Source organism: Gadus chalcogrammus, chromosome 4, assembly GCF_026213295.1.
Source record: "Gadus chalcogrammus isolate NIFS_2021 chromosome 4, NIFS_Gcha_1.0, whole genome shotgun sequence".
Lineage (NCBI taxonomy): Eukaryota > Metazoa > Chordata > Actinopteri > Gadiformes > Gadidae > Gadus > Gadus chalcogrammus.
Genome location: NC_079415.1, coordinates 2292343 through 2362948, shown reverse-complemented (window position 1 = coordinate 2362948; position 70606 = coordinate 2292343). Strand labels below are relative to the sequence as shown.

The window sequence follows — 70606 nt, the reverse complement described above, 5'->3', positions numbered from 1 at the left end:
TACAGTCTGGGGAGATATAACTACACACAGTTAGGGGAAGGTATGTCAGGAATGTAGTGCAGGTTGAATGTAATTGAGACGGATTTTGAGGGTAAGAGTATTTTATTCAGAGATAAGTCGTTTTAATGACTCGCTATAAGAAACATGCTAACGTTAATGGACGGGCCATCCATTCGCAAGGCTAGCCGAGGAAAAAGGTGGGGAATTAACCTTCTTGGGAGGGTTATACTTCAAATGCACTTGGCACTTATTTAATTCAAACTGCCACTTTGTAATATATATCTACACCGAAGAATTTGCGATGTTTTATTAATGAGGAGAGGGGTTGGAGTGGTTCATTATCTGCTCGTTTGTGTTCAGCTGTCCACGAGACGTTCCCTTTGTGAGACCGGCACTTCCCAGAAAACACCTCTTTTGTTTTGTTTCTTGGTTGCTAGCTGAGTTTGTTTCTAGCCTCTTCGTGCTAGCTACCTGACACCGTCCATCCCACCGTCCCCCTCTCCTAAGAGCCCGGCTCAATGTTGTCAAGATCTGAGGAGCAGATCTGAGCGGGCCAGACGTGACGCTCTCCAGTGATACGTGGGAGTTTTGGGTTGGGTCGGCTCCATTTGTACGGATCTGGAACTGAATGACACGCGATTAAAACCGTGTATGGGGAGAGTACAGTACATGTTGGGAAATAATGTGTCCAACATTGGGGCCCATTACATTTGACAGTCAGGCCAAGCTTTTGAACATTGTAAACATTCTAGATGCACCTGCTCTGTTTGAGCATAGTGTAAAGCTAGCCTAAGGCTTGATTCGTCCACAAAGGCGTGAGGGTCCAGTCTGCATGGCCTCAAAGGTGTCATGGAAAGACATAACCGGGAAAGGTGGTACCGCATGGCAACAAGCTGGCTAGCCGCAGCTCCGCGTCCACATAGTAAGACAAGTAGCCACGCTGGTCTTTACATTTGATGCAATTTCGGCCGTTGACACGTCAAGTATAAAACCAGCCGGACTGTGGACTTTTCCTGGATTGTAGTCCACCTCTCCCCGACCAAAATTGTTTTTTTTTGTCTTTGCATATTGATTTTGTTTGTTGTGTTTGCTTATCTACCGTTGGCGTATAAAAACTCAATACATGAATCGAGTCCAGACAACTCAGAACCCATTGTGGTCAGAAGAATGTGTGGCAGGACCCAGTGGGATCTGAAGTGCCACATTCCAAGGGCCAACCTTGCCAACGATAGGGGCTGAGGCCAAAAACACGAATATAAGTGGTTTACAGTGGTGGGAAACTCCGGTCTTTTCATGTTGGCTGACTTCCTGGAAGCTTTGGGATGGTTTCCCCGCCCTGACAGGTTAGCTACGCACGCACTTGTTAGTGAACACCCCCTGGTCCCTTTACTTTTACAGTAACACAGCCGTTAAAGCGTGTAAATGTTGAACATAATCACCTGAAGCAGCTCACCAGCTGTCAGTTGGTACGACAAACAAGTAATTATATCGTAACTGTAGGAGAACATTTTATAAAATGCCGTGACTTAGGGCTCTTTTCTTTTGTCCGTATTCGATTTCTTCAGTGCTGAAAAAACTTGTTCTGGAACAAGCGAATTTCTCCAACAACAATGAAAAGGTTGGATGGTATTTTTTAAAGATAGAAATTGACCAGCCTTATTTCCTCGCATCTTTGTGTTAAAGAATCGTTTTTTAAGAATACAATAACATGAGATGTATGCTCTATTCTATTTCCTTACCATTTTTTTCCACCAAGGACAATAAATAAGCCTTACCTTAATATTTTCAAATAAACAGCGCTGTTTACAAAAGAAAACAAAAGGTTTGTGTCTCACCTCAAGTCCATTGACTTGTTAATGATTGGCCTAACTTAACACCTGAATAACGTTCTGCCTCAGCGACTTGGAAGGCTACACTGTGAACACTACTGGAACTGGTTTGGCGTCCCCGAACTAAGAAGATTGCTGGATACATTAAAAGCATGTAATACACTGGTTTTCCTCTCAGATAGCCCCGGGTTTCGGTGCAGGATGAATGAGTTACATTTGAGTACCAGGAAGTCTTTGTAAAGTTGCTGGTCTGATTGGGATGAGGCATCCAACCTCAAATGTCACACCACTCACTCACCTGTCACCACAACTCCACCCTTTGTTGTTCTAGCACTCCACCTCCCCTGCTCATCACTCTCACCTGTCCCTCGTTAGGCACTAATCACCGTAGACTCAGCTACTCTCAGGCAGAGTGGTTTTTCACCCCGACCAACGGCATCATGTTGTTTCTGCTTCGTGTTTGCATCGACCGCCCGGCTTTGTAAATAGACACGGTATGTAAATATTAAATGGACCGTATTTACATAGCGCGAGAGAGAGAGAGAGAGAGAGAGAGAGAGAGAGAGAGAGAGAGAGAGAGAGAGAGGGAGAGAGACAGAGGGAAAGAGAGGGAGAGAGAGAGTGAGACCCTTTTTATGTATCAATGTATTATGAATGTATCACAATTCAAAACTGTGTGTGTCAAAACACAATTCAAAACGCGCTTTGGGTGGCCACATTTTGTTACCAGTGGCCACCCAAAGCGCGTCACAATATTGCCTCACATTCACCCACTCATTCACCCATTAACACACCGACGGAGGCGTCAGCCATGCAAGGCGACAGTCAGCTCGTCGTGAGCGGTTCGGGTGAGATGTCTCGCTCAGGGACACCTCGACACTCACCTAGGAGGAGCCGGGGATCGAACTAGCAACCTTGCGGATACCAGCCAACTACCGCTCTACCTCCTGAGCTACTTGCCGCCCGATGTCGTATCATACTGTATGGGGCACCCTGGTCTGGTGTTGGTGCGTGTCGCTCTTGGTCAGGGCAGAACGCCAGCCCCTTAAAGTCTACAGCTTTGTCTACTGTCTGTAGGTTTTATTAGCTTCCTGCTAAAGCCAGATAGGCCATGCCTGCTACTGCTAACGGGAAACACCCATAGAGCAAGCGGTGAAATACACAGGTGGTTAATTTGACACGGGCGGATGGTTGTTGCTGGAACGAGCGAAGAGAAGAGTGAGGAAGTGTTGAAGTGTTGTTGGGGAATCACACTAGCGAGATATATCACGGCGCAACATGAAGTCACACTGTTAACCGATGATGACATCCGATCTGTTAATGAGGTGAGGATAGCACAGAATCCTATTTTTAGCAATAAGTTAACTTAACCCCAAACGTGGATGCCATTCTTAAATGTAATCCGTTATTCATCAATGATGCAATGCATTGAACATTCCATAACTCCAGTCCAGTCAACAACTATGGTTTTTAATACAAACAGCCTGAAAATGTAAATTCTACTTTTAAACCAGGATTGCCATCATAGTGAACGCTAATGGAAGCGCAGCGGACGTCAAAGTGGTGGATGAATTGGGACCGCAGGTGCAGCAGTTTCTCATTCCCTTAATCACCGTCCCTCGCATGGAGCCGAAACGGGCCCCAAATGAGAGTTCGGAGAACCCTGTCTCTTCATCCACGTCCCCGTTCCTCCAAAACACATTCTTCCCAGTAACTTCCATCTCCGATAGACCTGGACCTTTGAAGTCAGCGCACAGTCCCAGGCTAAATACACACCGACGATTGCAATCCAATAATTGGGTGTAATCACCGTAAAGAAAAAAAACGTGAGGGCTCCGATAGATCAGGCCCAAACGCTTTTTTCCGACGTGCGGTCCCGTTTGAACCCCGACCGCTCCGATCAAGGCTTCTCCGGACGACGTTCCCAGATGAAAGCAGACGGACAAGACAAAGTCCTCGCTGTGTGCGGACGTCCAATCGTCCCCCCGGTTGCTGGACTGTAAACGCCCCAAATTGTCCGTAATTACAGGAAGGAAAAATCAATGCCGACTTGGTTTTATTTTTTCTTCCAAGTTTTTCGGCCCGCAGACTTACCTCGTATCCTGGACGGGGGGACGGGGGACGGGGGGCATTAGCCTGTCAGAACCCATTGTGTGTGTTATAAGAACCCCAGGACTCACAATGCGGTCACTGTTCTCAGGTTCCTCATGCTCCCTGCTGTGAGACCACTTGAGCTGATCGTCACCTGTAGAGGGGGATGGAGGGTAAAGGTGTACAGGTACATGTTTGTGTACAGGCCTAGACTCTATGAGGAGTTCTGGAAAGAGACTTACCGTCTGTTGATATAGACAGTGTAGTGAGAATTTATGCAAAATGCAAGTTATTGTAAAAATTAGGTCTGTATGTACATGGGTTCACTGCTTAATCACACACACACACACACACACACACACACACACACACACACACACACACACACACACACACACACACACACACACACACACACACACACACACACACATACACACACACACACACACACTTCCTTAAATACACAGACACACACACAAACACACACACACACACACACACACACACACACACACACACACACACACACACACACACACACACACACACACACACACACACACACACACACACACTTCCTTAAATACACGCACAGACACACACACACACACACACACACACACACACACACACACACACACACACAAGCACACCAGAAAACTCATTGAAGATCAGAGCGCAGCCAACCCCCCGCTCTCATAACACGTTGTGCAGGCCTCACTCGCTGCCTTCTCCCCCTTTAAAAAAAGAATACCGACCCAGCGCCCGGGCCGTAAGCCAGCGCATGAACACAACATCTGCGCGGGGGACACCTGGATTCACTGAAGGGTATATGGACCCACATGCTCGTTCACTTTCCCACTTTTAATATTCCCCACCATTAAAACACGGGCGCGCGGGCTCCCGTAGTGGCGACGACCACCACCATGCGGTCACGCGCCCACTGGAGCGAAGCAGCGATAAGACGGTTGATCCGCGCGGGTTCACACAGAAAGCTGTCAAACGGCGACCAAGGCGTCCTCGCCGCGTGATGTGACACGTTTCTGCATCACCTGCTGGGAGGTGATTCTGATCGGGCGTAATCGAGGGTAGCGTACACGCTGTCGAGTGCTGCAGGTGTTGTTGCACGAGGACGTGAATGGTGATAGAAGCCTGCTTTGATGTAAAATGTACAAAAAACGGATTATGTAGGCTAGTAGGACGACATGATGGGGTTTGGGTGACAAGGTCACGAGGGTGATCCTCACGGCTGAGTTGGGGTGATGATGTGTACACATATGTAGGGTGGAGTTGGAAGGCAAAACGTTTTCATTATTTTGGGAACATGCATTGAGCATTAAATGTGTGGTTAGAAATCTCATCGTATATACATTGTAGCCCCCCCCCCCCCCCCCCCCCCCCCCCACAGACAGACAGGCAGACAGACAGACAGACAGACAGACAGACAGACAGACAGACAGACAGACAGACAGACAGACAGACAGACAGACAGACAGACAGACAGACAGACAGACAGACAGACACGCAGTGTGAGACAGATATTCGTGTATCTCATATAATGGTACTTTATTGCCACCTTGAGGTGTAAAAGCTACATTGCATTTTAATTTAGTTAATTATTAAAGGTATATTGATACAGGCATCGAACACCTGAGAGATTCAGGAGTTCAGAAACTAAGGCATAGATATTCATCAATCTGTTATTCAATCAACATTGCAAAACAGGTGTATTGTAGGCTAGTTATGGTTATTAAGTTATTGTGACGGTGCGTCCCCGTCATATTATTTTATTCACTCAACTCTATATTTAGCAGATTAATTAGGCTATTATTTATTCAATATAAAGGTGTGTATCAATATTGATCTGTTAGCCAACTAACATTATCCATAGCCAGCTGAGATGTTTATTCTCCTCAATGTATTCTTGATATAAAGCAAAGATCTTCCATAAAGGATTTCTCACTCACATTTGTTTGTCTTTATCTTTATTGTCTACATACAGCCAAGATCCTAGAGCCAGTCCAATAAAACAGGAACAAAAAATGTAAAGTAATCTCATCTACATAAAATCACGTCCTCAGGTTACTACCTACAGGTTAATGAGCTTTCAGGAAGTCCAACCGCACTCATACACACACTGCCGTACCAGGAAGTTGACTCACAAACGGCCGCTTGTCTGTTCAGATCTGCCCTGTACTGTACGACGCGGCTTCAAAAACAACCTCACGGCGTCGATTTGTTGACCTTTTGAAGCGGGGATCGGACGTAAAATGGATCGAAAGGGCGCACAATGGGATTAACGAGGCGCTCCCCGTCCAACAGTAACTATGCGGCGGTATCTCGTCCTGATTTTCCTCCACGCTTCTCTCGGTTTGCGGATCGTCCCCGGGTCGTCCTCTGACTGTTCTCAACAGGTAGGGCCTGAATGTAAAATTAATAATATACCAGCCCTCTTAGCCTATACGTCTACATACATATGTGTAGGTGTGTAGTAGCCTAGTAGTGACTGTGGCCCTATTCATTGATGAATAAACAATTTATTATCATCAAAACATGATAATAAAAAAATATCATGTAGAAATTGTCCTGTAACAATATGGCCTTTGTGTTTGTTTTTTTCGCAGGGTTTGGGATGTAAAGTCCACATAAGTGAGTTTTAACGTGTTCACACTTGTCATTTCCACTCGCACCGCGTTGTTTGATTGACAGGCTCCATTATTGTATGTACTGTGGGTATGCCTGTTGTCGGATCTGAATATTAAACAGCCTTTACCGTTGTCGTGTTGTGTTTTCGTTTAGATAACTGCATTGGCAGACGTCTGTCCGATAGGACCGAGTACATCCCCGCGGCCCCAGAGGGACTCGACGCCCGCTGGGAGACGCGAGAGGACGAGAAGGGGAACGTGTTCCCGGTCGTCCACGCGAGGTGGAACATGGTGGACGACGGTAAGCCTGGCTCACCATGTGTCCCTGGGACCACGTCGATGGGGGGGGGGGGGCTCACATTAAGGAGAAGAATGATCAGACTCTGAGAAGTTGAACTCGCACCTCTCTTCTGCCGCCACGCAGGGAGCATAAGTTTCCTGAACGGAACGGAGCTCCACGTCCTGGTGAGGGACACCAACCAGGACCTCTGCGTTCGATACTCCTTCTCCCAGCGGTTAACCTCCAGGAACCCAGACGGAGAGAAGGTAAGGGGGGGGAGGGGGGGAGAGGGAGAGAGAGAGAGAGAGAGAGAGAGAGAGAGAGAGAGAGAGAGAGAGAGAGAGAGAGAGAGAGAGAGAGAGAGAGCGAGAGAGAATTACACACTCACATTGTTTTATCTCTTCTTCTAGTGGTCTTTCTCAGTCTCTACGGTCATGGTGGACCCCGGCCAGACGTATCTGGTCTCGGTCTTCAACATCCCCAAACCGGAGCCCCTTCACAGCAGTTACAAAGTCCACAAGGAGATCACTGTCCCAGGTAGGACATGCCTATATATGGTCACAGCACTTCCTGTTCGTTGTATTTGTTATTACACTCACGATTCGTTGGTTTCTTAGGTTGCCAAGATCCCGTATTAAAGAAGAGCAAGTTCTGTGTTGAGCGCGGTGAGTGAAACCCGATGACCGCACACTTCATTAATAATCCTTTTGTCGCCGAGTGAGCTGTGACGTGATTGGTCAATGTGATTGGTCGATGTATGGGTCCATACAGGAAGCCTTTGGAGCCCCAACGTGACCGAGGTGTTTGACGCGCACACGCTGTCTGTGGGCTTCAGCACTGACAGACTGGCCGAAAAATACAGTGTGATCGCCGAGTGTGAAGGGAGGTATCAACGACAGATCGCCTACATGGTAGAGTACCCTGATTATTTATTTTCTTATTTATTTCAAGGTTTTATCCTTTTTTATTGTAAAGTGAGTAAGACAGGACGGTATGGGAGAGAGAGAGGGGAAGACATGCAGCAAAGGTCCACGGGCAGAAACCGAACCCGGGTCGCTGCTAAGGACTGGGCCTTAAAGGTGAACTTATTATTCCACCATACACCCAGGTGGACACGCCCACTTGTGATGTCAGAAGAGGCCGATTTTCAAAACGCCTTGTAGCGGCTAACCACACTCCCACCTGGTGGTGTAATAGGTCACCTTTAAGGGTACCCACTCTAGCCAGTTAACCACCGGGGCGCCCAAAGTCCCCTTCGCTTGTCTGTGGAATCTGTGTGTCAGCGACTTGAGTGTAATGCCCCCTTTTGATGCCCTTCTGCTGATTCTGTGTGGTACAATGTGGTTACATCAAAGCCTGATGTGTTTCCTCCCTGCGTAACATGAGAGAAAACGACGCCGTACACCCGAAAAACGATGTTTCTGAGTTTTGTACCGTTTAGCCGCGCCTGGTGTGCCCCAGTTTTCTGTAGAACACAGGATGCCTCGCAGGAAATTACCTTGGTGTTTTATGGTCATCTTTATCTTCTCTGCTCTCTCTACGTCTCTCTCACACACGCTCACTCAGTCTCTCAGTCACTCACACACACACACACCAGATCTTTATTGATATCCCAAACAATAGAAGAGAAAGTATTCTCTCTTATAGCCTCTCTGGCAATGTAAACATAAATGTGACTCGGATTAGCGTCATGTAACAATCATAATATTAGACTTGTGATGGTGTTTATGGTTTGCACTTCGGGTTGGATGGTTGGTTTTGTCGAACCAGTTCTACTAGCCCGTCCACGGTTTGGCCAACAATGCGCTGCGTAAATCATTGAGAATCCGTACCCAAAAGATTAGTGTTAGGATTGTGTTTGTACACAAGCCGGTTCATTGTGTTCTCAGTAAGATAGCAATCTTGGGTCTCCAGCTTTTTTATCCAAAGCGGGCTCATGTCAATTGTGTGTGTACAGGGTTGAGATCTCAAAGGGCCACACATTATCCCCTAACCTGAAGATCTCCGAAGGGTCAACGAAAAACCAAACCAGTTGGGAAGAAACCACCAGAGAGCAAGTCAACAGCCCTCTCTCCTGGCAACTGATGCCAAATTAGATGGATCCATCGCAGCCTTTTACTACGCTTCAATGTCATCGTGAAAAAGCCTTTCTGTCGAATGAAAACAGGGTTGAGCTGTGTGGGGATTTGAACACATGGGATCACAGAGAGTTGGATGGTGAGCAGGTCCATATGTGCTCCGCTCTCCTTTTCCGCTGGGCCACGTTGTAGCTAGGTTCAACTAAGGTCCCAAAAGATGTGTGGCATAAGATAAAACGTACAGGAGCTGGTTTCACAGTCGGATGAACCAAACGGTCAGCGAATAGCTACAGTTGGAACTGGGTTATGTGGTGTTGTAGTGAACCCAACCGCCACGTCAGACGAGTTTAACTGAAAATGTTCAGGGTCACCCAGCGAATATATTTCAGCAGTAAGTTCCTTTAAGGTCTGCACGTTCGGATTGTGTGGGCGGTACATAACCCAGTACTGTATTTGTGTTTCTTTACAGAACAAAATGGCGTCGTTGAATGTGACGTTTAATATGAAGGACTGGCCTCTGAGCTGCTGTCAGATGACCGTAGAGGTAACATCTGAAACCAACTGAAGAACCTGATCGACGAATCAAACATTCATCTCTGTAATAATAATAATAAGACAATAACGGATTGCGTGAAAGCAGTTTCTGCGTTTTGGTATCCCTTTTGCCCTTTCTTAATGGCAGAAAGCGCCAAATTATTTTTATTGATTAAACTGACTAAAATCTTAAAAATCTGTATTGTTCATTTTGTGAATATGTTTTACAGATACAGCCCTACTTCCCAGAATGTTGGAACGACTGCGGCAGGCGAAGAAAGAACTTCTCTATCTGTGGAGGTATCAGTGACCTAACTACTACAGCCATAGACACACTGGTCAAATCTGTGTTGGTAACCGTGTCGTCACTACCACTCTGTTCATATTTTACAGTGACACCCACCTCTTCCCCTGTGCCGTTTGCTCCCTACTCATGGATTGGATTCGGGTTGATCTTCCTGTGTGTGGTGATAGCATGCATATGTATATATGTCATCCGAAAGCCTAAAAAATGTGGGTCAAATGTTATGCTTGTTATTTATACATGTATTCTTTTTACTCTTGATTCAAAAGCATTTCCACTTTGGTTATTTATTTGGTCCGGTTAGAACACACTTTTAAAAGTCACATATTATACCACCAGGTGTGAGTGTGATTAGCCTTAATAAGCCATTTTGAGTGGGTGTGTCCACCAAAGATGTGTGCTGGATAGATCATTCTACTAGCCTACCCAGCGGACTGTAGCAAACCTTGCTCATCTATCCGTCATACATCTAGGTAGACACGCCCACTTGTGGAAGAGGACGAATTTCAAAACGACTTGTAACGTCCAATCACACTCACACCGGCTGGTGGCATAACATGTTACCCTTTAAGACACTCATAACTGCACAGAATACTGTACTCAACCTGCACTTCGGTATTTAATGCTTCTTTTGCACTAGTTGGATGTCAAGTGCATTTCATTGGCTCTGTACCTGTCCTCTGCTTAATGACAATCAAGTTGATCTCGTCTCATACCACCATGTCATTCGTCCCGTCCCCCTTTCGGCAGTCGATCCCAGCGACGACCATCTCACCTCCCGACCGATCAAAGAGGAGCGACTCCGGCTGGACTTGCAGCCCCCCAAGCTGCTGGTCATCTACTCCCAGGACCACCCGCTGTACCGCTCCGTGGTCCTGAACCTCTGCGCCTTCCTCAAGTCCAAGTGTGGCACGGACGTGCTGGTGGACCTGCTGGACGCCACCATGGTGGGCACGGTGGGCACCACGCGCTGGCTGGAGTGGCAGCGGCGGCAGCTGCAGCACCCCCTGGACAAGATCCTGATCCTGTGCTCGCGGGGGGTGCAGGCCAAGTGGAGGGCCATGTGTGGCGAGGAGCGGGTGCTGCTGCGGGAGGACGTGCTCTCGCCCAACGACGACATGCTGGTGCCCTTCCTCAACCTCTTCCTGCCCAACATGCACCAGCCCGCCGCGCTGGGGAAGTACATCGTGGCGTACTTTGAGGACGTCAGCGACGAGCGCGACGTGCCGTCCGTCTTTGACATCGCCGTCAAGTACCGGCTGATGAAGCACTTCGAGGAGCTGTACTTCCGCGTCCTGGAGATGGAGAAGTACCAGCCGGGCTGCGTCAACCACATCGAGGGCATCGGCAAGGAGGAGTACTTCACCTGTCCGTCGGGCTGCGCCCTGAGGGACGCCATCCGGACCTTCAAGGCCTTCCAGACGGAGAACCCGGATTGGTTCGAGGCGCAATGCGTCGCCAGCGAGGAGGACGCGGTTGCTCGGCAGAACCTGCTCAACCGGCTCCCGGACATCCCTCCGGTCCTGGAGTGCGTCCCTCTGATCCGCGACGGGACCCCCGTCTACATCAACGAGGCGTTGGTGCAGAGCGCCACCTCGGTGTACGTGCTGACGCCCGAGCTGAACAACCACAACAGCGGCCGCCCCTCCGTGGCGGCGGTGGAGCCGAGGGTCAACCCCCCGTCCCTGGATCCGTACCGGGTGAATGCGCCGCTGGTCAATCGGCCCCATGGCGTCGTGAGGCAGCAGTGTCCGCACGGCCGCGACACAGAGGAGGGCCGCATGCTCCTGGCCGTGCCGTCGCTCAACCAGCCGCCGCTACAGGTCTGTCGGCAGTGGCACAGCGTCCGGCAAGACGCCGCTGGTCGCAGCCCTGTTGAGGACGATGAGGAAGAGGACGAGGAGGAGGAACAGGAGGACGAGGAGGAGCACGAGGAGCAGGAGGAGGGAACCCTGGTCTCATGCCCCGGCCCTGGGACAGGTCAAGGTCCAACCGAACCTCAGTACCCGTCCCGCTCAGACATTGAGAACCTGCGGCAGCTTCAGCTGCTGCTTGGGGGGTCCCATCCCGTCGAGGTAGGGGAGAATGAGCTTCTGTTGGGGCCCTCTGCCAAGGGCCCAAGCACGGGCTCCGATCAGGGCTACATCTCCAAGGAGCCTTCCCGGCGGAGCCAGCCAGAACCAGAGACTGATCCGCTGGTAGCTCTGGCAAGGCTGCAGCAGGAGCTGTTTCAGACTGCGCTCACATAGATAATAATGATAAAAGGGACTGCTTTTATATTGCGCTTTTATCCAAAGTGCTTTACAATATTACCTGACATTCACCCGTTCATGTACACGTTCACACACCGACGGCGGAGTCAACCAGGCAAGGCGACAGCCAGCTCGTCAGGAAGAGTCAGAGTGACGTGTCTCGCTCAGTGACGCCTCGACACTGAGCAAGGAGGGCCCGGTATCGAACTAGCAACCTTGCGGTTACCAGCCGACCAACTCTACCTCCTGAGCTACTGCTGCCCAGATATTAAACACTTGTATTATTGACCCACCCCCCCCCTTTTTTTCTGGCGGATCTTGGCCGCAGGAAATAAAAAGCACTCAATTCAACGGGGTGCTATCTCTCGAGATTTATTGACGTTTTTTTTCAACCACATAAATACTCTGTTGTACAATCTACAGTACATACAATTGGTCATATCAATATTGATAACACACATTGTACAGGTAGAATGTTTGCTTTCTGTGACCCCCCTCGGATAATGAGTCATTGACCTGGAAGTGATTCAGGGTCAAACGAGAGCTAAGAGTGTATCTTAAAATAGCGACGACTCCGCATGCACCATTTTGTGGTTTGTTGTGAAATTTTGAAACCCAACCTGTGTGAACTTATTCAGCCTTTCTTTATTTATCCTCTTTTGCTAAGCCGAGTGGGTAATGACCCATTAAGTACGAACCGTACGCCTGTTGAAACAATTGTCGTGATTTAAATGTATGGTTGATCTAGCGCAGCGCAGGTCTGCTACGGTTTAAAAACTGCAGTCGGGAAAGAAAACAGTTGAATAGCAGAGATTTAAAAATGGCATAGCATGCTGCCGACACTTATGATGCTATCAATAAGACATGGTTTAAAGAAGGGTCAAACTTTCTTGAGTCACCAAGCACTTAACTCTCGCCTCTAGAAACAGCGCCATCTCTGCTTAACCATCGCTAATTCAATTTCATTGTTATATCTTGTAATGGAGGGGATTTCGCCGGGGAATACAGAATACAAAATACAAACGACTGAGACACCAAGTGTCTGAGTACCTGTTGTGTTTGATACCGTGTCTTGCACTGTTCATGAGATTTGGTTTGAGTATTTGGTAACTCTTTAACAACTTTGGCATGTGACCGGTGACAAGAAAAACACAAAAAGACAACTCTCAGTGTAGTCATCTTGCTATATCAAGTCAAGTCCAGAACCGATTGTGAACTAACACCATACAGAATGTGACTAATAACACACAGCGGTATAAGTATCTAACGTGATTCAGAAGGCAGAAGCAGGGGGTGTAGTTCATGATTCCTCAACTGTGGGTCAATGCTAAATTATGCAATTAACCCAGCTAAAGTTTCATAAAACTTTCTGTGACTGAATAGAACTGTAATAATAAAGAAAGAAATCCATCGATTGCACAATATCAAATGTATTTGACATGTATTTTTGTATTTAAACCTGCATTATGCAAGTGTTTCCCTTAAGGGAGAGGGGGAGATGAACCAGAATAAAATGATGAGAAAAATCCCCTTGATATATTGAATCTTGGATGCGTTTTATATTAGATAGCTTGAGGGAGTAAATAATTGCACTAGAAAAGTCACATGGTGCATGTTTAAATGTCCTACAATTGTATAACTGTTACTAATGTGAAGTAATTGCACGTAATCGCATTTCAGAGGCGTCACTGTAGTTGGGTGACACCTTTAACGCAGGTGCCACTAACCCATGTCACTAATTATAGTTCCTTTTATGGATCCAACACCTGATGAGTGACACAGGTGTCACTCCTAAGTAATTATGGATCCTTTTTTTAGACCAGAGCACAGGTAGTCGACTCCACTAGTGTAGATAAGTCTACTGCCTGACCATGCCATAAAAGGAGCAGACCCCTAATTAGAGTAACGAGCAACACCTGTTGAGAAGTGGATATCAACAGTCCACTGTTGATTTTGGGCCACACAGTAAAACAAGGCACAAATCAACCACCGCTGGGGAAAGGGGAACACATCAGGGTTTAGGCACTAAAAACTAAACGTACAACCATCTGAATAATGGATCGTCACTGAATGTCTGCACCATATTGCACAATGGAAGTCCTTGTGCACTATATATATTCTATCATACCGTCCGGACCACCCCCGCTAGATAAAACAGAAGCTTGTGAAATACTCTATTACATATCGTGTGCTGAGGTATACTATCACTTAAACCTATACTTCTTTGTACATATGTAGCTACTGTATATTTGTATGCTAAGGAAGCAGAAGCCTTTTCCGTGTGCTGACGAAATTCAATCATACTCCTTTGCCGACACAGATTGTCTCAATATTTCCAAACAATAAACTCTACTCTTCATCATGTTTAGCTTACAACTATAACGTATAAGTCGTCCAATATGGTGGTACACAAATCGTGTGTTTGGATTGACAGAGGACCAACCTAGACCCACTTAGTAGTAGTAGTAGTAGCCTACAATCATATCACAACAAACTAAACATACATAAACCAATCCATCCAGATTGTACCTTTTATGATGACCTAGTGGCGAGATAATAAAGTAGTAGGCCTGTGTGAATCAACAATGGCCTCATGCCCATTTGGATGTTTTGTGGATGTCAACACAAGTGCCTTCCGTTTGCGAGATTGGGATACATTGTAAAAGTCACCACAAACCAGCAGACGAGCGGAAATATACACCATAAGACAGCCTAATTCAGAGCAATATCTGTGTATATATATCATTTAAATAGTTAGTATATCCAACATTGCACACCAACACGGTTCACGGTTAAAGTGCCTTTCAGTACAAGTGCACATCAACGACGTTTTGACGACAGACTTTACCCAACTTGAAATTGTCCAAACATGTCTTCTATTGCACGTGTTCCTGCCTGAAAACTACGCGGGAACTTTATAGCACCTTTTTGTTTTGGTCTGAAATAAATGACAGTGCCATCATAATCTCCACCCCCCCCCCCCCTTCGACGATATTCTTCACAAAAAAAGGCAGAAGTCTCACTTTTACGATTGTGTGGTGACGGCCAGCGTGTTAACATAGCCGTGCGGGCACATGTCGTTTTCAGAAACACCGTGGGAAAACTGAGCCGTGTTCCCCGCGTTGGCAAACCTCCTCGCGCCCCTCACCGCGAGACACTGCTCCACGAGCTCCAGACACTTGCACGCGAGCAAAAACACGTTCTTAAACATAAACACGGACACGGGCATGTTGTACACATACACCTGAAAACACCGCACCACCAGCAAGGGCGCGTTGACCACCACGCCGCCCAGAAACCGCGCCCACACCCAGCGGCACCGCATCTCCGAGGCGGTCAGCTCGTACAGCCACAGCACCGGGACGCCCAGCGCCACGAAGTACACCGCGATGACGGTGTACTTCAGGTACGGCGTGGGGATCTCGCCCTTCAGCAGCATCTCCACCAGGGTGAAGCCGTCCAGCAGGTCCAGACACGTGCCCAGGAAGCAGCTGGTGGCGTGGTGCCGCGTCGCCCCGTTCAGGTCCTCGATGATCGCGTTGATCAGGCAGTGGAGAAGCGGCGCCGATAGCAGCACGACCATCTTGAAGCCCGTGACGCCGCACGGCACCTTGAGCGCAACGAGGTCCAGGATCGACGTCTCCAGCACGAGCACCACCTTGGGGGTGCACGCGATCACGTAGATGAGCCACGCCAGGTAGGCGTACGTGAACTCGCCCAGGTTGCAGCCGAAGATGGAGTTCTTCTGGTGGAAGCCGCAGGCCCGTTCGCGCTTGCTGCGGGCGTTCTTGATGAAGAAGATCCCCCAGCCCGAGATGACCACGAGGTCCGTGGCGATCCACGAGCACCAGTACAGGTCGGTGAACACGATGAGGTAGAAGTCCAGCACGCCTCCTTGGAAGAGGAGGAGGAGGAAGCACAGCGCCTTGTACAGCGCACCGCGCTTGGACTTCTGCACAAACAGCGGCGCGGTCTGCATGAATTCCCCCGATGTCATGATGGAGGTGGAGGTAGCGGTGTTGGTGGAGGTGGCGGTGGCGGAGGAGACCAGGGGCCTGGCGCTGCTGCTGCGGCTCCCCTCCGAAATGAGGCTGGCTGCGGTGGCGGCGGACGTCGGGGTGTCTCGTCTCCTCCTGGACGAGGCGCTGCTGGGGAACAGCTGGCCGTTCTCCGTGGCTGTGGACGACGAGCGGTGACAGGTCGTCGCTGGGGAACGCGGGAAACCGCTGCTGATGCTGCTGGCCCTGTTTGGATGGTCGTGCTGCCTCCCAGTTTGTGCGATCATTGTATTGGAGCGAGTGCCCCTCGCCCCTTTGTATTCTGTTCTTGTTTGATTTCCAGATAGATACTTTATAGGGGGGCTGCCAGAGAGAGCGATAGGGCAAGTTGAAAGCAAGACATGGAGTGGGATCTGATAACGGAATGGAATGGTCTTACCTTTCTGTGATGAAGGGCGAAAATACCCCTAGAATGTCAAATCGATCCCTATTTTCAACAATGGCATAATATCTTCCCATATAACCTCCCATTATGACCGGAGAGTTAATCATAAAATTCGAGTTATCTTCGTAATTAAATCCATTAAATTGACAAATGAGTTCTCATGCATTTAAAAAATGTAAATAAAATATGCCTAGATGAGATTCCCCAAATGAACCGTAGCCTGTGCCACACACACACACACACACACACACACACACACACACACACACACACACACACACACACACACACACACACACACACACACACACACACACACACACACACACACACACACGTCAAAGTAGTTGATAATAAACTTTAATTTCAAGTTAAGATGGATGATGGTGGTGGGACATAGAAAACACACATTTCAGTATAAACATATGCATTCCAGATGGACTTCAACAGATTCGGACCAGCTAGTAGACTTTGTGCAGTTTGAGTATTCTGTCAGCAGGGCTTAATATGCAATCGATCACTGAAGCAAATAGAAAGTTATCTACAATTCGTAGATGGGTGAACTGGGCGAGGTGGTGGTGGTGGTGGAGGTGGAGAGGGAGGTGGGAGGGGAAATAGTCATCTTCTGCATTTTAAGTCGGCTGATGTCAAAGCATCCAAATCACAACAGTCGCCCGTCGCGTCTCGTTGCCGACGCGTCTGATCGGGGACTAAAGGGTTTACCTCAGGCGACCCGGGAACAGAGTGGAACGGGACGGACAGACAGACACACAGACAGACAGATGTGGACTTGAAAATGATAATAAAGAGGAGGACTCCAGTTTGAGTCCTCCTCTCTCCCCCCCTGAGGCGTAGGAGACGGGACAGGGAGGCAGTGGGGCCGATGAAAAGAGTGCAGTTGTGCGTTACAATTTGTGAACCTGACTTCACCGCCCCAGCTCAGATCAGTGCATGAAGAGGAGAGGGTGGAGGAGGTGGAGGAGGAGGAGGAGGAGGAGGTGGTGGTGGACACGACCGCAGCCATCTCCAGGACTAACCACAGCGGTCAGTGTGCCAACGGGTCACCTCTGTACCCCCTCCCCCCCCCCCCCCCCCCCCGCAAACAGACCCATTCTCAAGAAAAACTATGTACATGAAAGTGCCTGGGTAAACAACAAACGAGGTCGAACCCACACGAATAAACTTGATAATAATTTCTGAAGCAATATTCAAAATAATAAAATTTAACTTTGTTAATTTTCTATGTCAGTTCGCCTTCCCCCCCCCCCACCCCTCCCCCCCCCCATCTTATGTTAATGTTATTCTGCCTTGTATTAACGAACCACACATAATGGATTCAGGACAGGGTTTCTTCCTTGAGTAACGAACCACACATTGTAATGGATTCAGGGTATAGGATTTGGTCTACAAAAGGTGGGTTTGCTTTGTGTGTGACTGCGGCAGCTGCTCTGGTTTATTTGACCCTTGTTTCTATCATTTTGTCTGTTTTTTTTTGTGTGTATTTTATACGTTTTATTCAATTCATGGATCATTTGGCCTTCCTAAAAAGGCACAGTCACAACACAAGGGTGACGAGGGGGGAGAGTAGGGAGGGAGATTGGGGGGGGGGGGGGGGGAGGAGTGCTACTGTTCATTACTCTCACAAGACAGTTCATTCTAGTGCCTAGCATAATTGAGGTGTCGGGGAGAGGGAGGGGGAGGGTAAAGATGTCGTAATTGTAAGGATTTGGGGGCGGGGCTAATGGGGGATTTTGGGGGCGGGGCCAGGGGGCAGCTATAGGTAGATCTCGTAGATGTCGTCGAGCTCTTCGTGAAACAAGTCCCACTCGTCCTCCGAGTCGGTGACGTCCTCGTCCTCGTCGGCGCCAGCGGCCAGCAGCATCAGCAGCATCTCGCTGAGCTCGAAGGTCACCATCTCCTCGTCCTCGTTGTCCAGAGAGTCTGAGCTCTCCCGCTCGTCCAGGAGGTCCCAGAGGGGTATGTGCCGCCCACTCTGCAACGGGGGGTGGGGGAGAAAGCTTTAGTTCCCTCAAGGGGCTGGGCAGTGATGGAATTAGATCTATGCATGTCAAGATAAGCAATGAGCATATATCTTTCTATTTTCTTTATCTTTTATCGTCCATATCCATGTGAATGTTTTATTTTTTCATGATCTGGTTTATGCTGTGTTCAAGCGACTATGACTTCCAGACTGGGGATCAATAAAGTATCTATCTATCTATCCATCTATCTATCTATCCAAGCTTATGAGTCGGAAATAACAACCGTCTTGTGGTTACGTTGGAGTGTTTGGATGGTTAAAGTGTGGTAGTGGATTGAAACTAGTTTTCCTTTGTCTCTGACGTTTGAAACCTTGCGTTTGAGCCTTTGAAGCGCATATCCCTCTCATCGTAAATAATTGATACCATAAAACTGGGCGTCATGGTTATCCTCATTTCATAACCATGGAATACCATTCAAAGACGATAAAGTTGATATTTCAGTTTCCTTCCTTCTTTGGTCCTTTGTAGTATTTTGTATCTATAATATGTTGTCAAACAGGCCTGCACGTAAGGGGTGTGTACGTATGAACAAGGAAACAGTGATCGTTAAATAGGAGTTTCTGCCTCGTCAATGGTTGACCCTCGGTGAATTCCCTTATCACCTGAGTGATCCATTTCCTCAATTCCTCAAATTAAATTAACATTCCCCTTAACAACAGCTGTTCCATACATACTGCATCGGTTAATGCATAGGACAGGTGAATCGGAATCACCCGAAACCAAGAACAATACAGAAGAAAAGGAAATAATATGTTACCCCGGAACATATTTACATATATTCATACCAAGAGCCAATCGGGACGGCTGCGCCTGTACAGCCGCTGCGGCGGCGGCGTCAGAAACATAAGCTCATGGAGAATCAGAGTGGGAGGGGAGGAGCGCTTGTTTTCCTACCCGGTTCCTCCCGTTGGAGCCAGCCTGCCGCCGCTGGGGCTGGGCCTCCTCCAGCCGGCCGTCCGGGAAGGCGTGCTTGTAGAAGCAGTTGGAGCCGAACGGGCAGGTGCCCCGGCCCTCGTCGAAGTACCGGCACGACTTGGTCCTACGAGGGAACAGGGGGTCAGAGGTCAGGGGGTCAGACGTCAGGGGGTCAGACGTCAGGGGGTCAGACGTCAGGGGGTCAGGGGATCAGACGTCAGGGGTCATCGTTAGCGATTCATCTTAAGATTGATGTGGCAAGGACGTACAACAGTTGTCCGTCCTGCCACTTAAAAATAGTACTTAGCATTGTGTAGCATCCTATTCTAGCTCCCTCCCTTAGCATTGTGTAGCATCCTATTCTAGCTCTCTTTAGCATTGTGTAGCATCCTATTCTAGCGCTCTTTAGCATTGTGTAGCATCCTATTCTAGCGCTCTTTAGCATTGTGTAGCATCCTATTCTAGCTCCCTCCTTTAGCATTGTGTAGCATCCTATTCTAGCTCTCTTTAGCATTGTGTAGCATCCTATTCTAGCTCTCTTTAGCATTGTATAGCATCCTATTCTAGCTCCTTTAGCATTGTGTAGCATCCTATTCTAGCTCTCTTTAGCATTGTGTAGCATCCTATTCTAGCTCTCTTTAGCATTGTGTAGCATCCTATTCTAGCTCCCTCCTTTAGCATTGTGTAGCATCCTATTCTAGCTCTCTTTAGCATTGTGTAGCATCCTATTCTAGCTCTCTTTAGCATTGTATAGCATCCTATTCTAGCTCCTTTAGCATTGTGTAGCATCCTATTCTAGCTCTCTCTAGCATTGTGTAGCATCCTATTCTAGCTCTCTAGCATTGTGTAGCAACCTATTCTAGCTCTCTTTAGCATTGTGTAGCAACCTATTCTAGCTCTCTTTAGCATTGTATAGCATCCTATTCTAGCTCCTTTAGCATTGTATAGCATCCTATTCTAGCTCCTTTAGCATTGTGTAGCATCCTATTCTAGCTCTCTCTAGCATTGTGTAGCATCCTATTCTAGCTCTCTTTAGCATTGTGTAGCATCCTATTCTATCTCTCTAGCATTGTGTAGCAAACTATTCTAGCTCTCTCTAGCATTGTGTAGCAACCTATTCTAGCGCTCTTTAGCATTGTGTAGCATCCTATTCTAGCGCTCTTTAGCATTGTGTAGCATCCTATTCTAGCTCTCTTTAGCATTGTATAGCATCCTATTCTAGCGCTCTTTAGCATTGTGTAGCATCCTATTCTAGCGCTCTTTAGCATTGTGCAGCATCCTATTCTAGCTCTCTTTGTTGTATACGGGGAATGGGTTATCTAACAATCGTTAGTGCTTGGCACTTGGTTCTATGAACATCCTTACTTTACAGACAGCGATATATCGTTGTTTCTCTTTCTTCTGACAAATGTACTTATTGTCCATCACTTTTGATAAATGTGTCTGCTACATACCCTTAATGTTAATGTTAATGTAGGATCAGATCATCATCTCACATTCCCTTTAGAGCACGGTCAAAACAACCGATCAGGTTGATGAGAAAGCGAGAAAGAAAAGCATGCTAAGAAAAATAAAGGATTGATGAGAAAGAGAGGGAATAGCCACTAAAATTAGCCTTCCAATTGGTATGCAATAAGCCGTCAGCAAATATAACGAGGTCCTCAAAAATGACAACCATAATGCATCAAAAGGCAGTTTCCTGCAAATGTTTCCTCTGCTGAATAAGAAACTAGGGCAAAACAAAAAGATTAACTGGGTGCAGAATGTCTTACCTAACCAAACTTTTGGTTTTACCTGCCAGTCATTATATACAGTTATAAATATAGTCATATTCATGTTTCACTGAGATACTTGCACTCGCTGTAACTCCTGGTGGGTAAGTAGGAAGAACAATCTGTTTTCATTACCCCATGCCATCCTTGTATTTCTGGATCAGCTTCTGCTTGTCTTCTTTGTCCTCTACCCAGTATTCACTCGGGATGACGAAGTTGGATGTAATCCGACACTCTGGGCAAGACCTGGAGAGGAAGCAGAAAGCATTGTGAAGAGGCTGCATTCCTTCTGTCATGCCCACAATCATTCAGGCGCAATGCTGATTCATTCATAGATTAATTTATCAATCCCGTTTTATCTTCAACTATTGACACCATTTTGACGATAAAGGCGTAAAACGTATTCAGGTTAAAAACGTATTCAGCGTTAAATGTGTAAAAACGTATTCCCGTTAATACGTATTCCTGTTATAAGCACGTCAACGTATTCCCGTAAAACGTATTCATGCTACCCACGTAAAGATATTCATGTTAACCACGTTAACGTATTCCCGTTAACCACGTAAGGTAAGGAAATGGGAATAAGTTTAGGTGGTAAACATGGGAATGTTAACCACGTAGGGTATCCCCGTTGACCATGTAAACGTATTCCTGTAAAAACACGTAAACGTATTCGCGTTAAACACGTAACCGTGTTCAACCAAACAAAGAAGAAACCATGTAATGTACACAAGGTTCACTGATCACTCTCCTTTTTGCTCGGCTTAGCTCAGGAGGTAGAGCAGTTGTCTTGTAACCAAAAGGTTGCTAGTTTGATCCCCAGCTCCTCCTAGCTGAGTGTTGATGTGTCCCTGAGCAAGACACTTAACCCTAACTGCTCCTGACGAGCTGGCTGTCGCCTTGCATGCTCGACTCTGCCGTCAGTGGGTCAATGTGTGTATTAACCGATGTAAGTCGCTTTGGACAAAAGCGTCTGCTAGATGCCGTAATTGTAATTGCACAACACATCCATGTTTCCCCGGCGTTGTTGTGAGGTCTCTCCGGGTCCCCACAGCCCACGCCGAAACTCACTTGATGATCTTGCTCTCGAACTGCTTGGCGCTCCGCCACTTGCGGATGCACTTGAGGCAGTAGCAGTGGCTGCAGTTGGACAGGATGCCGAAGCGGCGCTCGCTGGGGTTGGTCTTCTCGAACACCACCTCCATGCACACGCCACACATCATGTCCTTGCTGCGCTGGATGGCGAACGAGATCTCCATGTCCTTCTCGTGCGCCTCGATGCAGGCCTGGAGGGAGGAGAGGAGTAGGAAAGCGGCCGAGAGGAGGGAGGGAGGGTAATACTCTGGAGGACTTTGCCGCCCACTAGTGGTTGACGTCTAGCGTCGCACGTCAGTCCTGATCTCCTGAAAGTTGTACAGAAATCGCCTCAGAATATATATTTTTAATTACAATACGTCTGCTTTACTTCCAACTGAACTTTGGAAAGATTGCAATTTTTGGAAATCAACTGGTGCTGTTTTTGTGTTGATTGATTTACTTAATTGATGCCTGGGTTTGAATGGTTGGATGTGTGGGTGCGGTCACTGCTGATTGGCTAACCAGGTGTCACCTTGGTTTAAAGATGTGTGGGCCACACACACACACAGCCACCTCGAGCTCAGCAAAGTTGTCTGTCTGTAGTTTACCTGTCTTGTTTTGTATGATGTGCAGGTGATGTGCATTTAAGTTCTGGGAATCTGGAGGTGGAACTGGACACTTTTACACTTCTATGCTACATCCAGTTCCCTAAGGCTGGCCTGAACACATGAAGGAAACGCATGCTTTATATTGAACCGTTAAAAAAAAATATAAGGAACATAGCCTGGGCTTTATAACCCAGTAGAAAGTCTCAACCCAGTTCCCCCATTAGATGGCAGCAAACCCAAAACGGGTTGGAGGCTATTTAAGGTCATGTTGCGCAATATCTCACTTCCTGCTGTTGCACAGGTGAAGTGTTGGGCAATATCCTTCAAAACAAAAAACACACACACACACAGGTTCTCCACTCCCTTTTTGGTGAACCCTTCTTGCCATCACACGGTGCCAGAGTCCCTCAAACGTTCACATTCAGTCATTTAGCGCAGTGGTCCCCAACCTATGGTTCGGGAGCCAGTACCGGCTGCCGGACCATAGGTTGGGTCGGTGTCCCGATTGTCGAGGTGTCCCTGAGCGAGACACCTCACCCTAACTGCTCCAGACGAGCTGGTGGTCGCCCTACATGACTGACTCCGCCATCGGTGTGGGACTGTGTGTGTGAATGAGGGAATGTTAGGCCATATTGTAAAGCGCTGTGAGTAGTGCACAACGCAACAGTTCAAAAAGACAACAACAAGGATGTAGAGTGACTACATCCTAGCCACGCCCGGCTCCTCCCCCTGATGGTCGTTGCCGTGGTTACCTTGGTATGGTCCGACCGCTGGGCGTTGTCGGTCGGGTGGAGCACCTGCAGGCCGCACATGTCGCACACGTCGCCGTGGAGATAGGCGCAGTTGACGCCGTAGCGGCACTCGCCGGCGGCGGCGTACGGACACAGCTGCTTCCGGCGCTCCTTGTCCTCCGGGCCCGCCTCCTTCTCCGTTTCCTTGGAGACGGCCTGGGGCCCCTCCCCTTCACCGGGCTCCGCTGCAAGGGGGAACGCAACAAGGATGGGGGGGGGTATCACAATAAGAGCGTAAGGATACGAGTGCGGCCCAGGGGTGGATATCAAAATAAGAGCGCAAGGGAACTAATGTGGCATAGGGGTGAATATCAAAATAAGAGCGCAAGGAAACTAATGTGGCATAGGGGTGAATATCAAAATAAGAGCGGGAGGAAACGAGTATGTCAAGGGTCGAATAAAGCACAACTGGACTTTTGTAGAACTATTAAGGAGCATAAGAATTGTTTTTCAATGTCAATGAATGAATTGATCATTCATTGATTGTTAATTTTCTCAGCCGAGTTGACGGATCATTTATTGTATCATAAAATACCCCTCTAAGCAGTGCATGAACGGTATTTGTCCTTGGACAAGTGACAATACCAAAAATAGTAAATTCTGTTCTATTTATTAGGAATAATCTCATTGATTGTTTCAGTAATCAAACTGATCCTTCTCTCTTAAACCCTTCAATCTAATACGTTTACAGCACAATGGGAACCAAACTACAACCATAACGTCCATGATGCATTCCTGGCGTGTCAGCTCCACCGCCTGTACCTAAAGCTTTGTCTCTGTGTTAAAGAGGGAGAAACACAGCTAAAGCATCCAGGACCCACTCTCTCTTCTATATATAACCCAATGAACAGACCAGCTCCTTCTGTCCACCCTCCTGTCAGAACAACCTACTCAGATCTCCTCTCCCATCCTGAGCTGCTGCCAAATCCTTCACAGAGAGGAATGGTCGATTTATAGACGGATGCAACACTAGGCAATATTAAATGCTGGTTTTAAATATGCTGGATATATGCACTTCTTTAAAAGGGTTAATCAAAACCAGGGAAAGGATGAATTAATGTGTGTGTGTGTGTGTGTGTGTGTGTGTGTGTGTGTGTGTGTGTGTGTGTGTGTGTGTGTGTGTGTGTATGTGTGTGTGTTTGTAACACCGATTTACTCGGTGTTAACTCCCTGTACAACGTTCCGTCAGGAGCGAAAGTGACAGGCCATTATTACATTTACTGCTCAACTAATCTACGGAACACCTGCAAATAAGGACGCGGCTAGATACATACTTCAAGAGCCTCCATTGCTGTAGTGAGACCGGTAACATGCGAGAGCTATTGTCTGAGTGTAATTCTTTAGAGATGGCCATCGCTCAGCCATCAGCGAGAGGAATGCCCTGTGAGGGCATCAGCATTTAGTTGACTGCCTCACAATGAGACGATTTACATTTTAAAACGCTCCAGGCTCAATCAGATACGAGCTGAGTAACAGAGGGGAGGGAGGGAGGGAGGGAGGGAGGGAGGGAGGGAGGGAGGGAGTAGAGAAGAAGCCGATGATTTCTGGCCGTTCGTTTCTTTTTCAAAACCCCTCCCTGTTAGATGGCTCCCCTCCTGACTCCCCTACGTCGGCTTGGAACGGATTCTATTCTTTTTTTTATTGAGAGTAGGACAGGAAGTATTGGGAGAGAGAGGGGAAGACGTGCAGCAAAGGAAACCCGGGTCGAACCCTGGTCACCGCTCTGATCGCTTTTTCTTTCCTGCTCCTGTGTCTTACCCCGGCCGCAGTAGGGCTGTCCCGGCACGAACTCCGCGGCGTTGACCCAGCCCACGGCCCCCGCGGCGCCCTCTGGTGGGTCGGGGGCGCCGGCGGGGGGGCGGGGCTGGGCGGCGGAGGGCAGCGGCGACCCCGGGGACCCCTTCACGTCGTCCTGCTGGGGGGGCTCGGAGTGCTCGAACCTGGGGAGGGACACGCCGACGGAGGGGGTGGAGGTTAGAGGGGGTACGTCGTGTGTGTGTGTGTGTGTGTGTGTGTGTGTGTGTGTGTGTGTGTGTGTGTGTGTGTGTGTGTGTGTGTGTGTGTGTGTGTTTTTGTGTGTGTGTGTGTGTGTGTGTGTGTGTGTGTGTGTGTGTGTTTTTGTGTGTGTGTGTGTGTGTGTGTGTGTGTGTGTGTGTGTGTGTGTGTGTGTGTGTGTGTGTGTGTGTGTGTGTGTGTGTGTGTGTGTGTGTGTGTGTGTGTGTGTGTGTGTGTGTGTGTGTGTGTGTGTGTATAAAAAGGTAATGAAAGAAGAATCCGAAAAGGTACAAGTGAGATACACTATGAGCAAAACGTCTGTTTAAAATCTTCTCACATGATAAACATGTGAATGTGATATATATATTGTCATTTAAACTATCAATAATCCAATAAAACAATGACGGCATTAGGAGCCAGAGTTCAGTCATTACCCTAACATAAGCCAGCTGCCGGTATTCAACGTTACACAATGTCAAAAACGTAAGCCAGCCTGTTATTCCATTGAACCATAATTAGTTTGACTGACAGGGACTGAAGTGACGGAACAGGCCGACACACCCGGTTTGGGTGTCAAAACCTTATCCATCTTTCACAAGCGAGTTACCCGAGGCTTACCGCTGTCGGAGGCTCGCCTTGGGATGGAGATCGCTGATACGAAGACAAGCGTCTTACACCGTCGCCTCTTGTTCCCCGACAGGAAACGGAGGACGAGTGGACAGACCACGTTTAAGCTGGTTCCACTGCTGTATCTACACCGTAGCCCCACACAACTGCCTCAACACACAACATCAGCCTCAACGCACAACATCAGCCTCAACGCACAACCTCAGCCTCAACGCACAACATCAGCCTCAACGCACAACCTCAGCCTCAACGCACAACCTCAGCCTCAACGCACAACATCAGCCTCAACGCACAACATCAGCCTCAACGCACAACATCAGCCTCAACGCACAACCTCAGCCTCAACGCACAACATCTGCCTCAACACACAACCTCAGCCTCAACGCACAACATCAGCCTCAAAGCCCAACATCAGCCTCAACGCACAACATCAGCCTCAACGCACAACATCAGCCTCAACGCACAACCTCAGCCTCAACGCACAACATCTGCCTCAACACACAACCTCAGCCTCAACGCACAACATCAGCCTCAAAGCCCAACATCAGCCTCAACGCACAACATCAGCCTCAACGCACAACATCAGCCTCAACGCACAACATCAGCCTCAACACACAACATCAGTCTCAACGCACAACATCAGCCTCAACGCACAACATCAGCCTCAACGCACAACATCAGCCTCAACGCACAACATCAGCCTCAACACACAACATCAGTCTCAACAAACGGAGCACGAGGTTATCAGTCTTCACACATCTGGTCTGTGGGAGATTGTTTAAACGGTAGCACCTCGTCTTCTTGTTCAAAAACAAACCGGCAGTAATTAAATTCCCTTTCATTGGCAGCTGTGGATATTGGAAAAAATAATCCAAACGGGGTCATTCTGAGAACCTAAGTGGTTTAACGGCCTTGTTCAAGGTCAAGGTCAAGGTCGCTTTATTCATACCCGTGGGTAAATTTGGTTTGCAGGGCAAGAAAAGGTTGTTCACACACTTAGCATACAAAGTAAAAAAAAAAAAAAAAGGACACAACAAAAAAACAGAAGACAAGACAGACACGCAGACAAAAATCACAGAGGTGCTCAGTACATCAGAAAGTGTAAAAAGTTATGCACCACTAGTGGCGCTGCAACAATTTATTCGTATAGATAATGGCTGCAGGAACGAAACTGTTCCTGTAGCCGTTTTGCTCTGCTATTGGGAACTTTGAGCCTCTGTCTGGAGGGAAGCATCTGAAATGCACTGTTTAAAGGCTGGGTGTTATCACTTTGAACGGATTGCGATAACCTCTGTAACTGTTTGGTGTACAGGGCTTCCAGGGCTTGATTGGGGTTCTAGAATCAATGTCTGCAGATCGAACCATAATGAAGATGATAAATACGTTTTGTGATTCCTATGGAGTGGACTATAACAAGATGTGGCAACAGCGATTGTCTTGAATAAAAATTTAAAAAACTTGAAAGAAATCCAATGCTAATATGTAGTGAGCTAATATGCTAATGCTAATATCTGATAGCAGAACGCTAACAAATCATGTCCTCTGCAATACAGATAAGTACGTCTTCTGGTGACCTCAGTCTGTAAAAAGAACCAATATCGTTTGTTCAACAACCGCTTCTTCCACTGCGACCAGTAAACAGAATCTCGTTTCGCAGTGGCATTGGAAAGACGCAGCAAAAATTAGAACCATGTGGAATGCAGACACAGAGGGTCCTTTTTGCAATGACACTCACAGCATGTGGTTAGCCTAAAGCACTGGGTTAGCTAGCAGCATTTGGTTAGCTTAAAGCACTGGGTTAGCTAGCAGCATTTCGTTAGCTTAAAGCACTGGGTTAACATGTAGCATTTGGTTAGCTTAAAGCACTGGGTTAGCTAGCAGCATGTGGTTAGCTTAAAGCACTGGGTTAGCTAGCAGCATTTGGTTAGCTTAAAGCACTGGGTTAGCATGTAGCATTGGGTTAGCTTAAAGCACTGGGTTAGCTAGCAGCCTTTCGTTAGCTTAAAGCACTGGGTTAGCATGTAGCAGTTTGTTAGCTTAAAGCACTGGGTTAGCTAGCAACATTTGGTTAGCTTAAAGCACTGGGTTAGCATGTAGCATTTGGTTAGAGCACTGGGTTAGCTAGCAGCATTTGGTTAGCCTAAAGCACTGGGTTAGCATGTTACATTTGGCTAGCTTAAAGCACTGGGTTAACCTCTAGCATTTGGTTAGCTTAAAGCACTGGGTTAGCATGTAGCATTTGGTTAGCTTAAAGCCCTGGGTTAGCTAGCAGCATTTGGTTAGCTTAAAGCACTGGGTTAGCTAGCAGCATTTGGTTAACTTAAAGCACTGGGTTAGCATGTAGCATTTACTTAGCTTAAAGCACTGGGTTAGCATGTAGCATTTGGTTAGCTTAAAGTACTGGGTTAGCTAGCAGCATTTGGTTAGCTTAAAGCACGGGGTTGGCTAGCAACCTTTGGTTCCTGCGCGGTAGCCTGGTATGGCCAACCTGAAACTCTTGATAACGCCGGGGATATTGACACAGGGAAGTCAGCTCTACCTTTTAGCAGTTCATTTCATGAAATAAACAAAATCAAATCAAAAAGTAATCATTAGCTGTCCTAAAACAGCCCAACGGCCCAAGATCAAACTAGTCAAAGTAAGTATCTTTACACAGGTTTTTAAACATGAAATAAAGAAAATGACAGATCTAGAGAATAAGAATATCTCTTCAATAATCCCCTCCTCTTGGCACAAGTCAACTTTCAGTTTTTAAGCATATTATGTCTTCTAATTCAACCCCCACATCCAATCTCCAGATGTAATGTCATCTCACTAAACTCGAGCATCTAATGTCCCCTGCGTGTTGAAAACACTGTCGTTCCCCTGCTGAAGACACATTATGCACGAACATGAAAACACAAGGGCTGATTCACAACCGACCCGGAGTGGGGTCGGTTGTGAACCACCCACACACATGAGATACGCACGCTGCAGAGAATGGAAGCTTGTCAGCATGTGGTGCTGGCATTTCTTATTCAGTAATGTCCTCGGCCTATTTCTACATCGCCTGCTAAAACAAAACAAAACACTGTTCTAAAAAAAGATTGAAATGCATCAAAACAAGCCTTCTTCAGCTGACTCCCAGACTGTCCTTGAGGGCAAGAAGACTGAATAAGCCATAATAACATGGCAAATGAGTAAACAAATTCCTTCCCCCCCCCCCCCCCCACACACACACACATCTTATGTCTTGTTGAGTGAATGTGTTCCGGTCTTAGTTGGTTTACCTCAAAAGAAGAAGAGAATCACCCACAATGCAACATTAGTGATGCCTGCCGACAGACAGACAGACAGACAGACAAGTGCGCTGCATGTCTCCAATGAGTCAGGCAGTCACACTGTGCACCGCGGTCCCTGGCCTTCCCTCTGACTGCCACGGTCTCTTCCCACTGTCTTAACACACTCACACACACACACACATAGTGGGGTGTGGTTGCGTTGGTGCTTGTTTCACACAACAAACGCAGACCAGAGAGAGAGAGAGAGAGAGAGAGAGAGAGAGAGAGAGAGAGAGAGAGAGAGAGAGAGAGAGAGAGAGAGAGAGAGAGAGAGAGAGAGAGAGAGAGAGAGAGAAGCAGGTGGGGCGAACCGTGTGAACTCCCCAGCGGAGGTGGTGGCGGGAGGGTGAGAAGAGGAGAGGAGGCGGGGGGGGGGGGGGGGGGGGGATATGCACAGAGAGGATTATGCAATGCACTGAGTGAGGCTGCAGCGCCGTCTGTATGGGGAGGGAGGGAGGGAGGCAACAGAGAGAGAGATAAACTGAGACAAGGGGAGAGAGATATCAACTCAGACACAGACAGAGACACTCAGATGGGGGGGGGGGGGGAAGAGAGAGAGAGAGAGAGAGAGAGAGAGAGAGAGAGAGAGAGAGAGAGAGAGAGAGAGAGAGAGAGAGAGAGAGAGAGAGAGAGAGAGAGAGAGAGAGAGAGAGAGAGAGAGAGAGAGAGAGAGAGAGACTCAGACACGGGGGGAGAGAGACATAAACTCAGACAAGAGAGAGCGAGACAGAGCTCTCGGTGACAATGGCAGCCGAGGCCCCTGCAGGAACCAGACCATAATAGAGACCAGAGTGGGGGGGGGCCCTTTTCTCCGGGGCTCTTAGCAGGAGACTGCTCAGGCCCCAGGAGGAGGGATGGGGAGGGGGATGTCGCCTGTACAATGAGGGACCCCCTCTCTCCCTCCCTCCCTCCCTCACTCTCCCTCCCTCACTCTCCCATCTTCAGGGATGAAGGAATGCGTTGGCTCAGTCAGAAACCATGACAACGTGAAATCTCCGGACAGCCCCACACACACACACACACACACACACACACACACTACCCCCCCCCCCCCCCCCTCAGCGACAGGTCAGGCGGGCCCCCAGGGGGGGCCCCTAGATGAGTTACTATTAAGTATTAACTAACAAAAGGAGCCCCCCCCCCCCCGCCCCCCCCTACCCAAACAGCCCCCCCTCTCACTGTCTGGCCTTGGCTTTGAGCTGCCATTGTAACCATGGGGATGGACCACAGCGCAGACATGGGCTGGCTGACTTCTGCTGTCTGGGACTGGAGCTCTAAGGGGGCCGGCCGGGACGCATTGTCATTGGTAGTAGGCCTGAGCACAGCTGGGTGCTATATGGATATGGATATAGTGAGAGCACTCGCTTTTGTATCTTGGCCTTCTTACGCTTCACTACTAAAACGTGATGGGGGGGGGGGGGGGGGGGGTTGTTTGAGCTGATTAAAAAGGCACCAGCAGATTAAGACTAAACCATCTCACATGGATCACAGATATGTTTTAATTATCGATGGATTAATAGGGCACGGTGTCGAAAGATATTTGACATTTAGTATTAAACCGAATATGGAACAGCTTTGAGAGTCAAATTTTATCAGCCAGGCCATTTACATAATGGGATTGCAGACAAATTCACTGATTATAATCTTCACTAAAGTCCAGTGAAAACAGCAGTGTAGAGCAACTACCAAACATGGTCATAATCACACGTTCTGAGCAGACAAAAGTACAAGTTATGATCACAGAAATCCAAATAGAATGAATCCTGAAGACCTTACGAAATGCTACAGCATTGACGCTGAAGAAGGCTAGCACAACTCCAAGAAATGGCATTCTCGAGCGAGTCCAATCCATAAGAGCATGCCAACAGCCGTTCTTAGAAAACACGCTAAAAGTGATTTGCGTACCACTATAGCACCCCCATGTACCCCGTAACGGTTATGATGCTAACATTATACACTGTACAAATCAACGTTAGCTTATTGCAATAACACCTGTGCGAGCCGTCCTCGTCAGGGGTCACGCTAATCTCAAGGATGGTTTGGTTTGTTCACCTGCATCGATCTCCGAACACACAGTTTCCTTTCTGGAAGAACTTGCAGGTCATCGCTGCCGGGCTGCTGCTGGCCAGGTCGTGGGAGTATCGACAGTTGTTGCCTTCTTTGCAGAGCCCATGCATGAAATACCTGGAAATCCACAAATCTCAGGTTAACCTGATGACCCCTATGAGGCCTAATATTTCAAATACCACAATGATGAAGGACGAATAACAGAAATGTATGGCGTTTTTTTAAGGACCACACCAAAAATCGCAGTAGGAATAAAAATAAGTAACAATCAGTAAAGATATACAAAAATAACAGACTGGACATTGAATAGAGACAGTTGCTCAAAAAGAAGGTCAGGTTAGAAACATTTGTGTCAAAAGTGTTGACACAAATGCACCAGCAGCAGACACAGAGCAGCGGAGCTGCTCGGGTCAGCTGAGGCTGAACTTGGACCCTCATGTGGTCGATCACAACAAACGCATCAATAATCACCATGCCAATTCGACGTGCCTCTCCACTGCCTGCATAGTTTACACAACACCAAAAAAGGACATGTTGTCAAACGTTGTCAAAGCTCCTTGCTTTAAATTTGACAAATGTGTCAACAGTGTTATAGTGTAGGAGGATGAACCGAGATGGTGGGACACAGAACGCTTCGGGTGGGTACCAAATAACATTCCTTTGTTGTTGTTTTTAGCTTGCACGTCGGTGTCAACCATTACCAGTCCGCCCGCACCAGAGGGGTAATTTAACTTATCAACCCTCCGGGGAGACACACGCAGCACTTTCCCTTCTGCCCGACGCTTCACAACAAAACAACACAGCAACACACAACACAGCACAGCTGGACTCGAGATACGAGCGCTGTCAGCCGCCAGCCCACGACCGCACCCCGGGCGTTTAGCTTTTAAAGGATAGACAACGACGAAGCCCTTCGGACACGGTGTCATTTTGCTGTCGGTGTCGTTTTACCTGCAGGTAACGTTCTTGGTCCAGCCTCCTGTTATCGCCGGAGCCGCCGTGGACGCTGCTGCTGCCTCCGCCATTGCTGTTTATGTTGAGTCCAGCAGCACCCGGATCTTCCTGAGAGCAGCACTTCACTTCGGAGATCATCGGAAACCCAGCGCGCTGCCTACAACGTGCAACGCGGGCAGCGGCCGCTAGGGGGCACGGCTGTCACGATTCACTGCTGCTTTGGATTTGAAATTGGTGTTGTATATTCAATCAATTCAAGAGTAGAATACACGTAACATTGAATAATAATGAACCTCTATAATGAAATCTCTATAGTGTGTGTGTGTGTGTGTGTGTGTGTGTGTGTGTGTGTGTGTGTGTGTGTGTGTGTGTGTGTGTGTGTGTATATATATAAATATATATATATACATAGATATATCAATCATCTATTGTATAGGCTCATCCGGTATAGGGCATGTTTTTTATGTTTTCCAGCCTACATGCAGAATGTAACAGCCTCATTATGTATACATTTGAACTGGGTACATCATAGGCACCCTGGGTGTGTGTGTGTGTGTGTGTGTGTGTGTGTGTGTGTGTGTGTGTGTGTGTGTGTGTGTGTGTGTGTGTGTGTGTGTCTGTGTTTCTGAGAGAGAGAGAGAAAGAGAGAGAGAGACAGAGAGAGAGACAGAGACAGAGACAGAGACAGAGACAGAGAGAGAGAGAGAGAGAGAGAGAGAGAGAGAGAGAGAGACAGAGACAGAGACAGAGACAGAGACAGAGAGAGAGAGAGAGAGAGAGAGAGAGAGAGAGAGAGAGAGAGAGAGAGAGAGAGAGAGTACAATTGTTGCATGTGGTGCGTGAGCTTGTTTATAAATCTCTTTGTGGGTGTTTCTTTGTGTTTGTTTTTTTGGTGTGTCTGTCTGTCTGTCTGTCTGTCTGTCTGTCTGTCTGTCTGTGTGTGTGTGTGTTTGACTGAATTCCAACGTTGTCAGCTTTTTCAGACAAACACTACAGCCCACTTCCCTCCACTTCATTGCGGAACAGTCATAGATTTGGAATAACCATGACCACTTGTATGATTAAATGGTTTCAATCAGGGGTGTTGATAATTATTGAGAGAAATCATTACCATGATCAGTGTCTTCACATAAATGAGTATCCTTAATAATAATATATAACTAAAGGCAAACTGAGCAAATTTATTATTTATTTCAGAAGAGTGCCAAACTGGGTGCCCTTCGTATGACTCAGTACCCAAGAAGTAGCTCTCAGGTTCAAAAAGGTTGGTGACCCCTGGTTTAAATTGTTTAAATTGGGAACGCCGTTAAAAAGTGTGTGGCTCATTTATCACAGCGTCTCCTGATTCCATGTCACAATAACGGGCATGCTCCAATCCACTCTTCGTTACTCATACGGCTACCCGCCGTGAGGGAACTGATCGGTTGCTAGGCGATGGAGTGTCATCTGATTGGTCCTTGAAGCTGGATAATAAGAGGAACTGTAGTTGGTCTGCCCGGAATGAAGCAGGACTGTTTCTCACTGTAAGATACATAGATGAGTGTTAAGGGCCCCCAAGCCAATACGGGTCCCAACTTTAATAATAAACAAATATGTATATTGTCATTCATCTTTGCGTATATTGTTTAGGAATTTTGATTTTGCGATTAATCTCAAAATGTGGTGAATCTGCAAAAAGTCCCCCCTCGATCTATACCATTTGGAATCAGAGGTGTTTTTAAACCTATTTTTAGTTCTCATAATAGATGCAGAAGTCCTAAACTTTCACAATTGTTGCTCACAGATTCACTTCCCATTAAATCTCTGATCATCAGGTGAGACTAATCTAATAAAATGTAGCCTTTCTGCTCTTATGTGTTCCTAATACAGGAAATGCATATTAGGCAGCCATGCAGACAAAGAGGAACATAATTACCCCATTAAAGGTGTACAGTGGAAGTTGTACGAACAAGGAATAAAACCAGGAACCTTTTGGCAGGGAGTCAACGCTCCAACAGGCACTTTATTTGAATAGGGAACGATACAGAAACAATCAAAAGCGAGAGACAGACATCTGATGTTTGCATCATAGTGTTTCTAGCCAAACGCTAATTTAAGACCCTTGTCCCTAGTAGGGCTTTCGGTTAAAAATAATAATAAAGATGAAAACAATTAAAAAGTAAGAAAATGGAAATGAAATAAAATGGAAAATCAAAGAAGACAAAGATTGTTGCTGAATTTGCCAACATTTAGCTTGAACCATTGCCATCCACACTGATGGTCACGCTGTGAGGAGGTTCCAACGAGTCCTACAACACAGGTCAATAATTATTAGCTTAGAATAGAGACGATTCATTTCTGAAGATACTCGACAAAGCAGCACTGTGAGCAATGATAATTTAATCAGAATCAGGAGCTCTATAGCCGCAGACACTTAAAGGGTAATTCCGGTGTAAAATGGATTTGGGATAGGCTATATTTAGTATGATAACGAGTTGAAAGTTCGTTTTGGAGCACAAAAAATGCATATAGACGCTTTCTTCAGTTGGCTGTTTTTAGTCGATTCTATCAAAACGCTACAAACTTGGAACGATGGGGGAACTGGTTATGGTAACACACACTACCATCAGTAGATCACCCGTCGATGCCATTTCGTTTTTAAGACCCGATAGGTAGATTGACGAACACAGAGATTGTGACATCCGTCAGCAACACGCTAGCTCTGTGTTCGCCAATCTACTTATCGAGTCTTAAAAACAAAATGGCGTCGACGGGTGATCTGCTGATGGTAGTGTGTATAAAATGTCCTTTTTAATAAACAATCTGTACACTTACAAAGTTCTCAATGCATCGTTTCATATGTTAAGACCCTTATTATACTATCAAAGAAGTGTCGGGCTACTTTTAGCCTTTTAACTGGTTTAAAATAGCGATTTCGTTTTTACCATAACCAGTGCCCCCATCGTCACAAGTTTATAGCGTTTTGATAGAATCGGCTAAAAACAGCCAACTGAAGAAAGCGTCAATATGCGTTTTTTGTGCTCCAATACGAATGTTTCAACTCGTTATCATACAAAACATGTTCCAAATCCATTTAACACCGGAATTACCCTTTAAAAGTGTGATTATTATTATTCACTTTTTTATTGATATTTGTTTATTTTGACTCATCTAGACAATCTCATGTAATCTGATTAATCAAATAAAAATGTATTTGAATCTTATCTTATTCTATCTTATCCAATTAAATGTAATCTATTCTAAATTCTAGCATATTCTCCAAAAGATCTTATTTCTAAGGAAAGGTCTTTTAACATTTGAAAGAAATAGATTAAGTTTATTCATGATGTAAATACATCTCATTTTGAAGTTCAAATGAGAAATAAATTATAATATTCTACATTACACAATAAATATACTGTATATTGATATTGCTTAATTTTGTATAATGTTGTTGAATCACTGCTAATAATTTTTTTTCTTTGACTTCTTTCGTCATTTTTTCATGCCCTTTAATCCTTATCCAATAGCTTTTACGTTTGTTTCTAACCAATCCATCAACCTCATTAAATAGCATACAAAGGAATGCACAAATCTGGGAAATCTTAAACGTTTCTTTGCAGCCCAATTTAAGATGAATTGCTCAATGTTAACAAAGGAAAAGGGAAATGAGCCAAAAGGGTGTTTTGTGCACATTTAAAAAAGGGAAGATATAAATTCACTCCCTCCCAAAGCACTAACCTGAGACATTGTGTATGCTTCTGGGATCTAGTAGATATGGCCATGAAAAGGTAAAAGTACTTTTTTAACTATGATGAAATTTGGTGGTGCAAATATTAATCCAAAGTTAATTTGTTAAGTATTCTGCTACAATAATGATTAACAGTTCACCGACTTCTTTTTATGTCTACAGTGTGCGAGTAGCATTGCTATTATGGACAACAGCTCTCTTGTCATGGAGGACCCTCTGCCTGGCCGAGCTGATAGAGGACCAAGGGCATGCATCGTGTGTCACTTCCAGTCGACGAGATAAGAACCTCTCCGGTCAGAATGTTACCAATGTTCCTTTGGATCTGAATAATGAGACGCAGTCCCTTGACATTTCTCACAACCCCCTTGTGAAACTGCAGGCAGCCCCCTTCCAAAGACTCTCACAACTCTGCTTCCTGAAGGCTACCAGCTGTGGTCTGACGGTAATAAATCCTGGCTTATTCGTTCATACCCCGAAACTGAAATTCCTGAACATATCTAACAATTTGTTAGATCATATCCCTGATCTATCACTGCCACTGCTTAAGATCCTGGACTTGGCCGGCAACCAATATGGCAGCTATCAATTACCGGCCACTTTTCAGACGTTGGCAAATCTGTCCGCCCTTTATTTGGGAAGTGAAAATGCTTTACAAGTGGACTTCAATGATTTTGATTCCCTCTCGGATAGCTCGTTGAAACATCTCATCCTTGGAGGAGGTGTTGAGTGGCAACGGTACGATCAAGGTTCTCTTGCGAAGATGAAATCCCTCCAGAAGATAACCCTCAAAGTGCCTTTTTGTGAGAACTTTGATTTATTTGAAAACCTGCTGGAAGATGTGAATGAAACGCAAACAACCGATTTAGAGTTGGTCAACGTACTTCCTGACCTCTGCAATGTGACCGGGGACCCTTTTAGGAGCCTGAGAGCGATGCCACTCATAAAGGATTTCACCATTGTAAACACTTGGATTAACAGCAGTTTCTTTGTGTTATTTTTGAAGAATGTTCTACTTTCCAATGTTCGAACACTTACATTTGTAAACGTAACCTACAATGAAGATACAGCTGAAGGATTTAGGTTCCCCACTCTGAATCACACCATCGTCCTACGGTCCCTTATATTTGATGGAGTAAATCATTACCAATACAGATACCCCTCTATTGAAATTAGTGTGGACATGTTTTCCAAGATGGACTATTTAAAGTTCTCAGGCACAGGAATGAACATTGTACCTTGCAAGGTTATGTCCTCCTTGCCGTCCCTGGAAACCCTGGACCTCTCGAACAACCTACTGTCTGACACAGGGTTCTGGTGGTCTGGGTGCTCCTATACCTCGGTGTTTCCCAAACTAAGGCACCTCTCTTTGAGCAAAAACCGCTTCGTTGACCTTTCCTTCATCGCTCAGCACACCCACCAGATGAAGTACCTGGAATCTTTTGACTTGAGTTTCAACTCCATTTTTTTGGATAAACCGTGCTTTTGGCCCATCCACATCACATCGCTGAGCCTGAGCAACAACAACCTGGGCAACAAAGTATTTTCCTTCCTGTCCGAGTATTTACAGCGAATTGACCTGTCAAAGACAGGCATCACCGCCCTGACAGAAGAAGACCTTTTGCAATTTCCCATGTTGACACACCTTTTCCTGAGCTTCAACAGCATTAAGGTCATCCCTACGGATCTATCCCCCACCTTGGTCAGTCTGTACATAGATCAGAATTCCATGACATCCATCTCCCGGGAGTCTCTGGCGGGTCTTCCAAGTCTCAGGACTCTGAAAGCTGGAGACAACCCCTTTGTCTGCTCCTGTGACTCCTATTGGTTCATGACTGCTCTGAACAAATCCTTGCTGCCCGACTGGCCCTTGGATTATACCTGCAGCACTCCCCCATCTGTGGCTGACCTGCCGATGTCCGAGTACAGAACCAGCAGGATGTCCTGTGAGGCCTGGCTTCAGGCTGCCGTGGCGTTGCCCGTGACGATGCTCATCGTGCTGGCCCTTTGCTCTGCGTTCTACGCCTGTGACGGAGTGTGGTACACCAAGATGCTGTGGATGTGGATCCGCGTGAAGAGGAGAGGCCAGAAGCAGGCCAACCTGCTGAACAACACGACGTTTCGGTACCACTCGTTCATCTCCTACAGCCACCAAGACTCCGCCTGGGTGGAGAGCAAGCTGGTGCCGTCCCTGGAAGGGGCCGGAATCTCCCTGTGCATCCACGAGCGAGACTTTGTGCCCGGCCAGTGGATCGTGGATAACATCATCAACTGTGTGGAGGAGAGCTACAAGACACTGTTTGTGCTGTCCAACCACTTTGTGCAGAGTGAATGGTGCAACTACGAACTCTTCTTTGCCCAGCATAGAGCTATTGACGCCCAGCAAGACTCCCTGGTCTTCATCCTGTTGGAGCCTATTCCGACCAACTCTCTGCCCAAGAAGTTCTTGAAACTGAGGAGATTGCTGATGCAGCAGACGTACCTGGAGTGGCCCATGGATGAGCGAAAGCAGCAGGTGTTCTGGGTCAACCTCAGGTCTATGCTACAGGTGGCGGACCACCGGATCCTGAAGGACATGGCCCTAGAGTTAACCCAAAGCGCTTCTCTGATCCCACACGATTTGGTTCCTTTGTTAAAATGATGACTGCAGTCCAAAATGAAAATTGTGTGTGGCCCATTAAAAGATAAATGTTTTACATTTTAACTATGATTGCCTGAATGAAACTCGACAAAACTGATCAATTAAAGTATTTTTTCCGTACATATTTCTGGTAAAACTTACTTTCTTTTTAGTTTAAGTACTGCATTACTTTTGATTTCTGTTGATTGTATTCATCAATATTTTTCTTTCCTATGTTTGTTACGAAAGTAAATGTCTCCACTCAGTGTCAATATAGAGAAATGCACGCCATTGCATCGCGTGGTGCAATAGGATATTTTAAAAAAATATACAGTCGACGTAGCCTACATATGAAATTTACGAAAACATCTATCTATGTAAATGTGTGCATAAAGACGCAGCCTTTGCGATATCCGAAGCTGTTAATTCTCATTTCGCATTTCAATAAAGAACTTTTAAATCAGTGTCTTCAGGTCTCTACTGCCTGCATAGTTTACAAAACACCAAAAAAGGAAGTGTTGTCAAACGTGGTCAATGCTCCTTGCTTTAAACTTGACAAGTGTGTCAACTGTGTTATAGTGTAGGAGGATGAACCGAGATGGTGGGACACAGAACGCTTCGGGTGGGTACCAGATAACATTGTTTGTTGTTTTTAGCTTGCTCGTCAGTGTCAACCATTACCAGTGTGCCCACACCAGAGGGGTACTTTAACTCTTATCAACCCTCCGGGGAGACACACACAGCACTTTCCCTTCTGCCCGACGCTTCACAACAAAACAACACAGCAACACACACCACAGCACAGCTGGGCCCCGTTTCCCGATAACGATGGATCCAAGCTCGTACCATCGTTCTCACGAAGGATCTTACGAACCTTCGTAAAATTTCTTTGGAGCGTTTCGTGAAACTCCTCTTAACATGAACACACGTGCACTGCTCTAACGACATTCGTAGCCTTGTAACTGTCCACTGACACCGTGCTGAGATGGGCTCTGTAGGAGGTGAAGACGCAGGAATGTCACAGGAAAATAGGGTTAAAAAGGGTTAAAATATCTCCCCATCAAGGCCAACACCAGAGTATCCCACGAAAAGAATAGACATTAATAATATGAATGCTACAAATATTAAAACACAATTGATTAGGCCTAGGCCGACATATGCTTTATCAGTTCTAATCCTGAATGCCCTGTGCGTGTATTTTTTCACAGCATTTTTCCCCACTGAAATAATTACAAATTACAAAAATCAAAAATACATTGTGTGACAACTACATTTATCTTCATGTGCTGAAACAGGCTTTTCGCAGCAAAGAGGGCAGACTTTATCTGATTCCGCATTAGGTTTCGTTGATTGGCGCGCACTCTCTAGTCTAGAGTCTTTGGTGTAAACATTAAAAATGCAACGTTCCATTCATTCATTATCATTCGAACGCAGTGGCTGGGCATTGACACACGGCAATTGCTGACCCGATTAGGAGAGCTTGGTCTAGATCCTGCCCATATTGTGAGTGAGGGGGTAAAATCACCCGTTATTCACGGTGCAGGCTTTCTTGGTTCACTGGAAAAGGCGGGGCTGCGCACAGACTCTAGACCTCTTTAGAATAATTTGCATACTCCCGAACGATTCTTTTTTTTTTTATGAATGAAGACGCACGCAATGATGAGTTCACGTCTGAGCGTAGGCTACAAACGCGATTAACTATGGTCAGGGATGTTCGTAACTGTCTAGACACGGTCCAATAAATAGTGAACTCCTCACAGCCTCACCGAAGCGCCTACAGTGCTTAATGGAAATTATCGCAACAAAAAACGCATGCAGAAATTCTCCGATACCTGCTGGTCTCAGAATGATTCATGTAGGCCTACAGTATGTCTTCTGTCATTGATCAATATGTGGACATTTTAACAACGATGGTTGAATTAAAAACAGATGGAAACAACAAGTGCAGCACGAAAGCGACCTCCCACACAAGAGAAATGGAATCATTTGATTTTAGTATATGCCTTGTGACGTGGCGTTTACCGGCGGTAACCACTGTTTTTGGGGTACCTACTGCGGAATTGCTCCAGCTGGACATTCCGTGGTATTGGATGTGTTTTAATAAAACACATCCAATACCACGGAATGTCCAGCTGGCGACTCCACTGAGGCTAAAGTAACAACAATGTTGTTAGCACCCTACGAGTGCCCCTGGAGCTCTCTTTAGCTACGAACTTTTTCACGACGTTCGTTACCAACGATGCTTTCGGGAAACGGTGTGAAACCAGTACGATGCTCGTACGACGAAATTCACGAACCACTAAAGGCAAGCCCACACCGTTGCCTTAAGGCTAACGATGCTTTCGGGAAACGGGGCCCTGGGCTCAAGATATGAGCGCTGTCAGCCGCCAGCCCACGGCCGCACCCCGGGCGTTTAGCTTTTAAAGGATAGACAACGACGAAGCCCTTCGGACACGGTGTCATTTTGCTGTCGGTGTCGTTTTACCTGCAGGTAACGTTCTTGGTCCAGCCTCCTGTTATCGCCGGAGCCGCCGTGGACGCTGCTGCACCCGGATCTTCCTGAGAGCAGCACTTCACTTCGGAGATCATCGGGAACCAAGCGCGGATGGATTTTAGATTGGTGTTGTATATTCAATCAATTCCAGAGTGACGTGACGGCTATCGGCTCAGCAATAGCCGTGTGTCAATGCCCAGCCTCTGCGTTTGAATGACAATGAATGAAGGGAACGCTGCATTTTTTATGTTTACTCCAAAGATTCTACACTAGAGAGTGCGCGCCAATCAATGAAACCTCATGCGGAATCAGATAAAGTCTGCTCTCTTTGCTGAGAAAAGCATTTATCTTCATGTGTTTCACCACATGAAGATAAATGTAGTTGTCCCACAAGCTATTTTTGATTTTTGTAATGTGGAATTATTCCAGGGGGGAAAATGCCTTGAACAAATGTACGCACGTTCGGGATTAGGACTGATGTCGGCCTAGGCCTAATTAATTGTGTTTTAATATTTGTAGCATTCATATTATTGTAGTCAATTTTTTTCGTAGGATACACTGCTGTTGGCCTTGATGGGGAGATATTTTAACCCTTTTTAACCCCATTTTCCTGCGACATTCCTGTGTCTCCCCCTCCTACAGAGTCCATTTCGGCACCGTGTCAGTGGACAGTAACAATCCTATGAACGTCGTGCAGTGCACGCGCGTTCATGTTAAGAGGAGTTTCGGGGAACGCTCCAAAGAAATTTACGATGGTTCGCAAGATCCAACGTGAGAATGATCGTACAAGCGTGGATCCATCGTTATCGGGAAACGAGGCCCAGTGGTCGGCAACTGGCGGCCCGCGGACCATGACTGGCCCGCCAGACATAATATTGTAATGACCACAGGCGAGGTAGTGAGCGAAGTACGTTGATATCAGGTTTATTAGATTCCACACACGGACCAACAGGCGCAGCTCAACCGGAAAGCACAACACCCCAAACTCCCGCCCGGAAGGAAACCCCCAGGGACCCCCTCTCAGACGGCCCGCCCCTTCCTCCCAAACCCTGTGACGCTACAATATCTTGCCCGCCAGATTATTCAGAAGTTATATGATTATTTAGATTTCTTTGATTTTTTTTTTTACATTTTGAATATCGAATATTATTCAATCAACTTTATTTTGTTTTTTATTTAAATGTATCAAATCCGGCTACTACTCCCGCGAGGTTAGAGACACACTCGTCACGGTCACGCGTAAGCTGCGAGGGGCTGAGCGGGAGTTATTGGAAACTATGCAATATTAAATTAAACTGAACACCCCTCTATGGCCTATACAACAATCATTGGGATCAGACATTACTATTTTTGTGTGATACTGCGAGTAGAGAAAGGTAGGAGCTGTTGGCAAAAGTAGGCCTACACAAAAGATTTAAGACGCCAAGCTCGGAGACTTTGATGTTTAACACAAGCAGAGTCGCTGATGAGGCTACTTCGCCTACAGCTCTTCTAACGATGAGTAGGCTGGGAACGGAGGTTTGTGTGAGTCAGTCAGCACCCGCCATGGTGCGTGTGTGTGTGTGTTACAGCGTGTGTGTGTGTGTGTGTGTGTGTGTGTGTGTGTGTGTGTGTGTGTGTGTGTGTGTGTGTGTGTGTGTGTGTGTGTGTTACAGCGTGTGTGTGCGTGTGTGCGCGGTCAGTCAGCACCCGCCGTGGTGTGTGTGGGGTTGTGTGTTTTGTTTCAAGAGCGGATGCTGCTTTTTTAGGTGCACAACTGCCCTCTCTCCAGCTATTGAGTATTCTCGAAGAAAGTTGTCCAATCCCGGGTTGCTTTGAACTCACTTCATTTATTATAAAGTCGTCGGCATGTTTCGGCATGGTAAGTGAAGCTATACGGAGGGAATTTAATCTAACACGTGTGAGAGGAAAATACCGTGATCTACTTCAAGCCCCCGGGCTAAGGCCCGTGGTCTCTCCGTGCCGTCTACCTATTGAACTCTGGCCTGTTCACTTGACGTCCTCCGATAGAGGACGTCAAGTGGGCGTGGCCTATGCAGTGGGCGTGGCCGTAATGGCTTCGGCTTCTTCACCTAATTAAAGGTGATGCCTTCTGTGGTGGAGCAGCCTTCAATAAGGTCTTGCTCCCCTTGTGGCTATGTGAGGGTAATGCAGCTTCTTATATGTTTGGTCCTACTCCCTAGTGGTTAAGTGAGGGAAATACAGCTTGTGTTCTTAAAATACGTAACACAGCATAGACAGGAAAGGAGGAGCGGCTTTACGCGTGGCCTTGGCATACAATGAGACCCTTTCTACGGACACTTTTACCTGCAGGCTCCGCTGCAGAACCAGGTTGACAACTGCCTCATAACATGATCAGGCATGACATTTACGTGATTTGGGCATACCCTTGTTTATATGTACGTCTTTATAGAGTAATCTAGTGTGTGGCATATGACTAAGCCAACTGACGGGCCTGCGTCGCAGTTCCAGATGCATTTTCATTCGTCAATTCCTTGAACTAGCCTTTGATAACCTTCTGGCCCGCCAAATATTGGCTGGAATTTTTTTGGCCCGGGGCCAAACTTACTTGCCGACCCCGACCGACACTATGCATAGTTGACACACTGTCAAGTTTAAAGCAAGGAGCGTTGACAACGTTTGACAACACGTCCTTTTTTGTTGTTGTATAAACTATGCGGGTGGTTTATAGAGAGGCACGATGTGGGTATTGTAGTCCAAACTGTCAGGGGTGTTTGATTTAAAAGTTCTTTATTGAAATACGAAATGAGAATTAACATCTTTGGATATCACAAAGGACTTGTCTTTATACAAACATTTGCATAGATACATGTTCTCATGAATATGAAATATCATATGTAGGCTACATCATCTGTATATTTTTTAACAATGTCCTATTGAAAAACGCCATGCAATGGCGTGCGTTTCTCTATATGGACACTGGGTGGAGACATTTACTTTCATAAAAAACATAGAAGGAAAAATATTATCGATTACAATCAACAGAAATCAAAAGTAATGCAGTACTGAAACGAAAACTAAAGAAAGTTTTACCAGAAATATATACAGAAAAAATACTGCAATTGATCAGTTTTGTCGAGTTTCATTTAGGCAATCATAGTTAAAAAAAAAATTTTTTTTTTTTTTTTTTGTGTGTCCCTTTGAAAGGGACACACACATTTTTCACTTTAGACTGCAGTCATCATTTTAACAAAGGAACCAAATCGTCTGGGATCAGAGAAGCGCTTTGGGTTAACTCTAGGGCCATATCCTTCAGGATCCGGTGGTCCGCCACCTGAAGCATAGACCTGAGGTTGACCCAGAACACCTGCTGCTTTCGCTCATCCTTAGGCCACTCCAGGTACGTCTGCTGCATCAGCAATCTCCTCAGTTTCAAGAACTTCTTGGGCAGAGAGTTGGTCGGAATAGGCTCCAACAGGATGAAGACCAGGGAGTCTTGCTGGGCGTCAATAGCTCTATGCTGGGCAAAGAAGAGTTCGTAGTTACACCATTCACTCTGCACAAAGTGGTTGGACAGCACAAACAGCGTCTTGTAGCTCGCCTCCACGCAGTTGATGATGTTGTCCACGATCCACTGGCCGGGCACAAAGTCTCGCTCGTGGATGCACAGGGAGAGTCCGGCCCCTTCCAGGGACGGCACCAGCTTGCTCTCCACCCAGGCGGAGTCTTGGTGGCTGTAGGAGATGAACGAGTGGTACCGAAACGTTGTGTTGTTCAGCAGGTTGGCCTGCTTCTGGCCTCTCCTCTTCACGCGGATCCACACCCACAGCATCTTGGTGTACCACACTCCGTCACAGGCGTAGAACGCAGAGCAAAGGGCCAGCACGATGAGCATCGTCACGGGCAACGCCACGGCAGCCTGAAGCCAGGCCTCACAGGACATCCTGCTGGTTCTGTACTCGGACATCGGCAGGTCAGCCACAGATGGGGGAGTGCTGCAGGTATAATCCAAGGGCCAGTCGGGCAGCAAGGATTTGTTCAGAGTAGTTATGAACCAATAGGAGTCACAGGAGCAGACAAAGGGGTTGTCTCCAGCTTTCAGAGTCCGGAGACTTGGAAGACCCGCCAGAGACTCCCGGGAGACGGATGTAATATAATTCTGGTCTATGTACAGACTGACCAAGGTGGGTGATAGATCCGTAGGGATGACCTTAATGCTGTTGGAGCTCAGGAAAAGGTGGGTCAACATGGGAAATTGCAAAAGGTCTTCTTGTGTTAGGGCGGTGATGTCTGTCTTTGACAGGTCAATTTGCTGTAAATACTGGGACAGGAAGGAAAATACTTTGTTGCCCAGGTTGTTGTTGCTCAGGCTCAGTGATGTGATGTGGATCGGCCAAAAGCACGGTTTATCCAAAACAATGGAGTTGAAACTCAAGTCTAGAGATTCCAGGTACTTCATCTGGTGGGTCTGCTGAGCGATGAAGGAAAGGTCAACAAAGCGGTTTTTGCTCAAAGAGAGGTGCCTTAGTTTGGGGAACACCGAAGTATGGGAGCATATAGACGGCCAGAAACCTGTTTCAGTCAGTACGTTGTTTGAGAGGTCCAGCGTTGCCAGGGACGGCAAGGAGGAGATAAGGTTGTATGGTACAGTGTTTATTTTTGAGCCTGATACCTTCAAATAGTCCATCTTGGAAAACATGTCCACACTAATTTCTATAATGGGGTATTTGTATTGGTAATGTTTAACGCTATCAAATATAACCGAACTTAAGACCATTGTGTGATTCAGAGTGGGGAACTTAAATCCATCAGGTGTATCTTCGCTGTAGGTTATGTTTGCAAATGTAATCATTCTAACATTCGAAAGAAAAACATTCTTTAAAAACATTACCATGAAACTGCTGTTAGTCCAAGTGTTTACAATGGTTACATTTTTTACCAGTGGCATGGTTCTCAGGGTCCTGAAAGGGTCCCCGGTCACATTGCAGAGGTCAGGAAGTACGTTGACCAACTCTAAATCGGTTGTTTGCGTTTCGTTCACATCTTCCAGCAGGTTTTCAAATAAATCAAGGTTCTCACAAAAAGGCACTTTGAGTGTTATCTTCTGGAGGGATTTCATCTTTGCGAGAGAACCACGATCGTACCGTTGCCACTCAACACCTCCTCCAAGGATGAGATGATGCAATGAGCCATCCGAGAGGGAATCAAAATCATTGAAGTCCACTTGTAAAGCATTTACACTTCCCAAGTAAAGGACAGACAGATTTGCCAACGTCTCAAATGTGGCCGGTAATTGATAGCTGTCATATTGGTTGCCAGCCAAGTCAAGGATCTTCAGCAGTGGCAACGATAGATCAGGGATGTTTTCTAACAAATTGTTAGATATGTTCAGGAATTCCAGTTTTGGGGTATGGCAGAACACGCCAGGATTTATCAGCCTCAGACCACAGCTGGTAGCCTTCAGGAAGCAGAGTTGTGAGAGTCTTTGGAAGGGAGCTACTTGCAGTTCCACTAGGGGGTTGTAAGAAATGTCCAAGTACTGTGTCTCATTATTCAGATCCAAAGGAACATTGGTAAGATTCTGACCGGAGAGGTTCTGAACTCGTCGTCTGGAAGTGACGCACGATGCATACCCTTGGTCCTCTATCACCTCGGCCAGGCAGAAGGTCCTCCAAGACAAGAGAACTGTTGTCCATAATAGCAATAATACTTGCACACTGTAAATTATAAAAAGAAGTCGGTGAACAGTTAATAATTATTGTATCAGAATACTTAACAAATGAACTTTGTATTAATATTTGCACCCCCAAATAGCATTGGAAACCCGTGTAAATAATTTCCTAATTTCCTCCATCATTTCCTCAGCTTACCTTTTTATGGCCATATCTCATGGATCAGAAAACCATACAAGAAACAGCTACAAAGTCTTTCGTTGGTGCTATGGGAAGGAACGGATTCATATCTCCCGTTTTATAACGAGGTGTGACAATTAATTGCCATCAGCTTATTTCCTTTTTTCTTTTGTGAACATTGAGCAATTCCTCTTTAGCTGAAAATTAATTTCTGCTTTCCTTTGTATTTGGATTTAGTATGCATGCGTTGAAGCCTATTTAAAAATGTTTTATCTGATAGACCTTAATACATCAGCTGGTTTGCTTAAGACGTTTAAATCGTTGAAAGTCAAACTACAGTTAAGTAGTAGTCTGTTATTTCTTTCCAGGAGAATCCCAGGACCCGTCCTCCTTTACTTTTGAGCATTTCATGTTACCCACGCAATGTGGGTATTGTAGACCAAACCGTCAGGGCCGAAGACACTGTCTGATTTAATAGTTCTTTATTGAAATGCAAAATGAGAATTAACAGCTTCAGATATCGCAAAGGCTGTGTCTTTATACACACATTTGCATAGATACATGTTTTAATAAACTTCATATGTAGGCTACATCGTCGGTACATTTGTTAACAATATCCTATTAAACCACGCTATGCAATGGCGTGCATTTCTCTATTTGGACACTGGGTCGAGACGCTTACATTAATAACAAACATACAAATGAAAAAAATGTATCGAATATATTCAAAAGCAATCAAAAGTAATGCAGTACTTTAACTAAAAAGGAAGTAAGTTTTACCAGAAATATATACAGAAAAAAATACTGTAATTGATCAGTTTTGTCGAGTTTCATTTAGGCAATCATAGTTCAAATGAAAAAAATATTTATCTTTGAAAGGGACAAACACAATTTTAATTTTGAAGTCATCATTTTAACAAAGGATCCAAATCGTCTGGGATCAGAGAAGCGCTTTGGGCTAACTCTAGGGCCATATCCTTCAGGATCCGGTGGTCCGCCACCTGTAGCATAGACCTGAGGTTGACCCAGAACACCTGCTGCTTTCGCTCATCCATGGGCCACTCCAGGTACGTCTGCTGCATCAGCAATCTCCTCAGTTTCAAGAACTTCTTGGGCAGAGAGTTGGTCGGAATAGGCTCCAACAGGATGAAGACCAGGGAGTCTTGCTGGGCGTCAATAGCTCTATGCTGGGCAAAGAAGAGTTCGTAGTTACACCATTCACTCTGCACAAAGTGGTTGGACAGCACAAACAGCGTCTTGTAGCTCGCCTCCACGCAGTTGACTGCAATTCAAGACTAAATTATGCGTAACATTGAATAATAAACTAAAAACACTATAAATCTCTAGTGTGTGTGTATATACGTATATAATCTATTGTATTGGCTCATATGTGTATATAGGGCATGTTTCATTCAGAATGTAACAGCTTCATTATGAATACATTTGAACTGGGTAAATCATAGGGTGTGTGTTTGGGTGTGTTTGTGTGTGTTGTGGTAACCCGGCACGGTGTGCGGACCACCACCTCCGGAAACAGGACACAACTTTGCTGGGCAAAAGCCAAAAAGGCATGTTTAATCCAAAATCAAACAAAGTCTCATACTTTAAATAATATAACAACGAAAAAAACCTGGGAGGAATCGACGGCCCTATCCCCCGTGGGTGGAATCCCGTCACCCACGAGGACCAGTCTCTCCGTACAGGAGCTCCAGGGCTGGGAGAGCCCCGAAGGAGTGGAGAAGCAGGCTGTTGAAGCCCTGCTTCTCCACCTGTTCCTCAGGTGCTCTGCATGTCCTTAATTGGCCCGGGCCGGGGGGGGGGGGTGTGTGTGTGTGTGTGTGTGTGTGTGTGTGTGTGTGTGTGTGTGTGTGTGTGTGTGTGTGTGTGTGTGTGTGTGTGTGTGTGTGTGTGTGTGTGTGTGTTTCTGAGAGAGAGAGAGAGAGAGAGAGAGAGAGAGAGAGAGAGAGAGAGAGAGAGAGAGAGAGAGAGAGAGAGAGAGAGAGAGAGAGAGAGAGAGAGAGAGAGAGAGAGAGAGAGAGAGAGAGAGAGAGAGAGAAATTGTTACATGCGGTATGTGAGCTTGTTTATAAATCTCTTTATGGCTGTTTTTTTTTTGTGGTTGTGTTTTTTTTGTGTGTGTGTGTGTTTGTCTGGATTCCAACTTTGTCAGCTTTTTCAGACAAACACTATAGCCCACTTCCCTCCACATCATTGCGGAACAGTCATAGATTTGGAATAACCATGACCACTTGTGTGATGAAATGGTTTCAATTGTTTCAATTGGGAACGCGGTAAAAAATTGTGTGGCTCATTTATCACAGTGTCTCGTGATTCCATGTCACAATAATGGGCATGCTCCAATCCTGATGCGTTTCCCATACGGCTACCCGCCGTGAGGGAACTGATCGGTTGCTAGGCGATGGAGTGTCATCTGATTGGTCCTTGAAGCTGGACAATAAGAGGAACTGTAGTTGGTCTGCCCGGAATGAAGCAGGACTGTTTCTCACTATGAGATACATAGAAGACTGTTAAGGGCCCCCAAGCCAATGGGGGTCCCAACTTAAATAATAAACAAATATGTATGTTAATCAGAATCAGAATCAGAAAACTTTATTGATCCCCGGTGGGAAATGATTTGTTCCAGGTGCTTTGTGCAAAGAGAAATTACAAGCATCATTATTCTTTTCGTATATTGTTTAGGAATTGTCCCACCTGGATCTATACCATTTGGAATCAGAGGTGTTTTTTTAGACCTCCTTTCAGTTCTCATAATAGCTGCAGAAGTCCTAAACTTTCACAATTGTCGCTCACAGATTCACTTCCTGTTAAATCTCTAATCATCAGGTGAGACTAATCTAATAAAATGTAGCCTTTCTGCTCTTATGTGTTCCTAATACATGATATGCATATTAGGCAGCCATGCAGACAAAGGGGAACATATTACCCCTTTAAAGGTGTACAGTGGAAGTTGTACAAACAAGGAAGAAAGCAAGGAACCATTTTGGCAGGGAGTCAACACTCCAATAGGCAACATTACTTTATTTGAATTACAAGCGAGAGACAGACATCTGATGTTTGCGTCATAGTGTTTCTAGCCAAATGCTAATTTAAGACCCATGTCCCTAGTGGGGCTTTTGGTTAAAAATAATAATACAGATGAACGTAATTAAAAAGTAAGAAAATGGAAATGAAATAAAATGGAAAATCAAAGAAGATGTATGCAAGCATGATTGTTGTTGAATTTGACAAAATTTAGCCTGAACCATTGCCATCCACACTGATGGTCACACTGTGAGGAGGTTCCATCGAGTCCTACAACACAGGTCAATAATTATTGGCTTTGAATGTAGCCGATTAATTTCTTAAGATACTCGACAAAGAAGCACTATGAGCAATGATAAATGAATCAATAACCGCAGACACTTAAAAGCGTTATTATTATTTCACTTTTTTATTGATGTGTCTTATTTGTTTATTTGGACTCATCTAGACTCATCTTATCCAATCTTATGTCATCTGATGAATCAAATAAAAATGTATTTGAATCTTATCTTACTCTATCTTATCCAATTTAATGTTATCTATTCTAAATTCTAGTGAATTCTAAGGAAGTTCTAGCATACTCTCCAAAAAATCTCAGGTCTAAGGAAAGGTCTGTTAACATTTGACAGAAATCGATTAAAGGTCCCATGGCATGCTACTTTATGGATGCTTTAATATAGATATTAGTGGGGCCCTAACACAGTAATTGAAGACGTTCCCGAAATTCAGCCGTGGTGTAGAATAACAGCCACTACGAGCCAGTCGCACATTGAGCTTTCCCCAAACGAGCCGTTTCGGTGTCTGTAGCTTTAATGCAAATGAGGAGGAGAGAGGTAGGTCAAGGAGGATGGTGGGGGTGTGGCCCTGAGCAGCTTGCGGACACAGTACAATGCGCCCTGTTTACAGTGGATGTATCGCATACCGAGGAGCACACAGCCTTTGGCCCTGTTCTGTAAATATTCTAGAACACGCAGGAGTCCTGGAGCTCTATATCTAAATATTATCATATTATAAATAGATATCTATATCATATCATACATACTATCACGGCCAAAAGCTGTAACGGCCTCCAGACGATATTATGAACCTCAAACGACTGCGTCGGGTTCTGCGACGTCTCCAGTTCTTCCACGTCAACATCAATCTGAAGTAGACTGACCCACGACATGGAGGAGAAAGGGATTATTGCCCGAGATTGTTGACTGCGATTGTCTCCCGCCGAAGCCTAGCTGCCGAGGGACCACCGCCTCGGCAGCAGGCAGCGCTTAGGCACCACCTCGGCGCTGCCTGCTGCCTGCTGCAGGAGGCGGTGGTCCCTCGGCAGTGGGCAGCGGGAAGCAGGGATCAAGAGGGAGACAATCGCGGACAAAAATCCCTTTCTCCTCCATGTCGTGGTTCATGTACCTCAGGGAGTCAAAGCCAAAATTCCTTTCCCCCAATTCCTTCTCAACCATGGCTGAGATAACCCGAACTACAGTCTTGTTGTGGAAATACCAGAGACGTCATAGAACCGACGTGTTATGCGCCATGACACCAACAGCAGAACGGTTATCCAAATAACAAAGTGTGCAACATTTGCCTTACAGTGTGTGTAATCACAAACACACACACACACACACACACACACACACACATGTGGCGCTGGCACGGTCGTAGCTCATTGTCTCATTGGCGGGCCAAATTCTCAGGGCGGGCCAGGCAGAGAAAGGGGAGGAGATTGTCTCCTTATGACGACATATGGGGCCACATTCCAAATCAGCAAGCCTGAGCTTCCATTTTTTCTAAGGCGGGCAGGATACCTTGTGCTCGTTTTACACCAAACGCAAGTTTTAGCCACTGGGGGACCATAGGCAGGCTAGGGGAACTCATATTAATGTTAGAAAACCTCATAAAGCGAGATTTTAATGCCATGGGACCTTTACGTTTATTCATGATGTAAATACAGAAAGTTCAAATGAGAAACATCTAATAATAATTGACATTATACAATAAATTTACTGTACATTGATATTGCTTTATTTTGTATACTGTTGTTGAATCACTGCTAATACATTATTTTCTTTGACTTCTTTCGTCACTTTTTCATGTCCTTTAATCCTTATCCAACAGCTGTTGCGTTTGTTTCTAACCAATCCTTCACCCTCATTAAATAGCATGCAAAGGAATGCAGAAATCTGTGAAATTCTAAAACGTTTGTTTGCAGCCCATCTTGAGATGAATTGCTCAATGTTAACAAAGGAAGTGGGAAATGAGCCAAAAATGTGTTTTTCAGCATATTTAAAAAAGGGAAGATATAAATTCATTCCTTCCCAAAGCACCAGCGAAGATATTGTAGCTGTTTTGTGTATGGTTCTGGAATCTAGGAGATATGGCCATAAAAAGGTAAAAGTACTTTTTTAAATATGATGAAATTTGGTGGTGCACAGTTAAGGTATTCTGCTACAATAATGATTAATTACTAGAAAAAGATTTAATGATAAAGTTTGCAGACTTTTTTTTTTTATGTTTACAGTGTGCAAGTAGCACTGCTATTCTGGACAACAGCTCTCTTGTCTTGGAGGACCCTCTGCCTGGCCGAGCTGATAGAGGACCAAGGGTATGCATCGTGTGTCACTTCAAGACGACAAGTTCAGAACCTCTCCGGTCAGAATCTTACCAATGTTCCTTTGGATCTGAATAATGACATGCAGTACCTGGACCTTTCTCACAACCCCCTGGTGAAACTGCAGGCAGCTCCCTTCCAAAGACTCTCACAACTCTGCTTCCTGAAGGCTACCAGCTGTGGTCTGAGGCTGATATATCTTGGCTTATTCGTTCATACCCCGAAACTGAAATTCTTAAACATATCTAACAATTTGTTAGATTACATCCCTGATCTATCGCTGCCACTGCTTAAGATCCTGGACTTGGCCGGCAACCAATATGACAGCTATCAATTACCGGCCACATTTGAGACGCTGGCAAATCTGTCTGCCCTTTACTTGGGAAGTGAAAATGCTTTACAAGTGGACTTCAATGATTTTGATTTCCTCTCGGATAGCTCATTGCATCATCTCATCCTTGGAGGAGGTGTTGAGTGGCAACGGTATGATCGTGGTTCTCTCACGAAGATGAAATCCCTCCAGAGGATTACCCTCAAAGTGCCTTTTTGTGAGAACCTTGATTTATTTGAAAACCTGCTCGAAGATGTGAACGAAACGCAAACAACTCATTTAGAGTTGGTCAATGTACTTCCTGACCTCTGCAATGTGACCGGGGACCCTTTCAGGAACCTGAGAACCATGCCACTAGTAACACATTTAACCATTGTAAACACTTGGATTAACAGCAGTTTCATGATGATATTTATGAAGAATGTTTTTCTTTCCAATGTTCGAACGATTATATTTGCAAACATAACCTACAACGAAGATACACCTGAAGGATTTAAGTTCCCCACTCTGAATCACACAATGGTCCTACGGTCCCTTATATTTGATGGATTAAAACATCACCAATACAAATACCCCTCTATAGAAATTAGTGTGGACATGTTTTCCAAGATGGACTATTTGAAGTTCTCAGGCACAGGAATGAACACTGTACCTTGCAACCTTATATCCACCTTGCCGTCCCTGGAAACCCTGGACCTCTCAAACAACGTTCTGTCTGACACAGGGTTCTGGCCGTCTATATGCTCCTATACCTCGGTGTTCCCAAACCTAAGGCACCTGTCTTTGAGCAAAAACCGCTTTGTTGACCTTTCCTTCATCGCTCAGCAGACCCACCAGATGAAGTACCTGGAATCTCTTGACTTGAGTTTCAACGCCATTGTTCTGGATAAGCCGTGCTTTTGGCCCATCCACATCACATCACTGAGCCTGAGCAACAACAACCTGGGCAACAAAGTATTTTCCTTCCTGTCCCAGTATTTACAGCAAATTGACCTGTCAAAGACAGGCATCACAGCCCTAACACAAGAAGACCTTTTGCAATTTCCCATGTTGACACACCTTTTCCTGAGCTCCAACAGCATTAAGGTCATCCCTATGGATCTATCCCCCACCTTGGTCAGTCTGTACACAGACCAGAATTATATTACATCCATCTCTCGGGAGTCTCTGGCGGGTCTTCCAAGTCTCAGGACTCTGAAAGCTGGAGACAACCCCTTTGTCTGCTCCTGTGACTCCTATTGGTTCATAAATACTATGAACAAATCCTTGCTGCCCGACTGGCCCTTGGATTATACCTGCAGCACTCCCCCATCTGTGGCCGACCTGCCGATGTCCGAGTACAGAACCAGCAGGATGTCCTGTGAGGCCTGGCTTCAGGCTGCCGTGGCATTGCCTGTGACAATCCTCATTGTGCTGGCCCTTTGCTCTGCGTTCTACGCCTGTGACGGAGTGTGGTACACCAAGATGCTGTGGATGTGGATCCGCGTGAAGAGGAGAGGCCAGAAGCAGGCCAACCTGCTGAACAACACTACGTTTCGGTACCACTCGTTCATCTCCTACAGCCACCAAGACTCCGCCTGGGTGGAGAGCAAGCTGGTGCCGTCCCTGGAAGGAGCCGGACTCTCCCTGTGCATCCACGAGCGAGACTTTGTGCCAGGCCAGTGGATCGTGGATAACATCATCAACTGCGTGGAGGCGAGCTACAAGACGCTGTTTGTGCTGTCCAACCACTTTGTGCAGAGTGAATGGTGTAACTACGAACTCTTCTTTGCCCAGCATAGAGCTCTGGACGCCCAGCAAGACTCCCTGGTCTTCATCCTGTTGGAGCCTATTCCGACCAACTCTCTGCCCAAGAAGTTCTTGAAACTGAGGAGATTGCTGATGCAGCAGACGTACCTGGAGTGGCCCATGGATGAGCGAAAGCAGCAGGTGTTCTGGGTCAACCTCAGGTCTATGCTACAGGTGGCGGACCACCGGATCCTGAAGGATATGGCCCTAGAGTTAACCCAAAGCGCTTCTCTGATCCCAGACGATTTGGTTCCTTTGTTAAAATGATGACTGCAGTCTAAAATGAAAAATGTGGGTGTCCCATTCAAATATAAATATTTTTTTCATTTTAACTTTGATTGCCTAACTGGAACTCGACAAAACTGATGAATTAAAGTGTTTTTTCTGTATATATTTCTGGTAAAACGTACTTTCGTTTAGTTTAAGTACTGCTTTACTTATGATTTCTTTGATTGTATTCGATTCAAATTTTTCTTCTGTACATTTGTTTTTAAAGTAAATGTCTCAACCCAGTGTCCAGATAGATAAATGCACGCCTTCGCATTGCGTGGTTAAAAGGATATTGTTAAAAAATATACAGACGATTTAGCCTACATATGAAATTTATCAAAACATGTGTCTATGTAAATGTTTGCATAAAGACACAGCCTTTGTTATATCCGAAGCTGTTAATTCTCATTTTACATTTAAATAAAGAACTATTAAATTAAACAGTGTCTTCGGCCCTGACAGTTTGGACTACAATACCCAAATCGCGTGGGTAACGCCAAAGGCTCAGAAGGAAAGGAGGACAGGTCCTGGGATTCTCCTTGAAAGAAATTACAGACAAACACAAAACTGTAGTTTGCCTTTCAATTATTTAATCATCTTAAGCAAGCAAGCTGATGCATTAAGATCTATCAGATAAAACATTTTTAAATAGGCTTCAACGCATTCATACTAAAATCCATCACTTACTAAGGAGAAGACAAATCGGTATTACGAGAACAAACGGTTCGTATCAGCCATGCAACATGATATTCCAAAATACGTCTGATGTGCGCATTTCTCATGAAGCCGCTATATTGGCTGACTATTTAACAACACTAGCCTAAACACGCCGCTCTTCATACTTCCATTGCCCCAGGAGACACTTCCTGTATTCCAGATCTGTCTCCATGAAAATAACACACTTTTTTTCGTTCTCTTTGCTCAGAGGCGACACAGAATCAACAAACTAGGCTTGACCGAAATGGATTGGCTTGCAGTAATGATGTAAATACATGAGGTTCAAATGATAAACATATAAGTTTAACTGAAATGATGCATACATTTACTGTATATTTATCTTGCTTTTTTTTTTTTAAATTTCATAGAATCACTGCTACTACATTATTTTCTTTGACTTCTTTGTTTTTTTTATGTTCCTTTTAAACCTTATCCAATCTTTTTTGTATTTCATTCTAACCAAGCCTTCACCCTCAATAAATTCAAAGAAATGCAGGAATTAATATGCTGCTGAAGAGGAATTGCTCAATGTTAACAAAAGAATAAGGAAATAAGCTGATAGCAATAAACTGTCATACCTTGTTATAAAACGGTAGATATGAATCTGTTCCTTCCCATAGCACCAACGAAAGACTTTGCAACTGTTTCTTGTATGGCTTTGGGATCTATGAGATATGGCCAGAAAAAGGTAAATGGTTTAATTTTTTTTTTTCACTATGATGAAATGATTTACATGGATTAAAACGGCTATTTGGGGGTGCTAAAATTAATACAAAGGTAATCTGTTAAATATTCTGATAAAATAATGATTAACAGTTCACTGACTTTTTTTATTGTTTGCAGTGTGCAAGTAGCACTGCTATTATGGACGGCGACCGTCTTGTCTTGGGGGACCTTCGGCCTGGCCGAGCTGATAGACAACCAAGGGTATGCATCGTGCGTCACTTCCAGACGACGAGTTCAGAACCTCTCCGGTCAGAATCTTACCAATGTTCCTTTGGATCTGAATAATGACATGCAGTACTTGGACCTTTCTCACAACCCCCTTGTGAAACTGCAAGCAGCCCCCTTCCAAAGACTCTCACAACTCTGCTTCCTGAAGGCTACCAGCTGTGGTCTGAGGCTGATATATCCTGGCTTATTCGTTCATACCCCGAAACTGAAATTCCTGAACATATCTCACAATTTGTTAGATTATATCCCTGATCTATCGCTGCCACTGCTGAAGATCCTTGACTTGGCTGGCAACCAATATGACAGCTATCAATTACCGGCCACATTTGAGTTGTTGGCAAATCTGTCCGCCCTTTATTTGGGAAGTGAAAATGCTTTACAAGTGGACTTCAATGATTTTGAGTCCCTCTCGGATAGCTCGTTGAAACATCTAATCCTTGGAGGAGGTGTTGAGTGGCAACGGTACGATCGTGGTTCTCTCGCGAAGATGAAATCCCTCCAGAAGATAACCCTCAAAGTCCCTTTTTGTGAGAACCTTGATTTGTTTGAAAACCTGCTCGAAGATGTGAATGAAACGCAAACAACCGATTTAGAGTTGGTCAACGTACTTCCTGACCTCTGCAATGTGACAGGGGACCCTTTTAGGAGCCTGAGAACCATGCCACTCATAAATGATTTCACCATTGTAAACACTTGGATTAACAGCAGTTTCTTTGTGTTATTTTTGAAGAATGTTCTACTTTCCAATGTTCGAACGCTTACATTTGTAAACGTAACCTACAATGAAGATACACCTGAAGGATTTAGGTTCCCTCCTCTGAATCACACCATCGTCCTACGGTACCTTATATTTGATGGAGTAAATCATTACCAATACAGATACCCCTCTATTGAAATTAGTGTGGACATGTTTTCCAAGATGGACTATTTAAAGTTCTCAGGCACAGGAATGAACATTGTACCTTGCAACATTATGTCCTCCTTGCCGTCCCTGGAAACCCTGGACCTCTCAAACAACCTACTCTCTGACACAGGGTTCTGGTGGCCTGGGTGCTCCTATACCTCGGTATTCCCCAAACTACGGCACCTCTCTTTGAGCAAAAACCACTTTGTTGACCTTTCCTTCATCGCTCAGCAGACCCACCAGATGAAGTACCTGGAATCTCTAGACTTGAGTTTCAACTCCATTGTTTTGGATAAGCCGTGCTTTTGGCCCATCCACATCACATCGCTGAGCCTGAGCAACAACAACCTGGGTAACAAAGTATTTTCCTTCCTGTCCCAGTATTTACAGCGTATTGACCTGTCAAAGACAGGCATCACCGCCCTAACACAAAAAGACCTTTTGCAATTTCCCATGTTGACCCACCTTCTCCTGAGCTCCAACAGCATTAAGGTCATCCCTACGGATCTATCCCCCACCTTGGTCAGTCTGTACATAGATCAGAATTATATTACATCCGTCTCCCGGGAGTCTCTGGCGGGTCTTCCAAGTCTCAGGACTCTCAAAGCTGGAGACAACCCCTTTGTCTGCTCCTGTGACTCCTATTGGTTCATGACTACTCTGAACAAATCCTTGCTGCCCGACTGGCCCTTGGATTATATCTGCAGCACTCCCCCATCTGTGGCTGACCTGCCGATGTCCGAGTACAGAACCAGCAGGATGTCCTGTGAGGCCTGGCTTCAGGCTGCCGTGGCGTTGCCCGTGACGATGCTAATCGTGCTGGCCCTTTGCTCTGCGTTCTACGTCTGTGACGGAGTGTGGTACGCCAAGATGCTGTGGGTGTGGATCCGTGTGAAGAGGAGAGGCCAGAAGCAGGCCAACCTGCTGAACAACACGACGTTTCGGTACCACTCGTTCATCTCCTACAGCCACCAAGACTCCGCCTGGGTGGAGAGCAAGCTGGTGCCGTCCCTGGAAGGGGCCGGACTCTCCCTGTGCATCCACGAGCGAGACTTTGTGCCCGGCCAGTGGATCGTGGACAACATCATCAACTGCGTGGAGGCGAGCTACAAGACGCTGTTTGTGCTGTCCAACCACTTTGTTCAGAGTGAATGGTGTAACTACGAACTCTTCTTTGCCCAGCATAGAGCTATTGACGCCCAGCAAGACTCCCTGGTCTTCATCCTGTTGGAGCCTATTCCGACCAACTCTCTGCCCAAGAAGTTCTTGAAACTGAGGAGATTGCTGATGCAGCAGACGTACCTGGAGTGGCCCATGGATGAGCGAAAGCAGCAGGTGTTCTGGGTCAACCTCAGGTCTATGCTACAGGTGGCGGACCACCGGATCCTGAAGGATATGGCCCTAGAGTTAGCCCAAAGCGCTTCTCTGATCCCAGACGATTTGGTTCCTTTGTTAAAATGATGACTGCAGTCTAAAATGAAAAATGTGTGTGTCCCATTCAAAGATAAATATTTTTTTCATTTTAACTTTGATTGCCTAACTGGAACTCGACAAAACTGATTAATTACAGTGTTTTTTCTGTATATATTTCTGGTAAAACGTAATTTCGTTTAGTTTAAGTACTGCTTTACTTTTTATTTCTTTGATTGTATTCGATTCATATTTTTCTTCTGTATGTTTGTTTTTAAAGTAAATGTCTCAACCCAGTGTCCAGATAGAGAAATGCACGCCTTCGCATTGCGTGGTCAAAAGGATATTGTTAAAAAATATACAGACGATGTAGCCTGCATATGAAATTTATCAAAACATGTGTCTATGTAAATGTTTGCATAAAGACACAGCCTTTGTTATATCCGAAGCTGTTAATTCTCATTTCACATTTAAATAAATAACTATCAAATTAAACAGTGTCTTCGGCCCTGACAGTTTGGACTACAATACCTAAATCGCGTGGGTAACACCAAAGGCTCAGAAGGAAAGGAGGACAGGTCCTGGGATTCTCCTTGAAAGAAATTACAGACAAACACAAAACTGTAGTTTGCCTTTCAATTATTTAATCATCTTAAGCAAGCAAGCTGATGCATTAAGGTCTATCAGATAAAACATTTTTAAATAGGCTTCAACGCATTCATACTAAAATCCATCACTTACTAAAGAGAAGACAAATCGGCATTACGAGAACAAACGGTTCGTATCAGCCATGTAACATGATATTTCAAAATACGTCTGATGTGCACATTTCTCATGAAGCCGCTATATTGGCTGACTATTTAACAACACTAGCCTAAACACGCCGCTCTTCATACTTCCATTGCCCCAGGAGACACTTCCTGTATTCCAGATCTGTCTCCATGAAAATAACACACTTTTTTTCGTTCTCTTTGCTCAGAGGCGACACAAAATCAGCAAACTAGGCTTGACCGAAATGGATTGGCTTGCAGTAATGATGTAAATACATGAGGTTCAAATGATAAACATATAAGTTTAACTGAAATGATGCATATATTTACGTTATATTTATCTTGCTTTATTTTTTATAATTCCATAGAATCACTGCTACTACATTATTTTCTTTGACTTCTTTGTTTTTTTTTTATGTTCCCTTTAAACCTTATCCAATCTTTTTTGTGTTTAATTCTAACCAAGCCTTCACCCTCAATAAATACAAAGAAATGCAGAAATGAATATGCTGCTGAAGAGGAATTGCTCAATGTTAACAAAAGAAAAAGGAAATAAGCTGATGGCAATTAACTGTCACACCTCTTATAAAAGTGTAGATATCGATCCGGTTCCCTCCCATAGCACCAACAAAAGGTTTTGTAGCTGTTTCTTGAACGGCTTTGGGATCTATAAGATATGGCCAGCAAAAGGTAAACGGTTTAATATTTGTTTTTCACTATGATGAAATGATTTAGATGGATTAAAACGGCTATTTGGGGGTGCTAATATTAATACAAAGGTAATTTGTTAAGTATTCTGATACAATAATGATTAACAGTTCACTGACTTTTTTAATGTTTGCAGTGTGCAAGTGGTATTGCTATTATGGACGACAACCGTCTTGTCTTGGGGGACCTTCGGCCTGGCCGAGCTGATAGAGGACCAAGGGTATGCATCGTGCGTCACTTCCAGACGACGAGTTCAGAACCTCTCCGGTCAGAATCTTACCAATGTTCCTTTGGATCTGAATAATGACATGCAGTACCTGGACCTTTCTCACAACCCCCTGGTGAAACTGCAAGCAGCCCCCTTCCAAAGACTGTCACAACTCTGCTTCCTGAAGGCTACCAGCTGTGGTCTGAGGCTGATATATCCTGGCTTATTCGTTCATACCCAAAAACTGAAATTCCTGAACATATCTCATAATTTGTTAGATTACATCCCTGATCTGTCACTGCCACTGCTGAAGATCCTTGACTTGGCTGGCAACCAATATGACAGCTATCAATTACCGGGCACATTTCAGATGTTGGCAAATCTGTCTGCCCTTTACTTGGGAAGTGTAAATGCTTTACAAGTGGACTTCAATGATTTTGATTCCCTCTCGGATGGCTCATTGCATCATCTCATCCTTGGAGGAGGGGTTGAGTGGCAACGGTACGATCAAGGTTCTCTCGCGAAAATGAAATCCCTCCAGAAGATAACCCTCAAAGTGCCTTTTTGTGAGAACCTTGATTTATTTGAAAACCTGCTGGAAGATGTGAACAAAACGCAAACAACCAATTTAGAGTTGGTCAAAATATTTCCTGACCTCTGCAATGTGACCGGGGACCCTTTCAGAAACCTGAGAACCATGCCAATCGTAAAAAATGTAACCATTTTAAACACTTGGATTAACAGCAGTTTCATGATGATATTTATGAAGAATGTTTTTCTTTCCAATGTTGTAACGATTACATTTGAAAACATAACCTACAACGAAGATACACCTGAAGGATTAAAATTCCCAACTCTGAATCACACAATGGTCATAAGTTCGGTTATATTTGATAGGGTTAAACATTACCAATACAAATACCCCACTTTCGAAATGAGTGTGGACATATATTCCAAGTTGGAGTTTGTGAAGTTCTCAGGCACAGGAATGAACATTGTACCTTGCAACACAATGGCCTCCTTGCCGTCCCTGGAAACCCTGGACCTCTCAAACAACCTGCTGTCTGACTTAGGGTTTTGGTGGCCTGGGTGCTCCTATACCTCGGTGTTCCCCAAACTAAGGCACCTCTCTTTGAGCAAAAACCGCTTTGTTGACGTTTCCTTCATCGCTCAGCAGACCCACCAGATGAAGTACCTGGAATCTCTAGACTTGAGTTTCAACTCCATTGTTCTGGATAAGCCGTGCTTTTGGCCCATCCACATCACATCACTGAGCCTGAGCAACAACAACCTGGGGAATAAAGTATTTTCCTTCCTGTCCCAGAACTTACAGCAAATTGACCTGTCAAAGACAGGCATCACCGCCCTAACACAAGAAGACCTTTTGCAATTTCCCATGTTGACACACCTTTTCCTGAGCTCCAACAGCATTAAGGTCATCCCTACGATTCTATCTCCCACCTTGGTCAGTCTGTACATAGACCAGAATTCCATTACATCCGTCTCCCGGGAGTCTCTTGCGGGTCTTCCAAGTCTCAGGACTCTCAAAGCTGGAAACAACACATATGTCTGCTCCTGTGACTCCTATTGGTTCATAAATACTATGAACAAATCCTTTCTGCCCGACTGGCCCTTGGATTATACCTGCAGCACTCCCCCATCTGTGGCTGACCTGCCGATGTCCGAGTACAGAACCAGCAGGATGTCCTGTGAGGCCTGGCTTCAGGCTGCCGTGGCGTTGCCCGTGACGATGCTCATCGGGCTGGCCTTTTGCTCTGCATTCTACGCCTGTGATGGAGTGTGGTACACCAAGATGCTGTGGATGTGGATCCGCGTGAAGAGGAGAGGCCAGAAGCAGGCCAACCTGCTGAACAACACGACGTTTCGGTACCACTCGTTCATCTCCTACAGCCACCAAGACTCCGCCTGGGTGGAGAGCAAGCTGGTGCCGTCCCTGGAAGGGGCCGGACTCTCCCTGTGCATCCACGAGCGAGACTTTGTGCCCGGCCAGTGGATCGTGGACAACATCATCAACTGCGTGGAGGCGAGCTACAAGACGCTGTTTGTGCTGTCCAACCACTTTGTGCAGAGTGAATGGTGTAACTACGAACTCTTCTTTGCCCAGCATAGAGCTATTGACGCCCAGCAAGACTCCCTGGTCTTCATCCTGTTGGAGCCTATTCCGACCAACTCTCTGCCCAAGAAGTTCTTGAAACTGAGGAGATTGCTGATGCAGCAGACGTACCTGGAGTGGCCCATGGATGAGCGAAAGCAGCAGGTGTTCTGGGTCAACCTCAGGTCTATGCTACAGGTGGCGGACCACCGGATCCTGAAGGATATGGCCCTAGAGTTAACCCAAAGCGCTTCTCTGATCCCAGACGATTTGGATCCTTTGTTAAAATGATGACTATGATTGCCTAAATGAAACTCAACAAAACTGATAATTGTTTGTATTTACAGTGTGTAAATAGCACTGCTATTATGGACGACAACCGTCTTGTTCAGTACTGTTGATTACTTTGGATTCCTGTTGATTGTATTCGATTAATATATTTCGTTTGTATGTTCAAGTAAATGTCTCCACCCAATGTACGAATAGAGAAATTCACGCCATTGCATCGCGTGGTTCATTAGGATATTGTTTAAAAAATATACAGACGATGAATCCTACATATGAAATTTATAAAACTTTGTATCTATGTAAATATGTATATGAAGACACGGCTTTTGCCATTGCCTAAGCTGTTAATTCTCCTTTTGCATTTCAATAAAGAACTATTAAATCAAACAGTTTCTTCGGCCCTGACAGTTTGGACTACAATACCCACATCGCGTGGGTAACGCGAAAGGCTCAAAAGTAAAGGAGGACAGGTCTTGGAAAGAAATTACAGACTAACACTTAAGTGTATTGACTTTCAACAATTTAAACGTCTTAAGCAAACCAGCTGATGTATTAAGGTCTATCAGATAAAACATTTTTCGATAGGCTTCAACATACATACTAAATCCATCCCTTAATAAAGAGAAGAGAAATCTGGATTACAAGAACAAATGGTTCACATCAGCCAAGTAACATGATATTTCAAAATTTGTCTGATGTGCGTATTTCTCATGAAGCAACTATATTTGCTGACTATTTAATAACACCAGCCAATCTTCATACTTCCATTACCCCAGGAGACCGACCCCCTGTATTCCAGATCTATCCCCAGGGAAATAACACACTTTTTTCTTTTTCTTTGCTATGGTGCAGAGGCGACACAGAATAATCAACATACTAGGTTTGACAGAAATGGATTTGGTTGCATTCATGATGTACATGATGATGTTCAACTGAGAAACATATAAGTTTAACTGAAACGATGCATTCATTTACTGCAGGCCTATATTTATCTTGCCTTATTTTTTGTAATGTCATTGAATCCGCCAATACATTATGTTCTTTGACTTCTTTAGTTATTTTTATATCCCCTTTCAACCTTTTCCAATATATTTTGTGTTTGATTCTAACCAAGCCTTCACCCTCAATAAATACAAAGGAATGCAGACATGGGTTTGCAGCTGAAGAGGAACTGCTCAATGTTAACAAAAGAAAAAGGAAATAAGCTGATGGCAATTAACTGTCACACCTCGTTATAAAACGGTAGGCCTATATATATATATATATATATATATATATATATATATATATATATATATCCGTTCCTTCCCATTGCACCAACGAAAGACTTTGAAGGGGTTTCGCTTATGGTTTGGTGATCTATGAGATATGGCCACAAAAAAAGTAAACGGTTTAATATTTATTTTTCACTATGATGAAATGATTTAAACGGGTTACCACTGCTAGATGGGGGTGCTAACATACAATACAAAGTTCATTTGTTAAGTATTCTGATACAATAATGATTAACAGTTCACTGAGTTTTTTTTATGTTTACAGTGTGCAACTAGCACTGATATTATGGACAACAGCTCTCTAGTCTTGGGGCACCTTCTGCCTGGCCGAGCTGATAGAGGACCAAGGGTTAGCACTATGCGTCACTTCCAGACGAAGAGCTCAGAACCTCTCCGGTCAGAATTTTACCAATGTTCCTTTGGATCTGAATAATGAGACACAGTACCTCCTGGACATTTCCCACAACCCCCTTGTGAAACTGCGGGCAACTGCAGGCGTCTGATCCAAGAAGATGTGGTTCCTTTGTTAAAACGATGACTGCTGTCCAAAATGAAAAATGTGTTCGTCCCTTTCAAATATTGATATTTTTTTTGACTTGCAGTAATTATTTTGCATACATATATTTCTGTTTGGTGAAAACGTAGTCTTTTATTTAAGTTCTGCATTTGTTTTGATTTCTGTTTAACGTATTTTGATTTTCTTTCCCTATGTTTTTTATCAAAGTATATTTCTCCACCTAGTGTTCATATTGAGATATGCGTGCCATTGCATTGCTTGGTTCAATAGGATATTTAAAAAAATATATATACAGACGATGTACAAATTAAAGCATCCATCGATGTAAATGCGTGTGGAAATAAAGTGCCTTTGTGAAATATGAAGCTGTTCTCATTTCATATTTAAATAAAGAACATTTAAATCCAACCGTGTCCTCGGCCCTGACAGTTTGGACTACAATACCCACCTCGCGTCAGACGCACTTGCGCCGACTCGGTTGCTTCAGTAGTTGCCTCCACTCCACCTTTCAATGTAAGATGGTGGTTTCTGTTATAACTAGGTAGCTAGCATCATTATTTGAAAGAATGGGCAAAGTGTTATCACTAAACAAATTATATTGAATTAAATCCATCACAAGAGGTATCCGGCCTATCAAATTGTACATAGAAAAGGCGACATAACCCCCACCCCGCCCATTCGGTGCGATCATCCCGGAGAGGAATTCCCAGCAAGAAACAAGACAGGGTGAGTATCCCACTAAACTACCGTAGTAAATCATATAATCTGCTTAACGATCCGGCCCCGGTGCGAGAGCCAAGTGTGACACGAAGGTGCATCCACCCAAAACCCATCGAGTTGTTGTCCCCCTCGGCGGGCTCCGGTTTCTTTAAAGACGAAAACCAGAAGCGATCTCCCCCAGTTTGTGTCGCTCCTCGGGGAGCTGGAGAGCGGCGGGCTCGGCCCGGGCAGCGCAGGCCGCAGCGGGATCAAACCCGCTGTCACCCCCCTGTATGGACCCCCACTCCATAACAACACCGTGTGTGTTTGAAGACGAAGGCCACGTCATAGTACGGTGACTTGGGTCGTATTGTGGCGACGCCGTGGGTGTTTTATTTCACTGGCCAGGACCGACTAGCCCGCTGTTTAGCGTTAGCCGACAGAGCCTCAGAGTCCTCCCCGCTACTTAGCTTCGGGAGCTAGCGAGGTTATTAAAGCATCCTCGGTCACCAGCTAGTTAGCTTAGCTGGGGCTCGTATGAGGTGGTAGACCCTGGCTAGTTAGCCTAGTTGTGGTCAGCAAGTGGGCTAGTGCCGGGACTAGCTAGTTAGCTAAGTTGTCCCTCCCCCCCCCCCAGGTTGCAGGGGCTAGCCGCCGTAGCTCTGTCTACTAATAGGCGGTAGAAGCTAGTTAGCTAGCTAGTTAGCCTAGCGGCTAGTTGCAGGTTGAGAAGGCTAGCTATTTAGGTGATGTTGCTGACTACTTCCACCTCGTCAGCTAAGGCGTCATATGCCGGCTCCTGGGCAGCATAATGTCACAATGTGCAATCCGAAAAGTTGCTGTTCATTACACATCTTTTGATTCCAGCTTAATAAGTACAATCGCTTCCTTCAAGTTTTAATGACGTACAATTCAGATTTATATCAGAGCCACTTGTTTGATACCTTTTTAATTCGTGACCAGCTAATCATTCATACAGTTTGATTATTGATTGTAAACATTAAGACGGGCCTTTCAAAGGATTGGGATGTCACCATTCCCTTTAGTGTTCGCATCCGTGTCTTGTGATGACTTGACAAGTGCGTTGCAGAAAAAAAAAATATATATTCTTCCTCATCCTCACTTTGCATTTTAATAGCGACGCATTGTCGATGCCGTCTTTCGACTTTTTTGGGAGGACATTCAAAATGATACCCTTAAGATGACATTTTATCTCTTGATCATGTCTTAACAAAGTCAAACGGAGATTGCCAGATTATTTCAGCAGAGTGGGTGGGATGAAACACATGCCTGATTATTTTTCTTCTGGTGTCAATAGTCCCACTTCGAACAAGGGACATTTCAGGCCTTAGTCTGTTTCCTTGTCAGATGACCTCAGAACAGAAGGCACTGGGGCAGTAGGCTGTGAGGCTGATTTTCCCTGAGCATTACACTAGGAGGCAATCAACGGCTAATGTAAACATGCAGAGTCATGTGAATCCTGCATCTCGGATTTGTGCATCGTCACACGATGGCGTGGTGTAAGAATGTGCTATGCGTGTGTGTGTGTGTGTATATACGATTACCATGAAACTGAATCATGACTTGGATATATCTGTCAAAAGATAACGCGACACGGCAATAAATTGAGAGACACTAAAGATCAATTCCTAATATTACATTTAATTTCTTCGCAGTGGATTACCACTCAATGACCAGTCAGTTGGACAAGGCCCCGTATTGTTTTTTGTTACTAATGCATGCATTGTGCGAAATTGTACAAAAGTGCTGCCTAGACTCAATATACATAGCCTACAATGGAGGCAGGTGGCTGATGCCCATTCATGTCAAGCAGTCGTGGGAGGGGGTGTGGTCTGCACTACTACATCCTGTCTGTACTTCCCTTTAATAGAGAACTCTCAGCAGGCTCCGCCTCTTCCGTGTTCTGGCCAGTGGCCGTGGTATTTTTAGCTGTCCTCTCTTGGCTCTGTCTCTAACCTACTCTTTACTCCGGTGTGTCAGTCTACCTCCCACTCCCGGTCTCTCTCACTCTCCCAGGCACTCTTTTTGCTAATTGCTGGTCTCTGTCATTCTCTCACGGTGTCACGTAGTCACATAGTTTGGTCATTGCCGCCCGTCGCCATCAAAGGGACAGCAATAGAGAAGAGGTCTTCATGTTTTGGGTGGGGACACATCTGAATGCAGGTGGTTTCCTGGCAGATATGTCCTCAATGACAGGAAGGAGCCAACACTAAACCCTATCTTAACATCTTTTTGGTGTAGAATTTCTAGAAATGCGTAAGGCTGCGTCATTCTTTTTCTCGTTTTTTTGATTGGCTGACGAATCAAAATTTCATTGCTGAGGCTAGACATCTCGAGGTGCTTTGAGACTATATTAAATCGTTTTTTTTTTTAAGCTGCAGGATAATTTGTCTATTCTTTTCTTTACTGCCAACTTTGCGTTGTGTCAGACTCGGTGGAAACAGATAATGCATTGTGTTCCATGTGTGTGTGACTGGAAATCGAGTAGGCATTCACTGGGAAGGGGGAGTTTTCAAGCCTTGCTTTTACATCTGTCAGACGGTGTGAATGTGCGCATTAGTATAAGCGTTTGCACTTTGGTTTAACACTGTTAAGCCGTGTTATTGTAGCAATATTCGACTTATGGTGGCTGTTAGAATCAGGTGAACCTGTGTGGACCAATATTACAAAGTGCTGTTGAATTCATTTCAACACATCATAACATACTTGGCCCAAGTTTGAGGACCAAGAAATGTTACACCCTAACAAGGAGTACACCTACCCTTTTAGTGACCGAGAATTGGTCACTTCACAGATCTTAGTCTGTTTCTTGTCCATTGGCTAAATGGTTGGCCATGACAAGTGTTGTGGCATATGACATCTCTTATGTAAGCCTATATATTTCCCCCAATAAGATAAGCAGGTTTACCCCTTGTGGGAGTGATACATCTGTACAAGTGTCCGCTTAGTCACTGGTTTGCTTGATGGCTGTCTTTACTGCTATTGCTAACCTAGGATCACAGTCATTGGACTCCTGCATTGAATTTGACTAAATTGCCGCGCTATTGTGATGAAGGCTAGCCCAACATACTTGCTTAATACAGGTGGGTGTTGTTGTCTTGTTTATTGTGTACGAAGAGACACTCTGGACTTCAACTCAATGGTGGGAACTGGTTAAACTGGGTGCCACGATTAACTTTAATAATGGGTAAATCCAATAATGATCATTTAAGAGTAAAGTCGCAGGCTTGTCGGAGAAAATGAGTCATATCTCACCCTGGTTTCAACCGCACAAATCTTTGTTTACCCAATCCAACACAAATGCTCATGGTCTTGTTCAACAGGGAATGATATGACTAATGACGTTTTTAAGCAATGCCTGAAGAATCGAATGGCAGACTTTATCACACACTCGCACAAACACGTAAGCAGCCAACTATCTTATCATGTAGAAAATGTTATTGAGTTTTTTTAAAACAAAGAGTGGGCATTTGAAGCGTTCCCTTGCCACTTGCGGTATACAAAAGTAAAAGGTGAATAAAAAGGCATTCCCAGCTTCTAATGTTGACCCACATCCCTCACCCACATTTCCTTGTGATCTGCAGACTTCGTCCTTATGTTGGTGACACACTGCCTAGGCATATAGGCACAACACACATTTCCCTATTCAACCCAACTATCACATTACCAATAATTCATGAGTCGTTGTGAATGCAGGCCCATTACAGAGCATCAAACCGGACAACATGACAAAAGAATGTACTGAATAACTTTCCAAGGTAAACTCATCAATCATTGCGAAATGTAAATGGAATGGTTTGATTTGATCCATCCGCCATCAGGAGGTAAAGTCGGCTTTAAATCGAGAAGGGACCAAAAAATATCTTCAGATGATTGGTTATGCTGTCATTTGCTAGTGCATGTTGTCCCTCACCCTCAACCTTCCAGAGAATACAAAAAAATGGCATACTCGTCCAAGGGTTGACCTACAAAATCGAGACACCTTCTACTGTCCCAAAACTGTAAATTCTCTCCTTTTCCCCCGTTATTTATCGGCCTTGAGTTAAGTTTTTATATCTGGATTTTTTTTTTTTACTACTTGTAATTGGCAGATGGTTTACACAGTGTTTCCCACAGAAATTTTGGAGACTATGGGGGGGGGGGGGGGAAGGGGGCTGGTATGGGGCGATTGTTGATTGTTGACGGGGTACGGGGGGTATGGAGCGATTGTTGACCGGGGGGGGGGGGGGGGGGGGGGGGGGGGTTATGGAGCGATTGTTGACGGGGGGGGGGGGGGGGGGGGGTATGGAACGATTGTTGACGGGGGGGGGGGGGGGGGGGGGGGGGGGGTGTATGTCTTCAAACTTCGCCTGAGCAAAAAAAAAAAAAAAAATAATAATTTTTTTTTTTTTTTTAATAATAATAATAATTCATGTGCACGCAGAGACTATGGCGGCCGAAATTAGACTATGGCGGGCCGCCATAGTCTCGTCAATGTGTGGGAAACACTGGTTTACATTATATAACCCCTTGTCTCTCTCTCGCTCTCGCTCTCTCTTTCTTTCTTTCTTCCCCCCCCCCCCCCCCCCCCCCCCCTTAATACTCCTTTCAGCTGAGATCCGAACCTCAAACCCCAGCCACCCTTCACCCCTCCACCTTGAGCGACTCCCACCTCGGCCCTCACACCCTGACCGGCAGACCCGTCCTCTCCCAGCCACCCCCCCGTCCCG

At 45.4% G+C, this 70606-nt stretch overlaps 9 protein-coding genes across 9 annotated transcripts; 5 read left to right on the top strand and 4 right to left on the bottom strand.

The window, feature by feature from the left end:
• The first annotated feature begins 6032 nt into the window (after window positions 1-6032).
• Window positions 6033-14514, top strand: il17ra1a (interleukin 17 receptor A1a). The gene is made up of 11 exons (XM_056589598.1): window positions 6033-6337; window positions 6548-6572; window positions 6723-6869; window positions 6993-7114; window positions 7259-7385; window positions 7466-7513; window positions 7620-7759; window positions 9396-9470; window positions 9691-9760; window positions 9854-9973; window positions 10515-14514. Exons 1-11 carry the CDS (start codon window positions 6251-6253, stop codon window positions 12011-12013), a joined length of 2460 nt encoding a protein of 819 aa, XP_056445573.1. The 5' UTR covers window positions 6033-6250; the 3' UTR covers window positions 12014-14514.
• A 527-nt stretch (window positions 14515-15041) lies between these two features.
• Window positions 15042-16013, bottom strand: tmem121b (transmembrane protein 121B). Its single transcript, XM_056587607.1, has one exon. The coding sequence runs from the start codon at window positions 16011-16013 to the stop codon at window positions 15042-15044; it is 972 nt and encodes a 323-aa protein (XP_056443582.1).
• A 2168-nt stretch (window positions 16014-18181) lies between these two features.
• Window positions 18182-32783, bottom strand: mkrn1 (makorin, ring finger protein, 1). The gene is made up of 8 exons (XM_056589607.1): window positions 32625-32783; window positions 31659-31790; window positions 25423-25604; window positions 23626-23849; window positions 22260-22474; window positions 21324-21434; window positions 19396-19540; window positions 18182-18452 (listed from the first exon to the last, which is right to left on the bottom strand). The coding sequence occupies exons 1-8, from the start codon at window positions 32696-32698 to the stop codon at window positions 18234-18236; spliced, it is 1302 nt and encodes a 433-aa protein (XP_056445582.1). The 5' UTR covers window positions 32699-32783; the 3' UTR covers window positions 18182-18233.
• A 3558-nt stretch (window positions 32784-36341) lies between these two features.
• Window positions 36342-39446, top strand: LOC130381813 (toll-like receptor 2). Its single transcript, XM_056589593.1, has 2 exons — window positions 36342-36397; window positions 36520-39446. The coding sequence occupies exons 1-2, from the start codon at window positions 36384-36386 to the stop codon at window positions 38993-38995; spliced, it is 2490 nt and encodes an 829-aa protein (XP_056445568.1). The 5' UTR covers window positions 36342-36383; the 3' UTR covers window positions 38996-39446.
• Window positions 39447-44665: 5219 nt separating this feature from the next.
• Window positions 44666-47354, bottom strand: LOC130381814 (toll-like receptor 2). The gene is made up of 2 exons (XM_056589595.1): window positions 47300-47354; window positions 44666-47146 (listed from the first exon to the last, which is right to left on the bottom strand). Exons 1-2 carry the CDS (start codon window positions 47311-47313, stop codon window positions 44671-44673), a joined length of 2490 nt encoding a protein of 829 aa, XP_056445570.1. The 5' UTR covers window positions 47314-47354; the 3' UTR covers window positions 44666-44670.
• An 835-nt stretch (window positions 47355-48189) lies between these two features.
• On the bottom strand, window positions 48190-50587 carry LOC130380415 (toll-like receptor 2). The gene is made up of 3 exons (XM_056587606.1): window positions 50551-50587; window positions 48912-48994; window positions 48190-48468 (listed from the first exon to the last, which is right to left on the bottom strand). The coding sequence occupies exons 1-3, from the start codon at window positions 50585-50587 to the stop codon at window positions 48190-48192; spliced, it is 399 nt and encodes a 132-aa protein (XP_056443581.1).
• Window positions 50588-52640: 2053 nt separating this feature from the next.
• Window positions 52641-55501, top strand: LOC130381816 (toll-like receptor 2). Its single transcript, XM_056589597.1, has 2 exons — window positions 52641-52705; window positions 52836-55501. The coding sequence occupies exons 1-2, from the start codon at window positions 52692-52694 to the stop codon at window positions 55309-55311; spliced, it is 2490 nt and encodes an 829-aa protein (XP_056445572.1). The 5' UTR covers window positions 52641-52691; the 3' UTR covers window positions 55312-55501.
• A 1127-nt stretch (window positions 55502-56628) lies between these two features.
• On the top strand, window positions 56629-59432 carry LOC130381815 (toll-like receptor 2). The gene is made up of 2 exons (XM_056589596.1): window positions 56629-56719; window positions 56875-59432. The coding sequence occupies exons 1-2, from the start codon at window positions 56706-56708 to the stop codon at window positions 59348-59350; spliced, it is 2490 nt and encodes an 829-aa protein (XP_056445571.1). The 5' UTR covers window positions 56629-56705; the 3' UTR covers window positions 59351-59432.
• A 1263-nt stretch (window positions 59433-60695) lies between these two features.
• Window positions 60696-63389, top strand: LOC130380414 (toll-like receptor 2). Its single transcript, XM_056587605.1, has 2 exons — window positions 60696-60759; window positions 60914-63389. The coding sequence occupies exons 1-2, from the start codon at window positions 60746-60748 to the stop codon at window positions 63387-63389; spliced, it is 2490 nt and encodes an 829-aa protein (XP_056443580.1). The 5' UTR covers window positions 60696-60745.
• Window positions 63390-70606: the final 7217 nt, after the last annotated feature.

Bases quoted from the DNA above. Each gene is read 5' to 3' on its own strand.
- il17ra1a (XM_056589598.1), top strand. From the start codon at position 6,251: ATGCGGCGGTATCTCGTCCTGATTTTCCTCCACGCTTCTCTCGGTTTG. The intron at 7,760-9,395 runs GTAGAGTACCCT...GTTTCTTTACAG, and splicing joins AACGACAGATCGCCTACATG to AACAAAATGGCGTCGTTGAA. The intron at 9,974-10,514 runs GTGGGTCAAATG...CCCTTTCGGCAG, and splicing joins CATCCGAAAGCCTAAAAAAT to TCGATCCCAGCGACGACCAT.
- tmem121b (XM_056587607.1), bottom strand. From the start codon at position 16,013: ATGACATCGGGGGAATTCATGCAGACCGCGCCGCTGTTTGTGCAGAAG.
- mkrn1 (XM_056589607.1), bottom strand. From the start codon at position 32,698: ATGGCGGAGGCAGCAGCAGCGTCCACGGCGGCTCCGGCGATAACAGGA. The intron at 21,435-22,259 runs GTGAGTTTCGGC...CTTCCTCTCCAG, and splicing joins TTCGAGAGCAAGATCATCAA to GTCTTGCCCAGAGTGTCGGA. The intron at 19,541-21,323 runs GTAATGAAAACA...GTTCCCTCGTAG, and splicing joins AAATACAAGGATGGCATGGG to GACCAAGTCGTGCCGGTACT.
- LOC130380415 (XM_056587606.1), bottom strand. From the start codon at position 50,587: ATGGAACCTCCTCACAGTGTGACCATCAGTGTGGATG. The intron at 48,995-50,550 runs GCAATGGTTCAG...GGCTCTCCCAGC, and splicing joins TGTGACCATCAGTGTGGATG to CCTGGAGCTCCTGTACGGAG. The intron at 48,469-48,911 runs GTTTTTTTCGTT...TTCTTTGCCCAG, and splicing joins GGGCCGTCGATTCCTCCCAG to CATAGAGCTATTGACGCCCA.